Source organism: Ambystoma mexicanum, chromosome 10, assembly GCF_040938575.1.
Source record: "Ambystoma mexicanum isolate Mex_15411 chromosome 10, UKY_AmexF1_1, whole genome shotgun sequence".
In the NCBI taxonomy this organism is placed as follows: domain Eukaryota; kingdom Metazoa; phylum Chordata; class Amphibia; order Caudata; family Ambystomatidae; genus Ambystoma; species Ambystoma mexicanum.
Genome location: NC_090932.1, coordinates 942,667,905 through 942,739,993, shown reverse-complemented (window position 1 = coordinate 942,739,993; position 72,089 = coordinate 942,667,905).

The following is a 72,089-nucleotide window of genomic DNA, read 5'->3' as shown; positions in this document are numbered from 1 at the left end:
TGTTTACTCAAAACCCACAGCAGTAAAAATTAAATAAAGAGAGAATGGATCCACGGTAACCAGTGATTACATTGCAGTAAAAAATAAAGAGGCAATAAATGAAGGGGTAAGAATAATGCAATATATTATAATGCAATACAAAAATAAAGAGAGCAATGCAAAAATAAAGAGAGTACAAAACAGTGACAGAATAGGCAATTATATATTAATGCAGGTTTGAGTTCAAGTGGTGAAAAAATCTTCAGTTAAAAATACTATGAAGGGGAGGATGAAAAGGAGGAATGACTGGTATAAGTGGTCGAGGGTTTACAGTGGTCTCCCCTCATAAACGGTATTAGCAAGGCAAAAGTGGGTATAAAGTACTTTGGGAAAGGTTACTGAAAAGACATTTAAATGCCACAAAACCATGATTCTAAATTATTAAAAGGGCCACTAGATGGCAGTTCCAGACTATGGAAACAATCTGCATGTACATATTATGTGCAATGTAAAAGGCATATCAATATTTATTTAAAAGTTATTAATGTTGCTTTATAAATGTGTTCAGATATTTTGGGAGTGATATTTTCACATATAACCTGGACCCACCTGTCAGAAATTCACAAAGACAACTGCGTCACCCCCTCCATAGAGGAAGAGAGGGGACCAACTTGATGGAAAGTATACTCCAGTTATCGCTAACATTTCTTTCTGCTACAAGAGGCCCGTAGAAGGACAATGGGCGTACAGACAGTGGGGGAAAAGAGAGAAAATATTTCAAAAATGTGCCATGCATAAGATTGTTTTGCACTTTTCTGCTGTTTCTCTTTTTTTCTGGTTTCTTTTTCTGCTGTTTCTCTTTTTTTCTGGTTTCTATTCCATAAAGAGTTGGGTGGCATGCCTAAAGAAAATGAAAAAAATGTTGCAACTGTAAGAAGGGTAATCAGCATAGGGAAATGTCAAGAAAGAATGACGGGGCAGAACAGAGCATCTGGGAACATGTGGTATGAGGAAATGAAGGGGCCGAGAGAAGGCTACTGGCACTTTCTATGTGTGCTCACTAATCCCACACTTTACAGGGACACCAAAAGAATTCTTGCAAGAAGGGGGGAGCAATTGGTCAAAAAACCATAACAGAATACGATGTAAAAATGTGATGGGGCACAATATCCCATGGTGCGACAACAGACGCTTAATGAGAATACTGGGTTCAGTGTTTCACAATGGAAAATAGGAAGGGGGGATGGACCAGTGTCATGTGGAGGGGATAGTGGGATTTGAGGAAGATGTGGTGAGAAAGATCCATGAGAGTTGCCGGGCAGTATGAACATATACATGCTTTGAATTGGATAGATGATAGACATCAATCAGTTCACATAAAGCCAATTACATGATTTCATTTGTGTTTCAGTGCCAAAGGGACAACAGTAGTGGGGGTGAGTACTGGCTGCCAGAAGATGATGGTTGTGCTCCCTTGTCACACTCCAAAGCCCTGCATTGGTCATGCTTCGAGCAGATTTACTACCCTTCAACAACCACTCTGAATTATGGCAAAGGAAGATGGAGGGAAAGCAAAGGGAACCATGAGGACAGGAGAATGCCATGAATAGGAGGAAAAGGAGCAGTAACTTATTGTCAAAATAGTCCCCACAAAGCTTGGATTCCATCGCACACCACTTCAGGCTGTTTGCTAAAGCATCTGTCTTCTTTGCCTCAGTGTTGCTCCCTGGGGCGCAGATTATAAGGTATGATGTGCTACAACTTGCAAATGCGACTGAGAAATGATTGAATGCAGCGAAGGTAGAACTCCATGCCCTACTGCTGCTAGCATTTTAGAACAGTTTTGTTTTGGACATTCTAACAGCCATGGAAGGTGTTGTCTGTTACAAGATCAGCAGCAGTTGCTGCACAGCAATACCCATCAGTGATGCCATCAATAGTACATGAGTGTGGCCGTTGAGGAAATGTGCACCCTTCACAAAAGAATGACCAAAGAAACAGATGACGTCTCTCCTGGCAGTTGGTTAGACTCTCTATTACCATGGGTTGCTGAGTGGCTGTCTGTGATGTTTATGGTAATTGTTCCCCTGCTCATCTTGATGCTCGTCACCTTCGCTGCAGGACAGTTAATTATTTTTAAAAAACTGTAATTGTAACCAGAAAAGATCTCCTTATATAATGCCTGCCACTGATGGTGGGAAAGAGGGTAGATCAAATAATAACAAGCCAAAGGTCCAACATCTTGGAGTGAATGATGACGAGGGTTCTTGCAGTTCCACTACCTGATTATGGTTAATTTTGGATAGCATGTTCCTAAGATGGGCGGGACTGCATGGTAATAGGTTCCACCTTGGATGGGTATGAATAAAAGGCAGGGGACGTGGACAGAGTGGCAAGGCTATTTATGGCCAAAACAGTAAGCAAAGAAATGGTGGAAAAAAGAGTGTTAATCAAAAGATTGATTGAAGGGGAGAATGCAGTGAAGGTGCTGATTCAGCGCTGTCAAGGGGGGCATACCTACCAGCTGCGGGAATGAGGGGAGCAGAACGGGACACCCCTAGATAGGACAGGATATCATTGCCAGCTGTAATAAAGGTGCCTTAGGCACACATGAGCCTCGAGAAGTCTGGGAACAAGCTTGGGTGTTGATGCTCAAGGCGGGATGAGAGGGGGCTGCGGGGGTGTGGGGTGGGAGCATGAGATACATATGGTCACATAATACAAGGGGACCCACCTAGCCACCGTTATACGGTGAGAACCACAGATAAGCAAAATCACTTGGAAATAACACTGACAGGCCGTGAATGGTCGGCAAGCAAAACAATTGCACAAAGGGTCTGAGGATTGTGGAAGAATGATCAAAGCTGACTGTTGCCAGGAGGCAGTAATCTTTTGGAACAGGGACCAGCAGATACATACAAGGCTGGCGAGCCAGGCTCTTGGGCACTCGCTGGGACCTTGGAGAATTAAATTCATATGGAAATGTTTGGGAAGGCACAGCCACTGTATGATCAGCAAAATGGGTGAAATATTTTTTTAAAAGGTTGGATGGCCAGGGTCTTTGCTGTTAATCAAAAATCAGATGAATTCATGGTGACATGCAGAGTCTCACAGGTGTCTTGTTTGTCACCTGTTCTCTTCAATATGTTCAACACTCCACTGTTTGAACTATTCAATGTTAAAGGGGTGATGTACATTAACTATTCTGTTGATACTCAGTGCCTCATGCCACTGTCAGGAGACTACATCAGGGACACTGAGGCTGTCAGCACAGTTTTCTCCCTTATTCAAAACTGGATGATGGAAAATGGATTGGCTTAAATGATGCTAAAATGGAGATAATGATTGTGGGCACAGCCGCAAGACTAAGGAGAATGGATCAGAACTACAAGGAGTTTGGTATAGCTGGCTGTGTTATCACTACTCTCTTGAAATTCAAGATGCTAGGCATGGTGATTGACCAGGAACTTTGCATTAAAGCCCATCTAAGTTATTTGGTGCCTTCTACCTCATACTATTTAAAGCCTCTGGCTCAACTGAAGCCCTTCCCGTCCTGTGAAAACTGTGCCACCGTTGCCCGGACAATTATTGGAGCTGAACTAGATTATGGCTCAAGTCTACTACAAAGGGCAAGCACAGTGGCAATTATGTGCCTTCAAATCATCCAGAACATAACCCTTGTGGAGTTGTGGAAGTCCCAAGTAGGAAAGACCACATCTCAGAGGGTGGGAAGGCGTTGCACCGGCTGCCTATAGCCAGTAGAATCTCTTTTCACACCCTTTGTATCACACACAAATATCTGTATGTAATCAGTCATTGCAACTTCTCCAATTACCTAGCTGCGCTACCTGTATGAAGGGCTCTGAGGTCCAACAATGTAGATTTCCGAGACGCTCCTAGGCCCAAGCTTGACGCTGTGGCTCAGGGTTCTTTCATATATGCGTCCCCAAAATGTTGGACTGCACTGCCACCTGACCTGAGGCTGCACCAGTCTCTACCTAAAATCAAACACGGTTTGAAAGGTTTCCTGTTCTACTGACCATTGGCTTAATTCCAGGTTGGATGCTGTACTTATGACTTTGCCTGTTCTATGTTATGCATGTTATGTCTGCGCTACTATGCTTACGTCCCTGTTCTATGTGCAATATACTTTACTTATATAAATAAATATAAGTAAATAAATCATCAGTTTCAATTTGCCCCTTGTCAGATGTGCCTGGAAAAAAGGAGGAGGGATGAGGCAATGATCCAGGAAGGAGCCAATCAGAAGGTGAGTTTTGGTGTCGCTGAAAGGCAACAAGTTTATTGCGCTCTGCAGATGTCCGGGAAGTCCCTCATTGCTTCGATGCCATATGAATGGCTCCCTTCCCACAGGCTCAGAATGTCTCATGGTTTTATATGTGTGATGACCAATGGCACAATAATAACGTTCCGGAGGTCAGCACAATTATGGGTTACAAATGAAAAAGTAAGTCTTTGTGCAGAGTGGGAAGGAATGTGGAGCCACAGTGGAGGTGATGAACAGAGGGGTCAAGATTGTTTGCTTCAATCATCTTTGATTAACATATTTCTAACTATAGGGTACTGACATAGTCCCTCGAATCAGCTTCATGTCTAGCGCTAAGGGACTGACGTAGTCCTGCCAATCAGCTTAGTAGGATATCTAATTTTTTTGCAACATTAATTGCAACTGTTTCTGACTATGCAAATAACATGTTAACCTTGTAAAAGATCTGACCACAGTGGGCTGTGTTGTCAGCTTCTATCAATCAGTTATGTTCCACTGTGCTGTTTGATTTGTGCTTGTCCAGCTGTAATAAACCGTGTTACTTCTTGCCAGATGTATGCTCCTTTTTGGATTACGTCTGGTATCTTATTGACTACGTACCCGTGGAGGACCATTGATACACTTGTTTTGTTGTTTGGGTATCTATGACACTTCTACACATTTGATATATTGCCATGCTTCATGTATTGTTGTTGGTTCTATTTGGTTACATTCTGAATATCTACAAAACTGTGTCTTACTTTGTTTAAGCACTTTTTCGAAACCTGTTGTCAATAATTCTGTAAAACCCTTTGAGACCTATATCAGGTTTGATTGAAATAGATATTATATTGAGGTCACCTAATATATTTACTGTTATTATGAGATTTAAACTACTAATTCATTTATGGTTAATCAAATTCATCAGGAAAACCCCTTCTTTCTTAATATCTCCTTAAATGATGTCAAGGCATCACCTCCTCCCACACAATTGCTATGGTGATAACGCTACATTCAAAACAAGAGGTTAATGTGACTTACTCTTATAAAATTAATTCTTATAGAGATGATTCAACTCAAAATGCACATATCAGAAATAACTGACTTACTCACGTAAAGAGAAAAGATAAACAGGAGTACGTTAGAGTTACTACTCTCCATGAGTAACTTTTGTGATTCTGCGGCGATATGCTTAGTGCTGGGAGAAGGGGCGGGTGACATCATTAGACTGCGCACCATAACAAATTTACAGAAATGTACAAAAATGTGTCTGATGCAAGAATGTATTGCCACTCGTAATTCCTACTTCCCACATTAATTATTTATAATATTTCAATTTTGCAGCAATTTCCCATCCAAACCATCACCCATTGTTATGTTATGGTATGTTAATAGCATTTGCATATACGCCTTTCACCATTGGTATGGTCTCCATACTCTTTAGGTTGAACGCCCTTGGGCACCGGAGTCCTGGTCAGTGCAGATATTCAGAGCAGTAAATAGTGCCTGTGTGCACTCTGTATGTATAGAGCTACTGAATTGGTTGTGGTGGTTAGCTGCATTATAATGCTGGAAGTAGTGTGCAGGCTATGTGAGACAGGTAGTATGTGTCTAGCTTGGGCCAAATTTATTGTGGGGGGTAGTTGCATTCTAAAGGTTGTTGCGGTGTGCAAGGTGGCATATAATTATATGTCCAGCTAGACCAAACTGATTGTGATGTATAGCTGTATTCAAGTACTGTAGGTGGTGAACAGAGAGTCAGGGTAGTGGGAGGTATTTGCGAGCATCCGTGGATTGGAAGAGGCCTCCCTCTCACTGATTGTCTTCCTGTGCCTACCAGATTAACTATGCTCCACTTCATATGTGTCTGGAAGTTGAAATCCATTATCTACGCTTAATTTGAAAAATGAAATGAAGGGTGAAATTTAGCATTTTTGCTTTGTCTGCAGAAATGTTACCCATGCCCATTAATTAGGTATTGCTTGACATCAGATGCTGGCATTGTGGTGGTTTTGGTGGTAGCAGCAGCAGTTCCACCTTTGGCAGGGACTCCACTATTTGTTTCCCGAGATGGTTAATCTTGTTCTGTTTGAATGCAATGAATTAAAAGCAACATATTTGCATAGTTGTTTTCTGGCATTATATCAATCAACGGGGATGGTAATTGCATATTGAATGATTTCTTACATTTGAAATGCTGGTGCAGCTTGAAATGTGTTCATTTAATGATAATATTAAACTGGATCGCGAAAGGCTGTTCCAAATAAAAACAACACTATCTGTCACCTAACCCTCCTTTCAAACATTGGTGATTTCATGTTGGTGTGCTAATAAATAGGCTTATAAATAGTGCCCTTGCAATGTTCTTCGTTCACATTTTAACTAGATAAACAGAAGAACCACTCTTCTATTTCTCTATATGAATCTGTTCAGTATCTCAGCAAATTCTGTAAGGTAATGCAGCCTGCCCTTGGCACTTCAGATTTGTGACTGTGTGTGGTGTGAAATGTAGTTGTGGAATAAATTGAAATTAAACGCAAAGTGAAATTGAGAGTGCAATGTTATGAATCATTTTTATGCTTTAAGATGCAAACGGTGTGCATTGTGTTGGTCCAATTAACTTTTCTTTTGCTTTAATATATATGCTTGAGGTATGCCATATATATTCGGAATGGTGCACCCAGATTTTCAGCACATGCTGTGGGGTGGAAATGATTCAACCCACACCCACACACTGTCAAAACGAACTACAGAAGATGAAATATGTTTTATCAGCTGCTGAATTAATCTCTGGTGGAAAATGGAACACTTCTGAATGCATTATGTTGAAATACCCGTTAAGCATGCTGTGCCTTAAATGGAAAACTATTCTCATCATAGTTTTTTTTTTAAATATAAAAAACAATGTATCCCTGGCATAACATATGAACAGAACGTATGTTTGTCTAATTGCAATTCTTTCACTTGCCATTTAAATAGATAGTTTCTCTCATTCATTTCGTACTGGATGATTGTTATGGTACACTGGAGGTATTCAATATGTAAAATACATTCTAACTGGGGCAGATTAGCAAGCAGAACTTTTTTGTCCAGTTGAAAGTTGACTTAAACCTTGAAAGAGTCGAAACTTGCATGTATGCATTGCAAACTATTCACAAAGAAAGTTGCAACCTATTCACATAATATATTAAGTTTGTGGGAGAAACGTATGCTTTAAATCAATATACACAAACACCAACATGCTATATTATGCTGCAATATTGTATATATGCTATTTTGTATTGGTTTATTGAATGGAATTCTTTGTGTATTCCGAAGAAACATGAACTGGTAATGATGATATCTTACACATCCATAATATGCGATTAAAATAAATAGCATCGGAAGCATCCCTCAGAGAGATGGAAGGGCAATACAATGCAAATGATGGTGAAAACCAACAAACTGTAACTCACATGAGTATGCATTCAAATTCCTTTTTTACAGGAATCTTCACAAGGAACTCATCTAAAAAAAGTGATGTTTGTGCTGCAATAAATGTGTGGAAAAGTGCACCTATTCATGTCTAATTGACATAATGATCATATAGAATGACAACAGTCGAAAGGAAACCTATTTGTAGATAACAGAAACAAAATAAAAAAAAGAAATTCAAAACTTTAAACTTTTCTATCCCTTTGTTCCAGTTAGACTATGCAGAAGTTATGCACTTCGGAGCCAATTCCCCAAAAAGCTATGTTCAGTTAATCCTGATTTAAAACTGGATTCGACTTTTCATTTCATATATAAACTACTATGAGATCCTCTGGTTTACATACTTCTTATGTTCTAGTTTTAAATCAGGGCTACGTCAGAAGTACCTGAGGGCTCGTCATGGGTCTGGTTAAATGAACAGCCCTCTCCAAGTTATGTCAACTTCAATAGCTAATGGGATTTTTTGTTTGAGCCTCGTTTTGGGTATAATGAACAACGGGACCATGTGGAATGGCCACCTGGTGAGGGTGCAAAGCCCTGACTTTTTTATTATTAATACATAAATGATGCAGTAATTCCTCCTCCAAAGTGGCAATCTGCTAACCAGACCCCCATTTGTCACCCGTGACAAATGCAAAGTGCCCTTGTGCCCTGCTGTATCAGTAACCTAATTCGAAGCACCCACTCTGATTGTGGTGCAGGTTCAAAGGTCACAATATGCCCACTTGCTTGCAGCAGCCACCGCCAAGTCACTGCCACACCAGGGCAACATTTTAAGATATGCCCCTGGTACCCAAGTGACGATGAACATGAGTATGCCATGCTGGTGCCAGGCTAAACTCTAAAAATAAGCTATACCTCGGTTTAGGCATAGTGCACGTCAATACTTATGATCATGGGTGCCACATGCAAATTGATATTGCACACATGTCAACTCTTGTAACACAGCCCTACTGAAGGAGGTATTGTGTATTCAGTTGCACGGGCCGATACTGCCACACAGCAGGAAAGAAACCCTGAGGACCCAACCTCTCTGTGACTCTCTTGTGACAGTGGATAACCCTCTCCCCTGGACAATGATGCACTGCAGGCACCTGTACCGGGCCCAGGTCTCAAAGGGGCACCCCAGGAGGAGCAGTCTCACACCAGGGTCCTGCACATCAAGGGTCTTTTTTGTTCAGTCAGAGGGAAGGGAGCAGGAGTAGGGTAGGCAGGAGTGTTCTGGGCAGTGAAAGAAGCTGTCACCCATCTTGTCTCTCAATGTCTCTCTTTCCTTTTCCTGTCTCTTGATCTTGCTCTCTGGGTGCAACATCAAGAGGGTAATGTCAACTTCAGCCAGGTGCATAGATTGATCCGCTAAAGCAGACTAGCCTTGTACCAATCACCTGGAGAATTGGGCCCTTAAAGAAGGAGTCTCTCATCCTTTCAACACAACACATTAGGTTCCTTGAGGATCCTTTATCGCTGAAGAGACATTCTGAAGACTCTCACCTGAAAATCTTTCGTGACAGTTGCACTAGCCAAAGTCCTCTACCAGATGTGAAGAAAGAACTGTCCAAGACAGAAGAAAGCTCTGTCCCAGAACCACTGCCAGGGTACATAGGGAGTGGCCAGTGTTGTGGATAAGGACCAACAATCTGCAACGTATCTTCTATGCCAGAAGGGCAGGCCCTAAACTGGAGAATCCTGTTCTTGACTACTTCGCGATGGGCTCACACGCGACCTGGAGGGCCAGCTCAGCCACAGCTCCCTTCTCACCCAAAGTAAACTGATCGCTCCAGGTTCACGGCATCCTGTGCAAGAGGGAATGTGCTGGTATCTGCATTCCTCCAACCAGTACAACTATTGCACTGTATTAACGTCGGCTTGACACAGCATCCTGTCCTGGCCAAGCAAATCACTTGCCAGGCCCGGGACTGCTGCGACCTGCATCACTTGAACCAATGTCGATGGATCATACTGAGCACCCGCGTTTACCCCGGCAAGACACCAGCTTGTTGACAATGACTTCACCATCCTACATGCCTGACTGAGCCTGATCAACTTGCATCATTGTCTGAACCCGTGTCTGATGCCTCATCCCACCAAGAATTGAATTCAGGTACTGTGACACTGAACTGCCCCCATGGTCCACTTGGGCCCTAGAATGGTTAGGTCAGGATTGTCACTGTCTTCACCACGATATTCTTTTTTGTATTACCTTACCGACCACCTTTGGAACTATAGCCACAGTGCTACTTTCTCCAGTCTGTTGCGTCTCTTCATTTAGGGTAGGTTTTTGTGTAGTAATCTCTTTTGTTCTTCTTGCAGATGATGTGTTTTATTAAAGTGTTTATATTTTAATAGAACCTTGATTGCACATTCCCTTTATTTTTAGACTGTGATACTGTGTTGCATGGGTCACTATTGGTTCACCTCCACACCTCTCTTAGGAAAATAGCCTGCCCTTGGCCACAGCAAGCGAAGGAGGTACATCTCTTAACTGTCCCTGTTTTACCTTTATGATTGCTTCATGTTTTGGTTTGTAGAAGTGTGAGGGTGAAGCAAGCTATTCTGTCTCTTATTACCCTTGCACTCTTGCAAGGCAGAATCCAATTTGTTTCAGGGGCACTCTTTTTGCCGCCTCCCCAGCTATGACTGCCAAGCTAACATTTAATCATTGTTCCTTGCATCAGCCTCTGAAGTCCCACTTCTTCCCCCATTGAGTGGCTATTGTTTCCAAGGCAGGTATCCTGCTTCAGTGCAAAGACAGCTAATGGTATACATGTGCCTTTGAGAAATATACACTATGATGGAACAGCCATTAGTCACTCGTATGTTAGACATGGTTCTTTGTAAATACCACTTGTTATTTACTGTGGCATGCCTTAATTCATCTCTTCTTGTAGAGGCAGCATGGATACCTTAATCCCTTAATGGTCAACTCCTACCTTGACATAGACAGAAAACAGCTCGATTCCAAGAGGGTTTGGGTTAGTCCTGTTGATTTCGTGGCTACATGAGTAGCGAAATTATTACTATGTAGCATGTCTCTCAAATGCAGGAAATCCGACATGTTGATAGATTTTCACTAGACTTCACTCCCTAGGGACCATATTATCAGAAATTAATAAGTGGGCAAAGTCGCCACACATGTCAAAAGTATGCATCTCAGAGATGTGCCTGTTTCCAAAAGAAATGCAAATGAGCACAACATATGCTCCAACTCAGTGGTAAGCCTGCAAATGTGCCAAATTAAGCCATGCAGGAAGGGCTTTTCCATCAAAAATGCTCACAAACGTCCCAAATCCCTGATGCTCAAAAGCAGAGCACTCCATTGGCTCCAAGAAATTCCCATCTAAAATGGAGCAAGTGGCACATAAACCAGAGCAGCTAATTCGTCCACGCAAAGCACAGACTAAGGGCAACCCAATTAACAGCGACCTCACATTATAAAACACCAAAACATTTAGGAACATGCACATCTCCAAAATGGCGGATCCACTGAGCATCATGCCTTCCCAACGTCTAATGAGGAGAAGAAGGCAGAGGGAGGAAGGAAAGAACATACTGGAGAATGATAACTATTTCTCAAATGACAGATGGGGAGGTCACCTTCATGTTTTGTTTCCAACCCCATATAATCCTTGAGATGACACGACAGTGGGAGGGGGGTCTCACCTCACCAACAATTCCAGGAGCCTGTGACAAAGCTTGAAATCGGCCTCCATGCCTGTGTTTGTCAAAACACACTAGAACTCTAGAGTGTTTTTCATGTAAGTACAGATATATTTCTAGCGGGGTCTTAAATCCAAAAATGCCTCTAAAGCCTCTTGGGACATCTGGTTCCTAAGGATGTTCCCCAGTAGTATTCAGCTGCTTTTTGTGCCTTGAATGCATCTTCCAGAATGCAAACCTGCCGACAACATCCATTCCCAACTGGAATATGTCTACACAAATGTAGGTGGTAAAATAAGGGGATTCAATCTGTTTCCCTTTACCACCACTCTGATTAGCTTTCTCAATGAAATATATGACTGCCATGCTGCTATATATTACCTGTATTTTCTAACATTGCCTGCACAGTTCTTCTATTTTGTCTGAATAATCTGCAGGTGCAGTCTATGCCAGATCGAACCTCTTGCCACCTGTATTACAATATGGCTAATGCTGTGCAGAAGTAAAATGAACAGAAGTGACTAAAGTACATACTCAGCCCCAAGCTACTACTGTCGGGGGGAAATTCTGCCGGGGTCGGCCGAGCCGTCCGCAGACCTCCGGGCAGGGAGGCCCCAACTCCTCCCGTATATCCCAGATGAGATAGAGTATGAGACACACACAAGGAGCAAGGTGACTCTGCTGTTTATTTAGACAAAACGGCAGGGATGGGTCAAGGAGCGTACGCGTTCGTCCTGACACACACAATCGTGGGACTCGCAGGCCCTTTTTACTGCATTATGACGCGCTACTTGCGTCACTTCAGAAAGTTAACAAAAAACCTATCGCCACTCTTAATTGGTTGCTCGAGTGGTAGGGTTAGTATAGTACACATATAGAGAATGATATTAGTGGACAAGGTGTAGTCAGGTGGTATATCTGGGTTGTCCCTACAATTAGATACATAAGAATTGTTACATGAAGACTCCTGAGGATTGGCTAGTATTACTGACGTCTGAGATAAGAGCCCCATGTTCTGATTGGTGCATCCGTGAGCTTCCCAGCCTGGGACCACCGTTGTTCCCAGCTCTCGGTGTACCTGTGATTGCAACAATGTTTCAATATGGGTACGTGCAGACAATGTGAGGATTTATTCATAGGTGGAAGGCTGACCGCTCCCACTGTAGCAGATGTCCATTGAGCCTTTCAAGTGTATCGGCCTGTGTCTCGTACTGAGGGACCCAGACGCCTTTTCTCTCCTGGGTTTTGGCATCTCGTCAGGTTCGGCTTGGTCACGTGGGGAGGGACCGTGAAAGAGGCAGAATTCTGCACAATTAATATTGTTTTTTCTACTGCGCGTCTGGTTTAATTTGCCGGCGTGCCTTTATCGTTGAGGCGCGGAGTGCGAGGTTGCAACATCGTGCCTTTGATGATTTGTTCTTGGATGTGGGTTTGCAACATTGCGACCTTGGCTGGTTGCTCCACCGGGTTCTTTCTGCAGGATCAGCAACCTGACTCTTGCTTTGTTAATGTCCACGGGAGCTCTTGTTTGAGGCCTACTCGGGCCTGGTGCTTAAGTAGTCTGTTTGGTGCATAGGTGCTTTTAGGTTATAATGGCATATATTTCCATGACCAGTATCGTGTTTCCATTATACCTCTCATGGTGGTAACGGGTTTCAAGAGAAGCGTGAGCAAGCGTTATAGATGAGTTCATGATGCGTCTTGCGTTTCTGCATTCTGAAAGCCTATGTAAAAATAATAAAGATGCACGTCCGTGAATATGCCTGTCGCCTACGTCAGAGCACTGAGTATGTTCTTCGTGTAGATTGGTGTGGAAATGTTCAGTGTGTATATTTGTACAGATGTGCTTCCCGTTGTCTAGGTCGTCATGGCATCTCTAACGACGTGTGGATTTTAGTCTAGCTGATCCGAGCCGCAGGTGTCGGCATGGCCAGTGCGGGCTGCTGGGCAGGCAGATGGACACATCCGTATGTTCCTGTACCAGGGTACCTGGTCGTCTGGTAAATGGACAAACTCTTCTCGCGGCGGGTGTCTGGGCCGTGACCCTCTAGGCCAAGCGCGAGAGGTGAAGGACGGGAGCCTGGTCTTCCATTCTCCCACTTCAGTCCCCCCTCTGGTCGACTTGTCGACCACAAACATATCCTTCTCGTTATCTCCTCTTACCCTCCATATCTTAGTTATCCCTCCGAGATGTCCATAATGGTTTACATGATCTTCAAATGACCAATACATATATTCACATGTTCCTCCAGGAGTACAGTATACCCATCTTCCTATGTAGCTCCTGGGGTTCCTTGGGTTCTCGATCTTCACTGATGGTGGGTCTAGATGATTGGTGATGATTTGGGTGCGCAACTTCTCCCTTTCTTGTATTATCACACCTGTATGCTGGCCGTCATCTGCTGGCATTAAGGGGTGCATTCCCACCATTTCCAGCAACTCGTCAGTCGTGCGTGCCTTCCGGGCCTTCCAAAATCTAATTATGATCAGAGTAGCTCCAGCCAAAATAGTACACCCCACTATTATTTTCAGTCCATCTGACAGCCAAGATGGCATCCATGACCATAATAGTGAAAACCAGCTCTTATCCTTGTCTACACCGTTACTTTCATCCATCATTTTGGAGTGCATCTGGGCCAATTGTGAAACTGCTTCTGTCAGTGTACCATTGTCAGCATCGTTGGCAGGTATGAACGTGCAGCAAGATTGTCCTATCTTTGCACAAACTCCTCCTTCCATTGCTGTGAGAAGGTCCAATACATATCTGTTCTGGAGTGCTACCATCCTTACAGCTCGCAGCTCCTCTTTAATTGCGTTGAACCCATTTACTGTTGAATTGATGGTCATCATTAGTTCCCATCTGGTTATTTGGAGCCATTTTGCGTTTGCGTATGCCTGCAGTCCCGGATGTATTATTGAGGAGAAGAACATTGCTGCTCTGCTGAATAGTCTGTGTTCTGGCGGTATTGATGTTAGTTCCGTTTCCGACCTTCCCCACAGGTAATTTCCTGTCAGTGGCTCTCCTTGTCTTTTTCTCCTATTTAGGACAGTATCATTGCTGTTGGTCCTGTTCTCTTGCTCCTTCTGAAGTGGTGCAGATCTCTTTCTTCTCCTATCCCCTTCATCCATTTTAGGAAATTTCGCCACATCGACATTCTTCTTAGGTACCACTAGTGATGGTACATTGACGTGTACCATTGTGCACACACCATTCCACAGGGGAGGCAGTGTATGATATGCCTTTTCTCCGCAGGCCCAATAATGGTCCATTATTACTGCTGTTCCCGCTCCCCCCTCAGGTAACTCCATCACGCTTGCACAATTGGTGTTATATCCTACGTCCACCTCTCCTTTATGCTGGTAGCATACTTTGGGCGCAGTCAATGGTAGTATAGTTATTGGGTCTTCATCTTCTTCTACCCACGTGAGCATTGGTACATACTTGATCCACGTCGTCCAACATCGATGATTGTGTGTCTCGATGGTTGAGATAGTTTCTTTTGTTACCATGTTGCTGCCAATCACTCCTATCTCCCAGCTGTTGCCCAGATACACCTTTCCTGTTATCGTCAGTAGCGGCCTCTCCCAGCATCCTTGTTTACCCGGAACTTCAGTGGCGTACCAATCACATGGTAGATACTGCAGTGTTACCTTCTTTGTTTCTCCTTTTGCAGGGCCACTTGTTATGTATCTGAATGCTTCAGCATGTAAACTGGTCTTGTGATAACTCAGATAGGTCTTGAGGAAGTTGTTTTCATATGGGTATGAGTCTCGTGTTTTCCATGTCATGTGCACTACTGTTCCTTGAAATCTTCCTTTCGTTTGGAACAGGGCCAAATATATTATGCACTGTGCTGTTTTTTCATCTATTTCTGTGGCAACAAATGTTCGTGAAGCGCTCATGGCGTATGGTATTAATGAGCAAACGTAACAGCTATCCTCAGTTGTCTGCTTACCAATGCGGGTCATGTGCTGGTACCATATGTTGTTTGCGACGTGTGCTGAATCTTGTACATAATTATCAATACCTTTATTTTCTGAGTATGTGCTGCGTTTAACTCTATTTTGCTTGGGTGCAAAGTTACTATTACCACCTGACGTAACACCTGTTGCAGCAGGGAACGGGGGTACATTAGGTTTGGGTGCAGCAATAAAATCGATAGCATAGCTGTACTGCCAGACAGAGGCAGCCAAGAACCCGGTGATCATAAAAATCCCTATTATTTTTATTACATATGCTAATCTCACCGGCATTTTGCTCTTACCTTGCTGCAGTCCTGGCAGCGTATTCTTGCGACGTTAAAGTTGCCCGCCTAAAAATTCTCAAAAGTGCTCGTTATTAAATGTTAGTTTTGTTTCCTTTAAGCTCTCCCTATCAAGTAGTCATTCAGTGCCCAGGCGAAGAGCTGCTCCCACGCTACTCTAAGTGATCAGTCTCTTAGGACCGGCAAGTATGGGCGGAGGTGGGGCATGTAATATTCTATGGCCAGGAGGAAAGCTGTGTAGTAGACACGTACCCTTCTCCTTTTTAGGTATGTTGGCCTTTTTATTTCGTATACAAATTGGTGTGACAATTCTTCTGGGTAGTTATCGTCTGGCAGCACCATCTACGCCTGTACACTGAACTTGTTAATTAGCTTTTTCTTAACAATACAATATTACGCAGTTCCTGTATGTGCGAGAGAAAAAGGAGAACATTCACGTGTTTACATGTGTATTGGTGCAAGCAATGTCCTCTAGTTTTAGTTACAACTGTACTTAGCAGTCAATGGGGGGGGGGATTTGCGCTCAGATGGCGGAAGTATTTTTACTCTTTGAGCGTGTGACCATGGGGTGGGCAGTATGGGGATCACCCCTTTCTTCGTCAGTTATCGTCTCCGGGGGAACAATTGGGTCGTTGTCTGTGGTGGAGCTTTCTTCCGCTGTTGGGGATGTTGTTGCTGTTCTTCCAATGGACCTGTCGTTGGCGCTGGGGCGGGTCTGCAGTTTGTAGATCTTTACGTCATGTGGGTGGTTCCAGGCACGCTTATCCTTTAGTTTTACTGCTCTTGTTGATACGTCCTCTACCAGATGGGGGCCAGTGAACCTCTTTTCGTTCCACTTTCTATTGAAATTGCGAAGTAGCACGTGGTCACCTTTGGCAAGTTTGCACAAGTTCTCCTTTCCCAATTCTGTACTTGCGCCTTTTTCTTGGTTGCTGGTAGACCCGCCCCGTGTGCGCTCGAGCTGTTGAGACACAAACACGACACTAGTAATCAAAGAAGACACATATTGATACATTTCATCACCTAACACACTCGCTGAACTTTCGTGGTCGGTGAATGCCCTTGATGTTGGGGTTAGGGGAAGGCGCATTTGACGTCCAGTAACCACTTCGTGAGGGGTGAGGTGGTGGTCGGACCCTGGCCTATTTCTAAGTTCAAATAAAGCGAACGGAAGGCAATACAACCAACTTTTCTTTGTTGTTTGTTGTATTTTAGCAATTGCCTCCTTCAATAAGCCATTCAGGCGTTCACATACGCCATTAGCCTGTGGGTGGTATGCACATGCAAATTTGTGTTTAATGTTCAGCAGGGATGTGATATGCTGGAACATTTCGTTTGCGAAATGTGGGCCGTTGTCTGATCTTAACACCTCGCACACTCCCCACCTGGGGAAGACCTCCCTTACTATGAATTTGGCTGCTCTAAACGCATCAGGGTGTGAACAGGGCCCTGCTTCAATCCACCTAGAAAATGGGCATACTACTACAATCATATACCTATTACCTTGACATATGTTGATCATATCAACATAGTCAATGTGAAGGTGCCGAAAAGGTCCTTCTGGCCGGGGTATGGTACCTCTTATCACTTTTAGAGTATGACCGGCCGTAAACTGTTGACATGTGAGGCAATTGCTGATAAAATTTGACACATGAGAGTTTAACTCAGGACAAAACCAATCTTCTCTAATTCGTGCTGCGATTATTTCCTTGCCTGTATGGGCAGGGTGATGTAATTGGCTCAGGGCGGTATTTAACAGTGCCAACGGTATTACAACTTTCCCAGTGCCACCCTGGCGCCATAGTGCGTCGGTTGGGGACATTGTACATCCTCTTTTTACCCATACTTCTTTTTCGGCCATTGGTGCAGCCGCTTGTAGTTCCATAATCTGTGTGGCTAGGAGATGGGTGTACCCTTCTCTTATTAACATCTCCCTAGCTATTCCCCTCCCTCTCCCTCTCTGTGAGTCTGTGGGGTTCCATATCTCACCAAAGTATGCAGCATATTTAGCATGTGCGTCTGCTGCTGCATTTCCTTTTGAGACGTAGTCTTCTCCATTGGTGTGTGCGGTGCATTTGACTAGGGCTAGTTCTTGGGGGTCGTTTATTACTTCAATTAGTTCAGCCAACAATAGGGCATGTTGTACTGGAGTGCCATCAGCTCTCCTAAACCCTCTTCTTCTCCATTTTGATAACCCTGAGTGGACAGTGGATGTAACATATGCACTGTTGGAATATATGGTTACTCTTTTATTAAAACTTTCCTTTAATGCCAATATTAGTGCAACCAGTTCCGCGGCTTGAGCAGAGTAATGCTGTGGTAATTGTACACACTTCATAGCCACACACACCGGCGCCTCCATCATTTTTACTACTGCTGCCCCAGTCCTTCGTATCCCATCTCCTTGATCAATAGTTGATGACCCATCAATAAACAAAAGCTCACCTCCCTCTAGTGCGTTTTCTTCAACTTTTCTAGTACATGAGTACATTTTAGTTATTTGGGTGCAGTCGTGGGCGTAATCTCCCTCTTCAATTACTTCTGCTAGGAACCTTGCAGGGTTAACCGTGCTACATCTAACAATTGCTAGTTCAGCTTTAGACAAAATAATCTCATAACCTGATGCCCTCTGTGTCGTTAGTGTGGACTTAGGTTTATTCAATATCGCAAATAGTGCATGTTCCACAAACAGTGTAGTTGGACACCCCATAGTTATTGCTGATGCTTTTTCTACTGCAAAGGCAGCTGCAGCAAGACCTTGTTCACAAGGGAAGTGGCCTAACATCACAGGGTCTAAGTGTCCGCTGTAAAATGCTACTGGTTTATATCCCATGCTCGTTTTTTGTGCCAATACTGCCTTCATCACTGCTGAGTCGCAATGTGAAAATATAAAAAAGCGTCGCTCATAGTCTGGGGATGCCAGTACTGGAGCAGTTGATATCGCGTCTTTCAATTCGTCAAATGCCTCCCTCATTTCCATAGTCCATCCCAACTTTTTCTCCCCTTTATTTGCTTCCTTCAAACCCTCAAGCAGGGGTCCTATGTATGAGCTGTAATCAAATACCCATGCTCTACAGTAGTTGCACAGCCCCAGAAATTGCTGCAGTTCTCTCACAGTCTGTGGCACGGGAGTGCTTGAGATGGCCTGTGCTCTTTGTGGTGCAATCCTTCTTCCATGTTGGGATATCAGTTGGCCAATGTAAAGTACCTGTTCCTGACAGTATTGTATCTTTTCCATGTCTACCTTGTACCCCTTTTCAGCCAATATTGTCAACATCTTTAAGGAGTCCTCTCTACATTTACTTTCGTTTGTACTGCAAATTATTATGTCATCCACATACTGTAACACTGTGCTTTCCACCTCAACGTTACCCAAATCCATCTGTATTACTCTATTGAAAATTGAGGGTGATTCACAATACCCCTGTGGTAATCTGGTATGTTTCCACTTTGTATTTCGGTAAGTGAAGCTCGTCAAATCTTGTGAGTCTGGGTGTAATGGTATTGAGAAAAAAGCATTTTTAAGGTCAATCACTGTAAATCGTGATGCTTCTGCTGGAATGCCACACAATATTGTGGCCGGGTTTGCTGTTACTGGATACTCTGCTTCTACTATGTTGTTCAAGGGTCTGAGGTCCTGTATGAAGCGCCAAGACCCCCCTTTAGCCTTGCGCACCGGGTACACAGCTGTGTTACATGGTGATTCTGAGGGGACCAATATGCCATTGTTTATAAGGGCCGTTATGGTTTCATATATGCCTTCATCTGCCTCTTTTGACAATGGGTACTGTTTCACTCTTGGTAGTATGGCACCTTTTTTCAATTTTATCCTTACACCCCCTATGCTTTTTATGCATCCCACGTCATAAGGGCTAATAGTCCATAATGATTTGGGCACCTTTGACATATCCTCCTTAAAAAATGGGACTGGGGTGCCTGCGGGTGCCTCAAGTGCCATTGCAATTTTCTGTGCTACTTGTTTGTGAGCCACTCTTAGCCATATTTCTACACTCATCATGAACACCATTTCATCTTCTTCCTTTTCTTCTGAGAACAGCTCTTCATCTGACACCTGGGTCAGCCTACATCCTTCTGCTAGTGCTATCACCGCCCTCCATGCTCTCCCTTCTTTATCTTGGGCGTGCACAGCAACATAATCAGCTGTTGCAATAATGCTCTCAATGTCCATTACAAACACCTTCCCTTCCAGTTCATTTAACTGGTGTTTCTGGTCGGAACAGATAGGCTGCTGGCCTCCTCCATATTTTCCCTTCTATCCCTGGCATCCATGCAAATGCCATGTCTGTGCCATACTGGAATAGCTCGCCATCTACTGGCTCCGCCCTAATCGCTGTCTGTCCACAGTATGCTTGCAAAATCTGTCGTGCTGCGAGCATGTTAATCCCTGGAGTAGAGCAAATTATGCCATCCTCTGTAAAGGAGATCGTCATATTCAACCTGTTCATTATGTCTCTCCCCAGTATATTTACTGGTGAGGCACTATAATACAAAAGTGGAACTGACAGATCATAATCTCCAATAGATAAGGGAACGTTATCAGTAAATGGAACCAACCCTTTAGCCCCAGAAAATCCTTGGGTGTTCATGGCTTCGCCTGACATCTTAAATTTACCTTCCCTTATGCAAGACGGGGTTGCCCCGGTGTCAACAAGGAATGATAATTTTTTGTCACCTATCGTTACCTCTATGCGTGGTTCCTCCGCACTATTAGGTGTTACTGACAGGATGGGACACACCAAGGCCGTCTGTGGGCTGACCTATTGGGGGTACAATGATTGGCCATTCCCTGTGTAAGGGTTGTGTCCCAACACCGTCACCCTACCCAATTGCGTTTGTTGAGTTTGGGGTGGTGGTTGTATTAACGCTACTTGTTGTTGTGGCGGTGGCAGTTGCTGTGTTATTTGTTGTTGTGGCAGTGAATAGGTTTGTGGCTGTTGTGTTGTTTGTTGTTGTGGGTCACTCCCTTTTTGTGACATCTGCTGTTGTTGTATGCCCTGCTGTTCTTGTGAGGTCCTAGGTTGTGCTTGTTCATTCCATGCTGGTGTTCCTGGCCTGACCCTACATGTACGTGACATGTGTCCTAATAGTCCGCAGCTCCAACACACGGGTGGTTCCCTGCTTTGCCATGGGAAGCTCCCTGTGTTGTCCTGGTATACGGGTTGCCCTGTGGGGTAGTAATTTCTAAGTCCCCCAGCCTGTTGTTGGGTATTATATCCGTATCCTCTCCCTCTCATAAACCCTCCTCTCCCTCTGTTATAACTATAATACCCAGTTCCTTGCATTGGGTACCCTCCTCCCATGTTTGGTGCGTGTAATTGCAGAGGCGGCACTTGCTGTATTACACCTTGTGGAGGCGCTATTTGGGCGGGATCTTGTGCAGCCACTACTTGCGTTGGGCTTTGGGCCACTGGTGTGGGCGTAGTTATTAGTGCCCCTTCCATTGTGTATTTAGTAAGTTTTTTCTGTACTAGTTTGGCCTCTTCTGTTTTCCTGTCCTCTTCCTTTTGTTTCATTTTTCCTTGCCATGTCCTGCAGTGATGTACTATAGTCAGTTGTATTTCTGGCCATGGTTTTGCTTCCATCCCCACTACTTTCTTTAGTTGTTTCTGAACCCCTTCTGGGAGCCCTTGTACTAGTATATGATAAAATATGGCTGGTGTTTTGTCCCATTGTTCTCTAGTTTCCATGCGCCACTTCTCTTGAATATCCTGGATATAATCAACATGGTCCTCATTTTCACCCATCTTACGGGAAGTAATGGCTCCTATGTCTGATGTGTCTGGGTACTGCACTCTCAGTGCCTGCCATAGCGCATGTCTACAGTTTGCAAATGGTGCCCCATCATGCGATGTGTTCGTTATTGTTACCCCATGGAATCCCGCTCTTTTCCAAATGTCATCCGCTCTATCCCCTAATATTGATATTAACAGGCCCTTCACATCTCCTACTGCTAGTTTCTGTCCTGCGGTGTGTTTTTCCATTTCATATATCCACTTACCCGCACCTCCACTTAGTGATGGGAGCCTACATTTTATATTTTCTTTATCCGTATGTTTCCAAGGTACATACTGTGGTCTAACCCCTCCTCTCTCCAACAGTGGCATTAAATTCTGTCTTGTGTCACCCTTTACGCTCCATAATATTGAGTCTTCACACCCCTCCTCTTCCCCCGTTTCCTTTACTACTTCAAATTCTTCCTTACTACCTCTGCTCCTACCTCCCTCTTCTTCCTTTCCCCTTTTTTCGTCATTTCCTGTGTTCAATATGGGTATGTTTATTTGTCTGTCTTGCCTGCGACTAGGGAGGTCCCTAAGCCGACATGCATAAGGTGTAAGTTCGTTCATGAAGGGCGCGAGCTTTATTCTGTGCAGTGAGCGTGCGGTGGTTGAACATGTAGGGTGTGACGTGGGAGGGCGTGATGGAGATGTGGGTGGCGTGGTTTCATGGGTTTGTGTTTCTCCTATTCTTTTCACTCCCTCCTTACTTCTCTCCAGCTCCTCCCATCTTCTACTCATCCTGGGCGAATCTATGTTTGTTCTAGTGAGGTATAGCTTATCTAAGCTTTCCCTTTCACTCTTTCTTCCATCCTTCTCCACTCCTTCTTCCTCCTCACTGCAAAAGTCATTCATAAATGGCACCCCCCACTCTGCCTTTTTTCCTTTTATTGTTACTGTTTTTAAGTCTATTAGGTCTCTTTCTCCCCTTTCGTTGTTACCAACTGTTCCCCCTAGTGCTGATGTTGTTGCTACCTCTCTACTTTTATATACATCTCCCCATCCTTCACTCTCCCTACTCCTCCCTTCTCTTCCCCCTTCACTTCTCTCCTCCATTTCCCTACTATTTTCCTCCCTTTTCCTTTTCAATTCCTCCATTACTTCGTTGCTCATCTGTTCCAATATTCTTTCATCCTCTTTCTTCCTTTCCCATTTCACCCTTTCTCTTTCTACTATACTCTCTATTACCTTCCCCTCTTCATATTTCTTAGCTGTCTCTGATAGTACCCTCCTCCTCCATATTTCCATTTCCTTTTCCTTTTCTTCTTCTTCCTTCTTCTTCTCCCTCAGCACTACTCTTGATACCCTATCTGCTGCTGCTTTTACCCTTTCAGCTTCTCTCTTTTGCTCCTCATTTCGTTCCCTTAATTTTTCCAATTCGTTCTTACCTTCTTTCCTTTTCCTCACTCTCTCTCTTTCCTCCCTCTCAAGTTGTTTGATCAATTCATTCTGCTCATCCCTTAGTTTTGCTAATCTTTCCTCCAAAATCTCTTCCTTCTGCCATAGTAGCTCCTCTCCCCTCATTTCACTCTCTCTGGCACTATCCTCGTTTGTTCTCCTTACCGCCTCCCTTTCTTCTCCAGTTAGTGAGCCTCGTAATTTCAATAATATCTGTGCAGCTACCCACTCATCGTTTCCTATCTCTACAGTCTGCTCTTCTCCAATCCTTTCTTCCCCCATTGGTATCTTCCTATGAGCCACATATGGTGGAGGGCTGTATGCCGGGTTCGAGTATCCTTCAGCCGCCCTGAACTGTCCTTCTATTTCTCCTAATTCTCTTAAAGGGTACAACCCTCCTCCCTCTGTTTTCACTCCCGGTGTTATGGGTGTCTCATTGTTCGGTTCCTTTTTTATGTCGTTTGATTTATCAATCTTTTCTCCTCCCTGTCCTCCGTTCCCCGTATTCTTTGTGCTTTCGCACCCCTTTTCGCCATCCGTTCCTTCTTTCTTAATCTCCTTTTCTTCCGGTGTTTCCCCCATAGTGAACATTCCATTTGGTCCTGGTCGGGACCCCTGGAACATCCTCCATAAGTTAAACACCTCCACATGGTTTGCCAACTTCTTCCCCTTGTATGTATTGTGCAGATGGTTTAGTAGTGAATGTTGGGCGTATGGATCGAAACTACCATTAGGCGGCCATGGTGTTAACATTTTGTTGTCCGTCCCCTGGGTCCACTCTATGCTGTACTTAATTAATTTCTCCCTATGTGGTGGCAGTGTGGTGCATATGTGTTGTAATGGGGTAGTAAGGGTGTTCCCCCACCCTCCCGACCCTCTCCCGTATGACATAGTGGCACTCCCCTTGTTACCCTTCCCTTTACTACCAGTTTTCAATATACAACCTTGTATTGCTTACCTTGCCCCGCAAGTGTGGGGACTTACGACAATCCTTTGACAAATTATGCAATAATAATAAATATGATGTTATATTATATTCCTTCCCCTACGGCCCCCTGCGGCCGAAGCGCACGCAGCCCCCTGCGGCTGCGTACCCCTTACGACGATCTTATACAGTCGTCCTGTTTCTCCGTTCTCTTCCCCCTTTTACACTTGCCGTGGCCGGCGTTCTCCGTGCGCAGCCACGCCCCTTTCCCCTTCTCCTCATTCGGTCCACTCGTTTATCGTTTATCTCCGTATCCGCTCCTTTATCATGTTTCTCTTCCCCACCACTCTCAAACCCAAAGTTCCTTGTGCTAGCGATATCCTATTAAATCCCTACTGGTGACGTCACCGATTTCTTCGAGCTACTGGTATATTCTTGTTATGTTCTTTAAGTTCAAAATACACTTGCAATCTACCCCGCTAACCCTACAGCTGTCTTCCTGTCTCTCCTGGAACAAGGTAATCTCATCAATAATATAACCGGTCTGCGCACGCTGCGTCGCCTCGCGTGTGATACGCCCCTCAACAGGAGGGCTTAACCAGCCAATTATCTTCCGTTTTGGGCAACTATGTAACTAGCTACCGCCCACAGGGAAACGTCATCTACCTATCGAGTTTCTTGCTCGAACAATAGGAAACCTCATCTACTCATTGATCAATAAATGTCAAATCGTAGGAAACCACACACACCCACCCTCACACGTAGTCGCAATTTAGGCCATCAGTGTCTTACGAGCGGCTGCACGTGATGTTTTCGTGCCCCGCCCCCCTCTTTCGCGTAACGTTAGCCGACTGTTCTCGCACTCGTTTCGCTACCATTCATTCCATTGGCAACACTCAGTTAAACCTTCGCCGCACATCTGTACAATACCTCCCTCCTCCCTTATTTACTTCCTCCCCCTCCCTCACAATTTCGCATTGCTTGTTGTGCGTGTCATGCTCACCAAGTTCTCTCGATGCAGGGCCGCTCGACTGCGTGCACCCATCCAAGCGGCTCGCCACCTCCCCTCGTCTGGACCACGTCTGGACACTCGCCGACCGCGGGCGGGATACTTCTCAACCGGCTCCCGAGGGCCAATATCCGGATTGCGCTGTCCGGTCTTCTCGCAGCTCCGCGATGGTCCTGTAGTCCTCAGAAGGGGGCAACGGCAGAGGGGGCCGCGCCGCCGGGCCTCCTCGCAACGGGAGTGCCTGGAAAAATTAAAAATAAAAGTCGATCTTAAACAGATCTCAGCAGTGCCTCCAACTTGTCGGGGGGAAATTCTGCCGGGGTCGGCCGGGCCGTCCGCAGACCTCCGGGCAGGGAGGCCCCAACTCCTCCCGTATATCCCAGATGAGATAGAGTATGAGACACACACAAGGAGCAAGGTGACTCTGCTGTTTATTTAGACAAAACGGCAGGGATGGGTCAAGGAGCGTACGCGTTCGTCCTGACACACACAATCGTGGGGCTCGCAGGCCCTTTTTACTGCATTATGACGCGCTACTTGCGTCACTTCAGAAAGTTAACAAAAAACCTATCGCCACTCTTAATTGGTTGCTCGAGTGGTAGGGTTAGTATAGTACACATATAGAGAATGATATTAGTGGACAAGGTGTAGTCAGGTGGTATATCTGGGTTGTCCCTACAATTAGATACATAAGAATTGTTACATGAAGACTCCTGAGGATTGGCTAGTATTACTGACGTCTGAGATAAGAGCCCCATGTTCTGATTGGTGCATCCGTGAGCTTCCCAGCCTGGGACCACCGTTGTTCCCAGCTCTCGGTGTACCTGTGATTGCAACAATGTTTCAATATGGTACGTGCAGACAATGTGAGGATTTATTCATAGGTGGAAGGCTGACCGCTCCCACTGTAGCAGATGTCCATTGAGCCTTTCAAGTGTATCGGCCTGTGTCTCGTACTGAGGGACCCAGATGCCTTTTCTCTCCTGGGTTTTGGCATCTCGTCAGGTTCGGCTTGGTCACGTGGGGAGGGACCGTGAAAGAGGCAGAATTCTGCACAATTAATATTGTTTTTTCTACTGCGCGTCTGGTTTAATTTGCCGGCGTGCCTTTATCGTTGAGGCGCGGAGTGCGAGGTTGCAACATCGTGCCTTTGATGATTTGTTCTTGGATGTGGGTTTGCAACATTGCGACCTTGGCTGGTTGCTCCACCGGGTTCTTTCTGCAGGATCAGCAACCTGACTCTTGCTTTGTTAATGTCCACGGGAGCTCTTGTTTGAGGCCTACTCGGGCCTGGTGCTTAAGTAGTCTGTTTGGTGCATAGGTGCTTTTAGGTTATAATGGCATATATTTCCATGACCAGTATCGTGTTTCCATTATACCTCTCATGGTGGTAACGGGTTTCAAGAGAAGCGTGAGCAAGCGTTATAGATGAGTTCATGATGCGTCTTGCGTTTCTGCATTCTGAAAGCCTATGTAAAAATAATAAAGATGCACGTCCGTGAATATGCCTGTCGCCTACGTCAGAGCACTGAGTATGTTCTTCGTGTAGATTGGTGTGGAAATGTTCAGTGTGTATATTTGTACAGATGTGCTTCCCGTTGTCTAGGTCGTCATGGCATCTCTAACGACGTGTGGATTTTAGTCTAGCTGATCCGAGCCGCAGGTGTCGGCATGGCCAGTGCGGGCTGCTGGGCAGGCAGATGGACACATCCGTATGTTCCTGTACCAGGGTACCTGGTCGTCTGGTAAATGGACAAACTCTTCTCGCGGCGGGTGTCTGGGCCGTGACCCTCTAGGCCAAGCGCGAGAGGTGAAGGACGGGAGCCTGGTCTTCCATTCTCCCACTTCACTACTAAACCATCAGGGACCCCAATCATAAAGGTGAAACAGATACAACCACAAATGCAGTCCTCCTTCGCCTTTATAGTAACGCTGCCAAGAAGCAGACTACACTATTTGGAAAGGATGTGAGGTAGCATAGAAGCGTCCAAAATAGCAATAATACTAGGGGGTCACAATTAAAGAAATATCAAATATATGTTCCATAAAAATGTAAAACATTAATTAAACTAAAAACACATAAAACTCATACAAGAAAAGTAATGATGAGCCAACACTATAAGAGAAAACAAAGAGAATGCAGAGTGATTTCAGCAGAACAGGTTGAAGTGCAAAGACAATTTCTTTTAAAAGGGAAGTAGTGGGATTTTAAATCTCACAACGACCATTGCAGGCAGGGCAGGGGGATAAGACCAGTTGAAATAACTTTTGCCCTTCTTCTTGTGGCTAGACATCATCAAGCCAAGTGCTTTCTGAGATGGTTCTTTGGAGTCACGTTGGTGAGGTGGGCAACTGGTTCTGACATGAAGTGCAGGTCAACAATGCAGCAACGGCATGTGGCACGAAGATACTTGGGACAGGCAGTCTATATCAGGCTTTGTGTAGCTCACAAGTGGTTTAAGGTGAGAACCAGGGTCCAGTGCTGCTCCTTGACTTCTGGGTTGATGGGAGGCACTGCCTATCATCTCCAGAGGAAAAGTTAAGTATGTCCTTCTGTACTTCAAAACTAGGAACATTTATGTACAACCCTTGCAGGGTTCTGTTACATTGTGTGAGCAGGTTCCTGGGTATCCATTGTCTCAGATGCAGTAGGCATTGTCAAGTCAACATGCCATCCCATATATTCCCTTAGCAAAAAATGATTACTCTTTTCTTGGGATGCTGCCCCATTTCCGTCTATAGAAGATGACTTTGGAGATAACTTTCCCTCCAGCAGATTTCCCAGTGTACCCTTCTTCTTCCCGTGTTTGAAGAGGAATCAAGCAAGATGTATATCAGCTAAAAGGCCACTGGGGATCGGTTGTCTACTAACCTTCTCCAAAAGTTTGCCATGTTCAGAATCTTCTACCTTGGGATGTCATATCAAGAATGATTTTCCTTCAGGAAAAGAGCATGGGGCCAGGATTGCATAATTCATAGCAAAATCCAAAATGTTATGAACCCTCTTTGAAGTGTAGCTCTTTCCTGCACTACTCAAACTCCACCCCTGTCTCTGTCTGTCCACATCAAAGGGACTCCAGTCATTCCCACCCAGATGTTAACCCCTTTTGTGCTTGCCAGGCTTCTCCTTTTGAAGCACTGGTCCTAACGTATTCCTTGCCCTCTGTGGAAGGTGCCACATCTTTCCCTGGAAGAACAATAGAGACCTCGAGGCCAAACACAAATGGTGTCTTCTGGGTAAACCACAACTTTCAGACAGCTGGAAAGCCAACACTGGAGGCTTCTGCCAGTAGAGTGAATGGCCATAAACCAAGATAACAATACCATGGTAACAAATGGTTGAATCAAGTACAATTGTATAATCAGTACAATTGTATAATCTCAGCAGCCATAATGTGAAACCAGACATCAATATGTATATGTATCAAAGCTTAGGTATGTTTCCGTACTCAGCCAATGCAATTTATCAGTGTTAGGTTGCCCTCTGCTGTCCGAATGGCAAAGTGACCTCTGTATGACCTTCCAATTTAAAAACAGCTATCACTTTAACCAACAGAATGAGTATGGTTCTAGGCAGTCACCTTCACCTTCCACTATCGCAAACATTTGGAATAATTTCAAGTTACTTCTGTCCTTCCCCACTTCTCTTCACACAGGGCACGTCGTTTCGAGTGTCAATGAACAGTTAATTACCAGCTCAACATTTCAGTCTCTAAAGAGTGAAACAGTGAAGGATGAATACTTTTTCACAAGCTAAAACAGAAAGTAGGTGCTGTAATTATACTACTACGCAATCTTATGCCATCACGCAGACTTGTTGACAATTACGTGTCTAAAAAGACAGATCATAGAGGCCTGTGTAATCGACGGAACTTAGATACTGTTCTTATAGCACACATCCTCATATTCCATCTGATACAAATATGACTTTCAAATTCAAAAGAAGACAGTTACCTATACTTTTAGCCTTTTCAATGACCATTTATAAGTCACAGGGACCTATGCCCCCTTCCTGGAAGTGAACAGTGGTGATCATTAATTAGTCACAGGTACCAACACCCCCTTCCTTGATTTAATAAGTCACAGGGAAGTATGCCCTCTTCCTGGAAGTGATCAGTGCTGAACATTAATAAGTCACAACGACCTACACCCCTTTCTGCAAGCGAACAGTGGTAATTCCAATATTAAATAATGGGGACAGAAGTGACCCTATGAACTACTGAGTGATGTTAATCATTAAGATATGCTAGAACGGCATTTGCTACACTGGGAATGGCTAGTGGCTTTACATTTGTTTATTATGATCTGACACCAAACTCTGGGGTCACAAATGTACACAATTTATTTTAAAACTGCGTGTTCACTTTCAAAGATATTCTTGTTTTTATTGCAATAAAGTCAATGTGAAAATTAGCATAACTTGAGTTCTATACATGCAAGCTACAAATCCATTGCAAGGCATTCTACCATGTGTGTTGTAGATGTGGCACACAAATCTGTTTTTTTTTCAACCAATTCCTCCCCTCAATGTTCATGATGTATACAATCAAGGTTAGACACTGATCCACTATTTTGAGGCGATGACCGCAGAGGGGGGGGAGGCGTTGTCTCCTGGGAGTCAAGTTTGGGTCGGAATACACACTCCATTATGTGCGGGCACGGACCACGTCGAACTTAGGCCAATTTCACTTTGTGATCATACTGTGCTTTGTAGTGATAAGCATAACTTCCAAGAACAAATTGTTTTCAATATCACCAAAAGACACAATTAAATCTGCATTTCTTCTCCCACCTTGGTCTGTTCGCCCATCAGGTGGATTTACTTTATCACACAAGTGACTCGCTTCCCTAGTCACACATACAGGCCTGCTAGTATTGGGTTTAAAATAGTCAGTAATATACCCAATCACCACTGGAGTATCTTGGGGGGACATGCCATAATTTGCGGCCTCTGGAGTTTATATTCCCTCACAAGGGCTTGGGGCTTGAATCTCATGGTACCAGATCTTTTATATCCGGTAGATTTCCTGTAAGGCTTCCCCTTATGGACATTATAGTTCTTAGATCTACTGGAAAGTTTATCTGGCATTGTCACGTAGAAGAGAGAACATTTGACATGCAGGAAATACAAATAAAGTGCAAGTTCAGGTTTTCAGTACCTGCTAATGCTGCAAAATAGGTTAAAATACCCTCTCCTTAACAACACACACTGGTGTTCCGCTTAGCACAGTCTCATAGAAACAGGAATTGATATCTCTGCCCTTAGAGGGCCATTTGCCCGGATCGCACTTCCCAATGCCCCGGGAGCCAATGCCCTGGGAGCCTAAGAAACATGAGGAGCATGACGAAAACACTCCTCGCCAAACTCTGTGACGCTCCACACCTGGCTATGACTTTTGGGTTTTCAGCTCTCGACACCAGCGTGGAAAGAAAAGACAGACTCTCTGACTCTTTGGCAGCCTCTATTGCACAATAAACACCCCTCGCTATATTCCGTAACACTCTGTTTTCGAGCTGTGGCTTTTGGGTTCTCAGCTCTTGACACCAGCATAGAGAGAAAAGACAGACTCTCCAACTCTCTGGCATCATTTAGTGCATGATGAGCACTACTCGCCACACTCTGTGATGATCGGCATCCAAATATGGCTTTTGGGTTCTCAGCTCTCAACACCAGTGTAGAGAGAAAATACAGACTCACAGACTCTCCTGCAGCCTCTAGTGCATGATGAACACTACTCGCCACACTCTGTGATGATCAGCATCCAGCTGTGGCTTTTGGGTTCTCAGTTCTCGACACCAACATAGAGAGAAAAGACAGAGTCTATGACTCCCAACAGCCTCTAGTGCTCGATGAACACTCCTTGCCACACTCCGCAACGCGCTGCATCCGGCTATGGCTTTTGGGTTCTCAGCTTTCAACACCAGAGTAGAGAGAAATGACAGACTCACTGGCAGTGGCTCCTGCACAATGACCACTTCTCGCCACACTCTGTGATGCTGTGCATCCGGCGATGGCTTTTTGGTGCTCAGCTCTTGACACCAGCATAGAGGGACATATTATTTTAAAAATCATTATGTACGATCAGCGGCCATGAGCCCACCTCTGAGGTAGTCACTATGGGCCTGATCCCGAGTTAGGCAGTATCCTGGCTGGGATAAAGCCCAACTATATTAGCATTAGCACCCGCCAGTCCGGTGGTATTACTGCCAGATCACGGGTTGGACACAATGGGAAATTTCCAGCGCAATTACTGTGCGGTAATACTGTCACCAATAATTGCACCAAAAATTGCAATTTTGGGGGTGAATTTACTCCAGCTCAGAGCTGGGGGTAAATTAGCCAGACTTGTGATAGGGCCAGCACTTAAATGTGGTGGTAATACCGCTACCACCGCATTTAAGGGCTACTGTCCAACTCGTGATGAGGCCCATTGCCATCCATAAAATAATAAAAAAGTCATCTATGCTGAATAATACATAATTAATTCCCAACCTCATCACACAAAAGGTACCTTTCAAACCTAATTTGCACGTGCAGAGCTCCAATTGCAATGGGAGGCATGCACCAATACAGGATTCTATTTCACTTCAATAGCTGTTTTGATATCCAATAATATCAGAACTGACGCACAATCACACATGTACCTGGATGGATTGAGTGGAAGGCCTCCTGGTTCTTTTGATTGGACTTCCCAAAAATGCATAGGAACTTGCTGAACAGTGGAAATCAGTTGTTTGCAGTAGTTTAGGAGTACATCAACATTGAGATGAATATTAGACCAATAACCAACAGCCAGTTTCTCCTAAAAATACTGGACAAGGCCGCCACATTTCAATTACAGACTTTCATAGAAAACAATAACAATGTACATAACAGACAGTCTGGTTTCCGCCCAGCCAATAACACCGATGACCTCACTCTTGGACCTTCAGACTCACATGTTAGGCATCATTGACAGTGGGAAAGCACGGATGCTGATCCTTCTGGATTTATCAGCAGCATTCGATCTCGTCGATCACGAGAGACTATTGGAGTGTCTGCAACAGCAAGAGCGTTGCTCAGAGAAGACTGTTAACTGGTTCATGTCATTACTGTCTAATCGGGTATCCAATTTACAATGGGGCACATCCACCACCCCGGTTTCCTGAATAAACTATGGCATCCCCCAAGGAGCATCAATATCGCCCCTCCTTTTCCATCTTTACATATGCGCCCTTTGTACGCTGCTAGAGAAATTAGGGATCCTTTTTACAAACTATGCCGATGACACGCAATTGGTTATTGAGCTAAGTGGTGATTACCATCAAGATTCACTAACATTAAAAAGCCTCTATGATGCCATTGAAAAGTGGATGTCCTTGAACTGGCTCTGCCTAAATGGCAACAAGACTAAGCTAATTATGTTTGGATCCCCACAGACGAGGGCCAAACTAGACCCTGCATATTCCCACTTCTTGTTGCAAGGTAATAAGATCAAAACTCAATTCAAAGTGAAAACCCTAGGGGTCATATTGGAGGCCTCACTGAACTCAGAATCTCATGTACAGAACCTCTGCAAAACATGCAGCTACCACCGGAGACTTCTTCGTATCATACAACCTTTCATTAACAAAAAGAACTCTGTGACTATTGCCCAGGCCATGATTCTATCAAGATTAGACTACTGTAACATCCTATTGTGTGGGGCATTAAAATCTAACCTACAGATATGTCAAGTTATTCAAAATTATGCAATTTGTATAGCTATGACCATGGCCAAATAGAGCTCATATCAATAATACCAGGACAGAACTATACTGGTTATCAGTGCAGCAACGCATTATTATTTTTGCTGCAGGAAATCAGAATCAAAAGAGCCAGAGGCCTAGTCAGATCTTTCCGGGCCCTGGCCCCAGCTTTCTTGAACTCCCTACCACTGCCCATCAGAGGGATTTCTAATCGGAACCTTTTCAGAAAAACATTGAAGACGTTCCTCTTCAGTTAAACATATTAGCTCCCCCGACCTTAGACCGATGTGTTTAGGGCACTAGTTGCTCGTTTCTCATTATTATGTTTGTTCATGCTGTGATCATGTATGCGCCCTGATGCCTGCGGGTTTTCAACGCTATAGAAGTAAGTAAATAAATAAATCAGTGTGTGCATGTTTAGCAAGCAGAGAGGAGGGTAAACTCATCGACCATCCACGAAGGTGTTGCAGGAGGTTTAACCCTGACTTTCTGTGTGTGGCACTCCCAAGGCTCAGCAATACTGCTGATCAGAGCAAAACTGGTACAATACAGTGCTTCCGGCCACTTTAGGCTGGTTTTAGCACACAACTCGGCTAATTTATTCTTGAGGACATTTTGCCACTGCACTGTCCCTGCAGGCGAGGGTGGTGTGGGCAGTGAACATTATGTTGTATGCTTAGGGCCGGGTAAAGTTGCTTGATAAACTTGTTGGCATATTGGACCCCTATCACTGATCACAATATCAAAGCTGTGTATAGAGACTTTTACCAATTCCATGGCAAGTGAAATGGGTCTGCTCTCCTGCATGGGTATGCTTCCACCCAGCTGGAGAAGAACTGAAGGACAACCAATGCCTATTGTAAGGAAATTATAGGAAATATTATAATAACAATTGGTATCTATGATGGTAAATGTTCTCCTTGTGTATTGCACATTGTTTTCCCAATTTTTGCCTGGCGATAACACACTGTCTAGTATAGTCCTATGCCATGGGCATAATGTCTCGCAGGTACAATCCTTGTTCATAAAGGAGATCATGTCCCCTTATCCCACCTTTGCAAGTAAGTTGTATATTCTAGTCAAGTAAGATAAGAGAATATTGTAGGACACCAAGGTGGCCATGGTCATCCTGCCAGAAGGAGTCATCATGTAGCTGACAATCCCTTCTTACCCAAAAGTATATTTCTGCGGGAGTAGCTTCCTCCTGGCTATGTGCAAATGCATCAAGTGCCTAAAGGCAGGTTTCTTTGCTGCACCTTTTACTCTTCACACATACTAAGCCTGTAAACAGACACGAGTATAGCTGTTGAGTCTCCCAAATGATTTCTGCATGCAAAATCACTATCCAAGGGCTGATGTATTGTGCATACTATTTCATTGGACAATATTATAGCTTCCAACAAGGCTTCTTCAAGAGTATGATTCTGTATATGTGAGCCAGACTGAGAAACAATGCCCCTTGCTTCCAAAGATGAGCAAAACTGTGTTTAACCCTAAATGCATACCTTGAGACTGTGTATATGTTCAGTTTGATGTTCTGCCAATTAATAGGAACACGATAGTGTGGCCAGTTCTGCCACTTTTTCTGAAGTCACATTGGATAATTCCCCACTTTTGACTGCATTAAGTAGTAAAGATACTGCATAGTTTGCCACCAACTGTCTTCATCCCTGGAGAAAGAAATGTACATGAAGTGCACTAGTCAGTGTTGTGTATTAGTGGATTAGACATATCCTTTTGTAGGTGTTATGAGGTAATCAGTAAAAGCTACACAGTCGTGAGTCTCACTGTCAACCATTGGAATTGGCAAAAAGGATGCTTAGTTCAGCACAGGGCATCAGGTTAGGGTAATGTTTGAGGAATACATTTAGGGCCAACTACTCCCATGTGTTTGACCGGGACACAGACATGTGATGCGTTTTAGTCTTCAACAACAATGAAACAGTTGTAATGGTGAACTGCGCCTTCTAAAGGGGAACGTAGAATTATGTTTTCACAATGTTGCACTGTTTTGGCTGCAGCAGCTACTGAATGGAGACATGGAGACATTCCTGCTGCCTCTGGGTCCAACCTGTTTGCTATAGTATTCGAAGTCTCTTAATGGCCATGTGTTTGTTTTAGTACTGCTGATGCAAACCCAGTTCCCTCAAGATAATACAGGTGAATGCATTCTTGAAAATCAAAGCAGGCACACTCGTTAACGTGTTCTTGATACTATCAAATGTTTCTACTGCCTCTCATGTCCATTGAAGTGGTTTTAATGTATCAATCCTCCTGTAATGTTGCCATAGATTAACTATTTCAGCATAACTGAACACCCTCTACATGCAGCATACCACCATGCCTAAAAATCCATACTTTTCTTGACAATCAGAGGTCTGTGAATCTTAAACACTGTGGGCCTCATCATGAGGTGGGCGGTATACCGGCGGTATTAATGCTGGGATATTGCCTGGGCTAATAGCGTTACCACCACCTGGTCCGCCAGTATTAGCGCTGGTTCAACGGTTGGGCAGTAATGGGTAGTCCCCATTGGGTCCATTGGACCCAATGAGGTATTTTTGGAGCAATTAACGCTCACTAAAAGCGCTGTGCTAATTGCGCCAGAAAATGGTAATTACATTGGTGTATTTACTCCCAGCTTAGAGCTGGGAGTAAATGCTGCCAGACTTGTGATTTGGGAGACCCCTAAATGCGGCGGTAATAGCTTTACTGCCACATTTAAGGGCTACCGGCCAACTAGTGATGAGGCCCTGTTTCTTGCCTAGATGTAAATATAAACATGTGACCAAACTTAATACCATGCCCTAGATAGTATCGCTGTTCCTTGTATAATTTGCGAAGAGGTTAAACGGTGTGCAACTGCCAAGAAGTAAGGTATATTTGGTGGTTATTGGCCCTACAGTAACCAATACTAATTCATAGACGGGCTGTGGAACAAGTGTCTTTGAGATGCCTGCTGCATTCAGGGTATTTTTACTGGAGCTATCAAGATAATTATATCCTGAGTACAGTAAATGGTGCAGTTTAGTGTACACAATAGGTCTCCCCCTAACAGGTTAACAGGTCTGCATGGGCTAAGAAGGAAAGTATGTTTGGCAGTTATTGGCACTAGTGTAACAGATACTAGTTCAGATATGGTGCTTTTGAAATTCCTGCTGCCTTCATGGTTACTGAGGTTAAAGGGATATCAGGGAAGCAGTTGGATTGAATATCTGACCAATTTTCTCCTGCATCAATTAAATAAGAGATTGCTTGCCCATCAACTGTGCACTGCCTATACAGTCCATCCTGGTCAAAAGGTATCAAAGAGTTAATATTGAGTTATGTCTCAGAATTGTTCTTCGTACAGGATCTGAATCTTATTTAGTATGAATTTTGGTGCATTAGGGTTGTGCAATTTTCCCTGTCCAGGAGATGGGAAAGAATTGTTGTGCTGTGGCCTATATGGGCATTCCATTCTTCCAGTGCCCACCTGTTTGCAGGAATTACATTGCATAGAATCGGGATATTCCCAAGGCTGACCCAGTTGGTTCCCTGCTGGTGGTCCTCTTCTCCTTCTTTGTCCTCTGCCCCAAAGCTGCCCCTGAATCCACCCCTACCCCATGCCATGAGTTTGTTTTCAATATTCTTTTTATTCTGTTCTTTGCATGCTATATAGTGATTAGCATCCCCAAATTTGAGAAAGGCTTGTTTTGCCACAAATGCAAATCATTGTTATTGGGCTTGGAGCTTGGGCTGGAGACCAGAGACAAAATAATTGACTATTGCCTCTTTGGATGTCTTGTGTGGTTTCATGATGTCTGAATGCTGAGTGAACACTACCTTTAGTTGGTCTAAATACTTGTCTGGGTACTCTCCCTTATTCAGTCTGCCATTGTGAAACCTCCCTCAATCTGTTGTTCTTGGGAATACCTCAGGGACAGCAGTTATGATTCTGTTTTGGGCTTCTTATAACAGCCAGCTACCTCAGGATATGCAGCTGGCCATCTGCCTGCAGAGTGAGTCTCTCCATAACCTCTGGCAGCATAAGCTGATTTATGTCAAGTCAGATAGGATGTTTGTTAGCATTGTATGACTATTTGTAACACTTCAAGAAAACACTTATGGGTCTCCCATGTATCAGGGACACCTTTGGCCAGGTTTATTAACCTCTTAAATGCCACCAACGAGCCGGCCCGTCGGTAAAAACCGCTCCAGGTTGCCACCGACGAGCCGGCTCGTCGGTGGCACTTAAGGGGTTAATGACGGGGGAAATCTTGGGCGGGTTTTGCGGTGGGTACCGCGATTTTTTAAAAAAAACCCGTGGGACTGGGGGGGGACAACAATGGCACTTAAAGGGTTAAGTCACGCATTTTAGATGGACCATGGACAGTCACTAATCAATTGTGATCAGAGTCAGATCAAGTTGCCACGGACCAGCCTGAGAGGCGCCTGGATGGTCATACTGCCTTGTCCATCATTTTGACCACATTTTGTCAGGGATGCAGCAAAGAAGCAATTGAAGCAATACATATATGCAAAAAAACCCGGTTCAGTAGCCCTTCCAGATACTCGGGGCCGAGGTTGATGAGCACTTGTTAGGTGTTGGCAAACCACATGTAATGGAGTCTGTTGTTGAATGGGCATTGTTTGCTGGATAGTGACTGAGCGACCATTTGAGGCTCACCCTGTGCCCCTGATGAGCTGGCATACATATATTGGTGAACAAGTCTATTCGATCTTCTGTGGTTTCTCATCTTGCTTACCATATATCATTTGTGGACCTATTAGTGGCACAGACTAACCATTGTCTTTTGCCCTCTGGTTTCTTAAATGCTTAATTTGGCCGTGTAATATTTCATCTAATCCTACAATCCCCTTATTTTGCATGTATTTCATGCCTCTGGGGCTTCCTCAAACCAAGTATTGCAAGCTCCCCACTGTATTAGTATTATTTGTCCCTTCTTTGATCCTAATGCACACTTCGACACCCATTCCAAGTGGAAGAGGGAGTTACGTGTTGACAATGATATACTCATAGAGTCATTGCTGTATTAGTGAACATCAATCGAGTATGTGTACCTTTAGGTAATATAATAACGGTATCCTGTCATTTTAACGAACGCAAAAGTTTCGAATGGCAAACTTTCGGATTTTTTGTGTCGAAATGCCATTCTTTCGAATGACAATTTTGTTGAAAAACATTTGAAAGTGCTGTCGGCATAGGATAGGGTTGGGGCTTGGGTTAGGGTTGGGGGCAGGAGGGTGGTGTGGGGGTTAGGGGCGCTGCGGGGGAACCCCCCCAATATACATTAAAACCTTGAAACGTTACATGGAGCTTTCCAGTGCTGAAATTACAGCACTGGAACGCTCCATGTAATGTTTCAAAGTTACAAAAAAAAGCATTGAAATGCTACTTTTAACATGTAAACGTGCATTTCGATTGAAACCAGTCCGTGACAATTGTCGACGGATTGGTTGCGAAAGAAATGCACTTTGCATGTTAAATATAGCTTTTCACAGCTTTTTTTTTTCAAAACTTTGTTTTCGAAATTTTTTTTTCGAAATTATCACTATAAACCATAATAACTGCTTTGATTGACCGGTGCTGTGTGTGTGTGTCCCTCGTTTTAATTCCACTCACTCAATACGTCACTTGTGCCTTTTTTAACCATTTTGCATCTCCACTTTCTTTGCAATCCTGAGAGGGAAGGGGATCAACATTTCAGAAATATCACCAAGTGGTCCAAAAAGGTATTGGGCGTTCAGTCTGTACTCACCCCATCTGACTGTACTTAAATGGACTAACCCTGTTTTCTATTCCAGTTACATAAATATTGTACTGACTGTAAACTAAAACAGTTTACCAGATCAGAATAAATGTACCAAAACAATGAACATTTCAATTATCCAGACAAGAACAATTACCAGATAAAATAACTAAACCAGAATTGCAAATTAGTGTGTTGTGCTTTCTCACTGTGAAAACTATCAGATCTCCTACACACCTTTGCAAGCAAACCACATACGATCAGCCTCCTCCCGCCCGCCCATCTGGAGTTTTGAAATAGTTCCTCCCTATCTCTATTATGGGTGCTGGTGGCGTTTGGGTGGCAATGCCCTGCAAGTCGTTTGTGCTCCTGTGGTCAATGACAGATATGAGTCACAGCACTGACATTGTTGGAGAAAACATGCTCAAGCATCAATTCTGGGTGATGACAAATAGAGATATCTTTATTGTCTTGCAAGACAAGAATACAATATCCTACATTTATCAGGAACTGACCACTCTACCCTAAACCCTTACTTTATAGGTCACTGATCAGCTGACAGATTCAAAACCAAGAACATTCAGTCATCTCTTTCTAGGCCTTCTGCCTGAAATATCTAGCTTGCACAACAAAGTCCTTCTTCGATATCAACTTCCGGTTACTGTATCACATGGTGAGTTCTCCTTGGAAGTATCCTGCTAAGGGGGATTCATGCTCTTCCCATCATACCATCATCTGTGCTCTCTGAGCATTCCTTTTTCTGCAAGAGACCAAACCATTTTATGCAGTCACACCGGTCTAAAAGACATTGGCTTTCATTTCTGCAAGACAGCACTTTTCAGACTGATCTTACTTGCCTTCTCGAGAGCTTCTCAGGTAACACCCATTACCTTAAGCCAATCTATTAAACTACATTATAATGCAACAGAGTATGCTGGAAAAGAATGAAAATGGAGACAGAAGGGCATATATCAATGTGCAAGTTTAGTTTAGTTTCTTCTAATGAAGGCTAACACCTCTTGTTCCCCATCAGACCCTTTTGCTACTCAGATAGTCAAGCATTTTACCTTTTAGTGGCCTCTCAACTCACTGCTCACTGAACTCTTCAAACTGTCCTTCAACTCTTATTTTGTTCCCTTTTTTTTCCAAACGACCACGGTAATGCTGCTCCTAAAGAAGCAACGGGCTGACCCAAACCTACCAGCTAACTTTTGACCTCTGAGTTTCCTTACGCACTATTCTAAAGTGCTCAAAAGGTTGATGTTCAACCATTATAGACATTTCTTAGGCATCCTTCGAGACCCCTACAAGCAGGTTTCCGCTCCTGTCCCTCTAAGGAAACTGTTCTCATGAATGACTTAAATGTCATCACCAGTGGTAAGCACTCCAACCTATTCCCTATCCTAATTTTCGTTGGCCTCACTAATGCATGGACTCTGTTTGAACTCCTTTCACTTTATGATATATGATATGATATTTTATTTGTATCGCGCTCGTACACAAGTGTTGCAGAGCGCAATAAGGCAAGGGAGGGGAACAGGGGAGAACAAAACAGCGATCTTACTAGGCCCAGTGACATTGAGATTGTGCAAGTGCATTGGAAAGGGAAAGGGGAAAAGTGCATGGAAGGGGGAGAGTGGAAAGTGCAGAGCAGAGGATAAACAGAAAAATACAAATAAAATATATAATGGAGCAATAAACAGGGGTAGTGCAGCCAGCAAGTGGCAAGTGCTGTGTTTACGGCAGCGGAACTGGGTAAGTCTGATAAGTGCATAAAAAGAAGAAAATGGGGGGTGAGCAGGTAACTGAGCTAAGGGGGCAGAGGGTGGCCAGATGCACAGTGCCAAGAGAGAGCAGATCAGCAAGGGAGAGGGGGAGCAAAGGCAGATGCAAAGAGGAAAGTCTTGAGGTGCTTCCGGAACCAGAGATGGTTCTGCTCAAGTTTAAGAGTTGCATGGGGGCTGTTCCAGAGGGAGGCCCTGGCCGAAGACAGAGATCTACCCCCAGCTTGTTTCTTTGAGAAACGACTGACCCTGAGCGAGTTAGAGGTAGAGGAGTGAAGAGCTTGAGGAGGGAGGTACTTGCAGAGGGATAGCTGAAGGTATTTTGGACCAAGGCCCCAGAAAGCCTTGTGGGCAATGCATAGGGTTTTAAATCTAATTCTTTGATCCCCTGGGAGCCAATGGAGAGATTTCAGAGCTGGAGAGATATGATCCCAGGACATGAGGCCAAGGACAAGTCTCGCAGTTCTGTTCTGCATTAGTTGCAGAGGGCGAAGAGTAGAGGCAGGTAGATTTAGAAAGAGGCTGTTACAATAGTCCAAACTAGAGAGAGCCAGAGCTTGGGAGACAGTGAGCTTCTGGGGGAAGGAGGGGAAAGGAAGAGTGCCTCTGAGGAGGTGCAATAGGAAGTTTGACTTTTTAGAGACCTCAGAGATGTGGGTGGAGAAAGAAAGTGTGGAGTCAAAGTTGACCCGAGGTTCTTAGCTTCACAAGTGGGGATAGGAGGAGGGCCTAGTGAGGCCGGCCAGAGAGAGAAGGGAAAGGATGGAGAAGGGTTGCTGATGAGGAGGATCTCTGTCTTGCTGGCATTCAGACAAAGATCATTGGCAGCACACCAATCTTGAAAGGTAGTTAGGCAATCAGCGATGAGGATGGGAGAGGAGGTGGCAGAGGGCAACCTGAAAATGAGTTTAGTGTCATCAGCGTACCACTGGGAATTTGAGCATAGAGTGGCAATGCAGTGGGCCAGAGTTGCTTTACACTTACTTCCTAGTACCATCACCAGGCTGGATGGCTGATGATCCAAAACAGGGTTAGATGTTATTGTCTTCTCCTGGTTCACAAATCTATCCATGGGATGGCACCATCACATCTATCCTCCTATACCCAACTCTACATGCATCCTGGTAATCTCCACTTTGTGTCCTCGACTACCCTTGCGGCACCACACCCTCCGTGTGCTTCCTCTTGCTTCCACTCATTCTCTCTTCTTGCTCCCATTGCATGGAATTCTCTTCCCGCGGACATACGAGAAACTGTCACCCTGATTTGTTAAAAAACAAACTGAAAGCCTACCTCCTCGCCTCTGAATTACTCTCTTAGCCTACCCCTCGTCTGCCTTCTAGCTAACATTTGTCCTTCGCCTATAGCCTCTCTCTGTACCTCACTTTCTATGCCTTCACTCTAGCACTTCACCCATCATCATCGCATCCCTATCACAGCTGGCCTTACAGCCTATCAACTATCCATTTACTTCCCTCCACAACCTCGTCAATATGTCACTCGAACTCATCCCCTTGTAAGAGGTTCACTGCTTCCCATCAGATCTGATTTCATATCTATTGTATGTTCTTTTGTGATCAAAAGAGCATTGTTCTTCCCTGTATGTAAATAAATAAACACATATTTAGATCCTGCACTAGTACAAACTCCAGTAATATTGTCATAGCCTAATACATTTCTCATTATATATGCACAGCCCGCGCCGGATAGCTTTCATTAAAACATTTTTGAAAGCGTCTAGTCACACATCCTGTTGCAGGTAGTGTTATTACGAGTGGGAAAACAAGCACACCGAGAACAAAATGGCCTCAATCTCGAAGGGAATTCCACATTACAATTACTGTATAACTTCTGCATTGGGTATGATTGCTGGGTTGTCAGCGGACTCACCGTGAAGTGCTTCTTATCTCATGCTGTCGTCTAGAAGCAACCATTTCGCTCCCTTAGCATCAGCAGATTGTTTAACCTTGAGGTGAGCCGCGGTATGAATTGCTCTGTCTAATGTCTAAATGCGGTGCATTGTAATGCAGCGATCGTGTCTGATATCCCTTCCCATATAGAATACACTAGCCTTCAAGGGAAATTACGCTTTGCTTTCCGCGTCCCCAGAGGCAAATACAAAGGGTTTCGAATTCCTTAAAGCCTGGCCTTTGCTTCGATTTTACTTCTCTACACAAATTAGGAATATTAAGGATGCTCAAAACTGACAAGCTAATAAATAATGAATCACCTCTCTAAAATTATATCTTTTATTGAGGCCATAGATGTTACACTAATATTTAGAGCACAGAACATGTTGGAAAGTCACCTGTGTGCAAAATTGCAAAGAAAAAAGAATAGATGCAACATAAATGCTTACACTAATACAACTCAAAATTCTCAATACCCTATATGTTATTTCGCCTAATACCTAGAGAACGATCAATCCCAAAATAAAAGAGCAAAATAAGGTGAACGTCTGCTTTCGTTTGGTTTGAGACATGTTAATGTGCAATGAAACAACAGGGTTTACATGCTTTTGATATCCGGCAATCATGTGTTGAACTAGTTACTGGAGGGACTGACATGAACCCGTCCCATCTTTAAATCAAGTGTCATGATTTCTGCCGCAAAACAGTGACACAAAGCATATATCACACAGGATACCCCATATCAATCCACACCAAACAATATTAGCTGAGTCCCTGGAAAAGTATTCAAAAATTGCCCAGTCTAGTTCACTCTCTGTGTCATTATTTCTATCCTTTAAATGAGTTCATACTTCTGACAGGTGGTTTGACAGGGTGGAAGTACTGCGATTTAGCAAGAGATGCTGCAAGAACTAAGGACTCTTTGGGCCTCATTACGAGTATGGCTGCCTCCATACCGGGTTCCAGTACCGGGTTCCTCCAATGAGGACTTACCGGGTTATTCCAACCATGGTTTTACCAGGCATCATTACCGGGTCCCGCAAGGGAACCTCGTAATAGGGCGTCCCATAATGAAGGGTGCCAGTCCCATACCGGCACCCTTCATTACGGGAGTGCCATGGCCGTAATGAGGCCCTTTGTTTTTTTTGTGGTGAACCTCTCCAAAGGAAATCGGCAGTACTTATGTTTGCATTTAATTCTGTGTTCGGTTTACTCCAGTCTGAGTATTAGGATGATGCAAAATGCCAATCAATTCAGGCAAACTGATTGGAGGGCAATTCGGGAAAAGATTAATATTCATAAAAGATCCCCTCACCACCTGCAACTCAACACTAAATCAAATCAAGTCCAACTTTATTATCAGGCACTTTGAGACAATACACCACACAATTGTATTCCATTATTCAAATGTTTTGTAAACAAAAAGTAATTAAAAAAATGTGAATTAAGATTAAAATATAAGGAACCAATATGACTACTTCACCCTTATTTTATCATCCTGCCCCTAAAATCCTTAATATGCCTAGAATATATTCAAATTCTATCCCTCGGTATTCTGTGCTCTCTTTGCTGCCACAATTCATTTAAATATTGTGTTTTGACAAAAACTGCCACCTATCTAGAGTCTGGGAGCAGAAGGAACAGTGGTTCCTGGATCCGTCTCAGCACAGCATCCCTTAAAAGTGGCAGTAGCCTGTGTTCCCGGAGACACGATTAACTGAGGCAGAAGAACATGACATGGATAGGAGTCTTGGTTTTAACGGACACACAACTCCAGAAAAAATATGAAGCCTGTAGACCAGCACCATGTTCTTGTCTTAGTTTGAAGCGTGGATTGCCCCTCACGAGCACCAGAAAACAATGACCTGCAGTTCGTTTTGTGGATCCAGGATAGTTGTGGTTCCATCCATTCAGAGAAACACTGGAATCTGGGTAGTTCATAAAAGGTTGAAGTTTCCCAGACTCACAAAACCAGCCCTTCTTTCTATCTACCCTGTATTTCTACTTCAGAATGTGGATGTTCCCCTTCTTGATGATCTCTGGGTTCATCCACCATTCCTCCAGGCCTATCCTCCTAAGACCACTCCTCATGTGGTCCAATAATCTTTGTTGAACAGTTTCCCTCTAACATTCTTGCCCTTGTCCCTACGTAAGATGCTTTAGGGTTGGTGCATACCCTGAGCCACAAAAGAAGGGTATCTGTTTCACCCACAACACTATACATACAAAAAAAGGAGGGCATATTTGTCAGGTCTCCTAATCTCCACTCTTATCCTGCAGGTCTAGTCCCATGATATAAAATAAAAACAAACATTAAATTATTGTTTTGTTGAACAGAAGTTCAGTACATAATGCACAACAACAATTTGCGTAGCTGTTTAAACAATGTATACAACAAGGTGATATGTCAGTATTTTGTTTTGCTGCAAATACAGGAGTGAAGCCAAGAGGAGATTTTTTGAGATCATGTCAGTTTATATTGTAAGGAAGGGCTCCTTTAATATACAATCCAAACAAAGTACACATAAGTAACTCAAATACGAGTATACACAGTGCAAGAACAACACTGCTTTATTCCAAGCACAACTGGGAGAAGAAATTCAGACAGTCCTGTGGAACTGAACTTGGTGAAGGAATTCTCAACCCTGCCCACTGCTGATACACTATGTATACAGGAAAGCATTGATTACAATTTGGGGCAGGTTGAACAAGCTGATTGTTGAAACATTATCAGGCACCTATAGTGCCCCATGCATTGGTGTTATTCTATTGGATAACACATTTCCTGGAACAAAACCCTCTAACAGCCCTTTCATGATGCCTCAATGCCCTCCTCCTTCAACAGCTCCCAATTACATCACTTAGCTGACCAGGAGAAACATTCTTAGCTATAATTGACTTGCACAGTTCAACATACACATAAATAATGCCAGCACGCTAATTGGACCCTGTGGTTGGAAGATAGCACAAGCCACAATAGCCCCAGAGTCTGCCTCCTTTGCCCTGTGCACTTGCAAACCCTACCCTTCTTTCCCCATGCACTGTGTCAGATTTAGTTAAACAAACAACTTTTTAGGACACTGTTGCTGAATTTGTATTTAATTCTATTTTACTATTATGTTGCTGTCAAGGTCCTCGTTACCTAGCGCAGTGCTCTTGAAACTTGTTGTGTGGGACTGCAGCTGGTGTCTGGCTGGAGCTCTCTTACCATGGGAAACCTTTCCTTTGGCTACAAACATTTTGCTAAAGTGGGCTTTTGTGTTCCTCCACCTTGATGAGCTGATCCACTGTTTCACTGTGTCAGCAAAAATTCAATGTTACTGTGTGCTGTGACCTTTTCCACACTAAAATATAATGGCTTCTATCAAGTCTGCCCTGGATCTGCTAAGTCATGGCCGCACTGTTGTTTATTGACACACATAATACTAAACCGCATTATACTCCTACTTTACTCGTAAAACTAACTCTAGTTAAAAGCCATGCGGATGCTCCACCTATACTTATAAAAATAAACAATAAACAAAACCATATCTGTATATGTTCCAAAATACCCTGCACACATATACTCAAAAAAATAAAAAAATAAACCTAAACACATATACTATTATTATTGCTTATCACCATGCTCTCAGACCCCTATATATCTATACCTCGGGACAACATCTACATTGTGTGTTTTCACGCATGCATTCTCCTGCCCTACTCCTGACACGGCACACTTGCTGTATTATGCATGCATCGTGATGACACCCTCCAAGTTACCTTCTAGCATTACTATATTACTTCTTTAGCTTTTTATGTGCAGCCTCCCCGGGTACCATTGAATCTACCCCTTCACAGCATTCTGGTACTTGTAGTATCCCATATATGGTGGGGGAATAAAGCTACTTGTACAGCCATACATATGACCGCAGGGAAATGATTTTCCTACCTATTTTTGAGACTCAAGACTGTTAATGAATGTGTAATGTTAGGTGGAAAATGTCGACAGTGGGTGCGAGCAAAAAAACGACTTTAAAGGACTGCTAAATACTTTCAACAGGAACTTTGAATAATGATTACTATTGTATGCAATAAAAAAATACATGTCTGCCGATAAACTGAGTCCATCCCATGTGTTCTGATGTGCTCTATATTTGGTCTCTATGTGCAACTTGCATGTACATGCTTGACTTACAGCCACAATGTGTGTTGTCATCTTTGAAGTCCTGGGTGTTAGTCCTAGCAGTGCACGGTGGTGGCGTGAGATATGGGGCCTGCTTCATGGAAGTGTTTTATAACGGCGCAATCCCATAGGAAAAGGTTCCATGAATCAGGCCCATGGTTGCTTAGGCTACCATAAAAGGTGAATTTCTGGTGATTTTCAATTATACATGTAACCACAATATCCATTTAACACCATTTTCCACTGAATTTCATAGGTTTTTATTAGTGCAACTTAATCATAAAGTCCCTTTAACAGTTTTTTCACTGAATTGTATAGGTTTCTATTAGTTCAACTTAACCGTAACGTCCCTTTTAACACCATTTATTCACTGAATTTCAAAGGTTTTTGCCAGCGCACCCTTACTTTGCATACAAGTTCCTTATATTATACTCACCCCCATTGTAGCAGCTCTAGAGTCCGTGGACAGTACGAAGGTCCGTGGATAGCAGGCAGCATTCACAAAGCCTAGAAGCACAGAGGACAACAGAACATGTTATACCTTCAATCAACAAACACATACACATAAAACATCATTACTTGTATTCACTAAACTGAAATATAACCTGTTGTAAAAATCATCATTTCAAAATGTACACATTATTTTTTCATTTAGCATACAATATATTGGAATACACCATGCACAAACCATAACTGTTCGCCTCATTTTACCACTTCAATGCAACTCTTCAGACAGACTCACATACACCAGGCGCTGTATATAGCATTTACACTGTATTTATTTCTCTATTATTACCATGTATTATGCAAACATGTCCTATAAATGAAGAAATGAGTGATGATGACATCTCTAATGTTAAACAATACATCTTTCAATATAAACAAATAATGTCATTTATAAAGTGCTCATTCAAATAATAATATTGTATTTTCCTAAAGAACATACTTTACATTAAGACATCACTTCCAATGTAATTATGGAAAATCCCAAGAATCAGAAAGACAATCTCTATCCGCAACTGCACATAATCAAATCATAATCTTGTCTGCAAATTTGAATGAACTTAGTAATGACCTTAAGGAGCTTTGAAATCATGTCAAAAATCATGTTATTAGAAATGTTTATTATCACTTTCCTTCTTGTACCCATCCCCCTTCACCCAGCAATCACCCCCATCAAATTCCCAAAGTGTAAATGTAAAACACTTTGATGAAACTTCACTCACTCCCTCCCGTGGTGATAATTGTATAAAAAGTCCAACTTCTCCTACTTATGTTTCCCATTCGATACCCCATCCCTTTCATAAATAAATGTATGTTGTATGCTATAAATATGTTGTACATTGTTCTGTCATTTATTTTTTAAACACCAATTACTGTCTGGGGTGTCCGTTCTCAATATGTTGTGTCCGTGGACATTACACTGTGTCCGGGCATGTCTGTTTTTGCATGATGCACTTTTAATTAGTCAGCAGTCTGTGCACTCCTCGTTTGCGGACATCCTGTGTCTCACACTCAACTGGGTCAACAGACACCTGTCAGCACCCCAGATATCCCCAGACGTCATTGTGTGATCATACCTGTGTGGCGTGATGGCCTGCCCGCTCTGCAGACAGTTTAAAACTGCATTTTTGCCAATCTAAGGTGTTTGAAGTTGAAAGTCTACCCTTCCAGACCTCCTAGACCCAATCTTAGTTGATCAGTTGACTTTTTACAACTTTCAAAGGCCAATTTTTGGCTCTGAAGGTCAGTGGATGGTTCCAATGAAGGGACACACCTATTGCTTCCAGTCATTCTCAATCTGGCTATCCAGTAGAGAGCAGCACACAACACCTCACATTTCAATCCAATGCGCTTGGTCATGGCCATTGCTCCTCCGCAGCCTCTACCACCATCACCACCACTACAACAACCATATGGAGGGCCTGGAGAAGAGGGCAGGCATGGAGATGAAGAGGAAGGGCAAGATGAGGTAGAGGAAGTGCTCACATCAAATTTGCGGAGTGAGTCATGGGTGTGGTGGTTTTTCACCACCGTTGGGGGTGTACCGAAAGCTTGGGCAGCCAAGGTAAAATGCAGTGAGTGCAGGGACATACTCAGTCATGGATAACCTGCGCTGTACTCCTACGGGACCACCTCCATGCGCCACCACACCAGATGCAACCACTCGGGTGCTCTGATAAAGGAAAATACTTCTCTGGGGCAGTGGATCCCGACGCTGCCTCGCAGGCCATTCAGAATGCTTTTGACCCCTAACCTTTGAGGGTCATAGTACTATGTTTGTAGTGCAAAGCATCGATCTGCATGGGGGGGGCAAAGTTGAGGCCCCAATCATGGAGCATGAGAAACACTGCCAACTAAATTTAAGACCCATCCAACATCTTCCCCTGTCCACCTGCCCCTCCATATATGTGGTTGGTGCCCATTCCCTCCCTTCCCTCTCACACCATACCTTGCATCGCCTATAAAAAACTGAAAAAGCCCCAAAAAAATACAAAATCAAAAAATACAAAACAAAATGTTTCCTTTAGGAGCCGCATTTCACAATAAAAAATAGAACTTAAAAAGATATCAGAGGCCCCTTTGCAGCCTGCATAGTCTGCAGACAGTGCGGTAGTACACGGACACCTTGAAAGTTACAGGCGTGGGTTGGGGGAACAAAAATCATTTAAAAAATGTTTCATTAAAAAATGGTGGCTTCTAAACTTCCTTTATTTTTCTCTTTTTGGCTTTTAATTTTTTTATGATTTGCTTTTATGTACTAAACTAACAAATATTCTACAGAACTTAATTATTTGTTCTTTCACTAAAGAATACCTGAATCCATATTTTATGTGTTTACAGAAACTGTTTCAATGCCTTTTGAACGTTTTCAAGGAAAATCTCATCCCCCACATCATTCAGAGGCACTCCATCTGTACGAAAAATGTTGACAAAATGTTAGCAATATCAAATGTAGTATTTTCATTATGAAAATATGTCATGTTAACATCCCGCAAAAAAGCACCTACAACTTTGTTCACATTGCACCTTGCTTTCTCAATTTGTGGACAAAAAATAAATTCAAATGCATCCACATTTGTCTTTGAGCTATCTGAGAGAAAAATAATTTTATAATGTGTAAACAGTTCCATCAACTTTCCAAATGTATCCTTCATTGCAAACTGTAATGACATTCTGGTAACATAGGCCAAACTGTTGCCTGCACAGTGAATAACAATAATGTCTGGATGCTTCAACTGAATGATATTCTCAAAAAACGGGAGAAAACCCACCCACTTCATTACTCAAAACTCCATACCATGATACTTGAAATACATCTAATACAAGATTGCCAGACAATCCACAGTGCTCAGAATACACCTTCAGCCAATGGATCCAAGAGTCTCCCAGAATCCATACACCCTGCCTCCTCAAAGGCATAGCCATGGCAATCTTCATTGGACTCAACAAACAAAACTCCTGCTACCCTCTCTTTCTGTATACCACATGCAAGATAACTGACTGGCTGATCACCTGATGTCCGCGGACATCCACAACTGTCTGCAGTCTCTGCAGTCCCCTTTCTATGCCAGGCACCTCTTTAATCAACGCTGATGGCACGTGTAGTGTCTGCAGAATACTGCAGTGTCTGCGGACACCTTAGCACAGGGCAGCCCTTTTTACTTTTATGTTTGTAATACTTCCTCATTGGCTGCTTTCAAACAGTTACAAATCCATCCACCAATCACATCCAAAAACTCTACATGTGTTACGCTCACCTGATATCCACGGGGACGCCACTCAGCCCGGGTTGGTTGCAGGTATCTTCTCCCCAGTTTTCCCAGGTGTTGTCTATGGAGGATGTTCAGCCTGAAAATACAGGAGGGCTGGGTTCAAGACTAGCCAACTGAGGTAAATATCCCCCACCACACCGTGTGACATCAGCCCCTCTGGGCCCTCTCCTTATCTTGTTGTGGGATTAGGCGTGCTCTCCATCCTGCCTTCTTGGCTGGTGCGTGTTTATCTTCTGTGGGCGTGTGCGGCCAAGTTACTTCACTGGCGCGTGTCCGTTTCAATGTCTCTCAGGTAGGTCTTATTGCAGCAGTTCTGTATAGCGTTGTTATTCGTGCATGCCTTCTTGTTTAATTATGTCTTTTTCTCCCCTAGGTGTGTGGAGCTTCAGCGTGGCAAACTGGTTGAGTTGGGCCTTGCCGGTAAATGATGACGCGTGATGTGCGTTACAATGTCGTAAGTAAGCGCTATGCGCAGCGCTGCCTTGTCTTGCCTTTGATAACCTGTTTTCTTCCTTCTGTACAGGTCGCGGTCCTTCTCCAGCGTGTGCGGAACTTCGGAGCGGTGCTGGCCGGGAGGCGACCAGCCAGGTAAGCTTCTTGTGCTGTTTGTGGTTTAGCACTGCCAGAATATGCCTTCTCTAATATTGTCCTCTCCTTCCCTCTTTCAGGTCTTTTGGTCCGGAAGGTATGCAGAGTCGTCCGGAAAAAGCTGTTCACTGGAGCTGAGAGTGGGTAACAGGATAGAGATTGCAGGTAAGATGCTGCTAACGATGTCCCTTTTGTATCCTCTTCAATTTCTTCATCTCCGAGGCTCATGGGTATCACAGGACACGGTGAGCGTCACGTTGCAGTCTGAACGCAAAGCATGCTTTCTTGTTTGGGTGTGGTTTAAATAGCCTCAACAAAGTAGTCCAGGTAAAGTAGTCCCTAGGCCACCACACCCAAAACACTATACCCCATAGCTTAGTTCCTAGGAACCAAGCTATGTGGGTGCCTCCATGTTGGCTGCAGGCCCAAATAAAAAAAGTAGTTCCCCTTACACATGTTCTTCAAAGTGTATGAGCCTGGTAACGTAGATGCCCGGACTGGCACCAAGAGAGTCTTGGGAGAGGATGCCAGGCCTTCAATGCCTTGATGGAGCCCCAAGTCCTGATCCTACCTGGCAAGTGGACTTGCCCATGGAGGTCTGGGCTAAGGGTTGTGACAGCACTCCCCCCTAAGGCCCCTCCCATGGTGGTCATTCTGCTCAGCCCAGGTTTAGTTGGAAAGCTCTGATGAAACTTCTTGATTAGACGTGATGCATGGATGTTCTCGCTGGGCTCCCAGGATCTATCTTGACATCCATACCCCTTCCAATCAACGAGATAGTATGACTTGGACATAGAGTACTCAGAGTCCAGTATTTCCTTGACTTTGAATTCTGGTTCTCGGCCAACAAGTATGAGTTTTGGTGGTGTCATAACCTGTGTACCTGGTTGCACTGGTTTCAAGAGTGAAATACCGGGTGGATTTGCAGATTAGGTGGTAATTCCAGTTTGACGGCTGCTGGGTTGATAATTTCCTTGATGATATAGAGTCCCAAATATTGAGGACGAAAGGTCCGGATTCCCTTTATGGGTACAAATCTAGCAGCTAACCACAACTTGTCTCCTACTTGATAGTCAGGAGCTCTTCTTCGGTGTTGATCAGCAAATTTCTTTTGCCTGTCCTTGGCGTGAGTGAGATGTTCATTCACCATTTTTAAAAGACTGAGAGATGGTGGTGTGAAGAGTCTTCACTGCTGGCATTTCCTAGCCGTCTGGAAGGTCTAGTTTGGAAGTACGTGGGTGTCTGCCATAAAGGGTGTAGAAAGGCGTTTGTCCGGTGCTAGAGTGCAAGGAATTGTTATAAGCATATTCTGCTATCCATAGTAAGTCCTTCCAATTCCTTTCCTCGTGGTGCAGCATGCACTGTAAGTATTGCTCGAGAGTTTGATTGGTCCTCTCTGTTTGGCCGTCCGTTTGGGGATGGTGACTGGTGGATAGTCGGACGTCGATTTGCGCCATTGCACAATACTTTCTCCAGTAGTTGGACACAAAATGGCTGCCCCGATCAGAGACCAGAACTGATGGAAAGCCATGTAGTTTAACAATGCCTTCCAGGAACACTTTTGCTAACATGGATGCATCTGGGTGACCATTGAGAGGAATGATGTGTGCCATCTTCGAGAACAAGTCAACAACTACTAGGATGGGGTTGAACCCTTGACTGGGAGGCAGGTCGGTGATGAAGTCAAGGGAAAGGTTGTGCCATGGAGCAGGAGGAATGTCCAATGGTTGTAGGAGACCAGCTGGTTTCTGTTTTTGCTTTTTTTTTTTTGTTTGCGCATATACCGCAGGACTGAATATACTGGATGATGTCCTTATGCAGGTAGGCCACCAAAAGTTCTATTTCACCTTGGCTAAAGTTTTGTCGATTCCAGGGTGACCTTCAATCAGTGAATCATGATAAACTGAAATCATTTTTGTTGTAGTTCCTTTTTGGGTACGTATAGACGGTCCCTAAAGAAGGGCAATTGGTCTTTGATGGAGTATTGTTCTCCCTGAGTATGCCATGCAAGTAAGCTGTTGGGATTCATTGCTCATTGAATTTCGTTTCGGAGTTCTGTTTGTGTCAAGGCTGCTGTGAGACCCAAGAGTTTGTCTTCAGGAATAATGGGTACAGGATCTGGATTTGTGTACACCATTTTATCAATGCCCATACGGGATAAGGCATCAGCCTTCCCATTCTCGAATCCTGGTTGAAACATGATTACATAGCCGTATTCGGCAAAGAAAAGGGCCCACCGTAGTTGGAGCGAGGACTGGGCCTTTGCTGTTTTTTAGATATTTCAGATTACTGTAATACTGTGTCTGGACCCCAGCAGGTAGTGTCACCAGGCCTTAAAAGTGGATTTAATGGCCAGGAGTTCTTTGTCGTTGATGGCATAATTGATCCCCGGAGGTGAGAACTTTTTCAACCAGAAAGCCACAGGGTGTAGCTGGCCAGATTTAGGGTCCCTTTGTGAAAGGACAACACCCATTGTCAAACTGGAAGCATCAGTTTCTACGACATAAGGGAGGTCTGGACAAGGGTGTCGCAGGATTGGAGCAGAAGTGAACCTTTGTTTGAGTTCTTGAAAAGCTTTTTCCGCTTCTTCTGTCCAAACAAACTTTTTGTTGTTTTTTCGTAATAGTACTGTGATCGGGTGTACAATCTGAGAGAAGTCTGGAATGAACCAGCGGTAGAAGTTCGCAAAGCCCAGCATGCTTTGAACCCCTTTTAGAAATGTTGGTGATGGCCATTTCAGAATGGCGTCTACCTTGTGCACGCCCATTCTGATCCCTCCTGGAGTGAGGATAAAACCAAAGAATTCTGCTTTGGTAACATGAGCAAAGCATTTCTCAATATCGTATAAGCGATATTGACGGAGCTTGGCGAGAACAGAACAAACGTGCTTGACGTGGTCTTGCTTCGAGGACGAGTGCACTAAGATGTCATCTATGTAAACCAAGGCGCAAACATCAATTAATTCTCCTGAGACATCATTCATGAAATATTGCAATGCCGCGGGAGCGTTGCATAGCCAAAGGCCATGACTTGGTATTCGTACAAGCCGTATTTGGTACGGAAAGCAGTTTTCCACTCATCTCTGCTTCTAACTCGGACAAGGTGGTACGCTCCTCGAAGGTCCAATTTGGTATAAATCTGGACATCTTTGACTTGGTCTAGCATTTCAGGGATGAGTGGCAAGGGGTAGCAGTTCTTCACGGTGATCTGGTTTAACGTTCGGTAGTCGATGCAGGTCCTCAAGTCCCCTTCTTTCTTTGGTACGAAGAACCAAGGACTGGCTGCCGGGGACTTAGACGGGTGGATAAGTCCGTTTGCCAGGTACTGGCCTAGATAGGATTTCAGGTGGAGGTTTTTTCTGATTCTGTGAGTGCATCGATTCTGCTGCAAGGGATTTGTTCACCTGGAACGAGGTTGATCTGGCAGTCATAGGGTCTGTGCGGCGGTAATGTGTTTGCTTGGTCCTTTTGGAACACATCTTGGAAATCGTGGTATTCACTTGGTAGGGTATTAGTTACTCCCAGCGTTGATGCTGCCGCTCTGGGCGTTATGGGGGTACTGAAGTCGGGTTTCTGCTCTTGGTAACAGCAGGCAGGGGAGCAGTCATCAGGGAAGGTTAATTTCCATGCACGCCAATCTTTCAAAGGATTGTGAGCAGCTAACCATGGCATCCCTAATATTAGCCGGAACTGAGGTGCCTTGATGAGATCAAACGAAATGGACTCCTGGTGTCCATCCGGACACAGCAAGGTTACCCTGGCTGTGCACTGGGTTACTGGTCCGGAAGCGATTTCTGTCCCATCCACGCTGGTCACCTTGTCTGTGGTCGGCTTGGAACATAAAGGAAGCCCCATCTCTGCTGCCAGATCTTGATCAATATAATTCTCAACTGCTCCACTGTGTATGTATGCCTCGATGGCATCCATCCTAGACGACCGTTGGTGGTTAATTAAAATCACTGGTATTGCAAAGTGTGAGGTCAGTGGCTCTTTCTTCTCACTCAACAAACTGACCTCTACGTTTGCTGAGCTTGGTAGTTTTCCAACTCCTTGACCTCATCCTTCTCTGTGGCCCCGACTGTTCTCCTTGGGGTTTTCACTGGGCAGTCCTTAAGGAAATGTCCTTGTTTTCCACAATACAAACAAAGTCGTTGTTGTCATCTTTTATCCTGGTCTTGTTTTGTTAATGAGGTTGTATCCCTCCATTTTGTCTGGTTTCTACAGTGTTTTCTGGCACACGTGATACATTGTCCCTTGGTCAAACATACGCGGCCCGAGTGTCCACCCTAGACTGATCTGCTTTTCGATCCGGCAAAGAGTGGTCTTGCTGCACGACCAAATTAATGAATTTGGTACAGTCTCTGGGTGGGTCAACCACATGGGCTAGAACGTCCTTTAATTCGCCTCGTAGGCCCCGGTGAAATAATGTGGTTCTTTTGTTTTCAGGCCACCTAGCTTCAGCAACCAGTCTATTGATGGTGGCAATGTACGTTAACAAGTATTGATTCCCCTGTCGGAGTGATAAGAGTTTGTTGTCTACTGCTTGTTCTTCGGTATAGCGAGCAAAAACATTTTCCATTTCTCTCTGGAACCCCCCAAAGTCATGTAACAAAGGATCATCATGGATTACCAGTGGCACCAACCTGTCTGCTGCGCTACCACTCAGGTAAGGCAAAACAAAAGCTACCCAAGCTTGGTCGTTTGGAAATGCTCTAGGCCTACAAAGAAAGTGAAGGCGACACTGATTGATGAATGTTGCATTCTTCCTTGGGTCGCCTGAGAACCGTTCTGGTGGTGCCAGGGGAACAGTTCTGGGCAGCGTAATTTGTACTGGAATCGGGGAAATGGATGATAAAGAGGGTTCTTGTGCCGATGGATTGTTTCTAGGCAGAGGAGTCTGTCCTGCCTGTGATTGCAAGATCTGCCTGACGATCTCTTCAGTGCGATCCCTGGTTACTACTAAGTCCCTCCAGAGGGGAATTAGTCTCTTGCCTGGCAGAACGGACCTCGGCACGTAATTGTCCTAACAATTGAGCCAATTGGTCGATTTCCAATGTCTCTATGGCGCACAGGTGGATTAGTTATGGTAGGCTTCGCATTCTGTTACACTCACCTGATATCCACGGGGACACCGCTCACCACAGGTTGGTTGCAGGTATCTTCTCCCCAGTTTTCCCAGGTGTTGTCTATGGAGGATGTACAGCCTGAAAATACAGGAGGACTGGCCGAGGTAAATATCCTCCGACCACCCCATGTGACTTCAGCCCCTCAGGGTCCTCTCCTCACCTTGTTGTGGGATTAGGTGTGCTCTCCATCCTGCCTTCTTGGCAGGGATGCGTTGTCTTCTGTGGGCGTGTGCGGACAAGTTACTTCACTGGCGCGTGCCCGTTTCAATGTCTCTCAGGTAGGTCTTATTGCAGCAGTTCTGTATAATGTTGCTATTAGTGCATGCCTTTCTTGTTTAATAATGTCTTTTTCTCCCCTAGGTGTGCAGAGCTTCAGCGTGGCGAACTGGTTGAGTTGGGCCTCACCGGTAAATGATGGTGCGTGATGTGCGCTATAATGCGGTAAGTAAGCGCTATGTGCAGCGCTGCCTTGTCTTGCCTTTGCTAACCTTCTATCTTCCTTCCGTACAGGTCACAGTGCTTCTCCAGCATGTGCGGAACTCAAGAGTGGTGCCGGCCAGGAGGCGACCAGCCAGGTAAGCTTCTTGTGCTGTTTGTGGTTTAGCACTGTCAGAATATGCCTTCTCTAATATTGTCCTCTCCTTCCTTCTTTCAGGTGTTTCGGTCCGGAAGGTATGCAGAGTCGTCCAGAAGAAGCTGTTCACTGGAGCTCAGAGCGGATAACAGGATAGAGATTGCAGGTAAAATGCTGCTAACAATGTCCCTTTTGTCTCCTCTGCAGGTTCTTCGTCTCCGAGGCTCGTGGGTATCACAGGACACGGTGAGCGTCACGTTGCAGTCTGCAAAGTAACGCAAATTGTGCTTTCTTGTTCGGGTGTGGTTTAAATAGCCTCAATAGAGTAGTTCAGGTAAAGTAGTCCCTAGGCCACCACACCCAAAACACTATACCGCATAGCTTAGTTCCCAGGAACCAAGCTATGTGGGTGCCTCCATGTTGGCTGCAGGCCCAAATGAAAAAAGTAGTCCCCCTTACACATGTTCTTCAAAGTGTATGAGCCTGGCGTCATAGGCACCAGGACAGGCCCCAAGAGAGTCTTGGGAGTGGATGCCAGGTCTTCAAGGCCTTGATGGAGCCCCAAGCCCTGATCCTACCTGGCAAGTGGAATTGCCAGTGGGGGTCTGGGGTAAGGGTTGTGGAAACATGTAACCCTGTCATCTCAGTTCAACACTTCAGATGTACTCCTGAACTCTCAAAGTACCTGTCTCCTTTTACTCACAGCCACCTAAATTAAAAACTACTTTAAAACTCTCCAAGATTTCTATTTGGAGTTTCAACAGCATCTGAATCTAACAAGACATAGAAAAGGTATCCCTATATTTTTAAAGTATTTGTGTCAACTCTTTTGCAAATGCATATATACAAGGTTCATGCCACTTACCGTGTAAGCATATTCTCTTTTGTAACGATTCAAATGCCATGTATTGCAGCATTCAGCACCTGCTCACATCAAGTGGCAGTTTCTTACAATGCTATTTCATGAAATTTAAAAAATGCATTTGTGTATTTATAGCAGCACTGTGTGTAACTTTTTTCTAAAATAATTGAAAAGCGTATTCAAAATATCTGTACAACATTTTTAAATGGCACTTGGTGTGTGGAAGTTTTATATGCTGACAATACATGCATACTTGCCAACTTGACCCATTCCAATGTATTGGTACCTTTCAAATCTTGTTTTTTCTTTGCGTTCTCTGACTTGTTATTCCACTTCTCCGATTACATAACTCTAACCACAAGTCCCACAAGGCAACAAAAAAAACAGCACTGGACTGGATGATTTGAAAGTGTGACATTTACACTCAATACAAAATAGAAAACAATGTAAGTTTAAATTATTTATTTTTAGGAGCATTTTCATTAAAGTTAAGAAATCCATATATGCATTTATAGCAGCACTGCGTGTAACTTATTTGTAAAAGAAACAAAAAGCAGATGCAAAACATTTGTACAACATTTCTAAGTGCCACTTAGTGTGTGGAAGTTTAATATCTTCCCAGTACATGCATACCTGCTAATACCTGTTTCAATTTATAGATGCTTATCCACTCCCAGTTGTTGTTCTGCATTCTGGCACTTGTAGGACAAGTTTCTTACTGGAAAAAGTACAACTACAAAATGCAAAGAAAAAAACAACACTTGTTAAGCACCTGAATATTACAATGGATCATGTTGGCAAGTAGGCAAATACTGCCAACATATTAAACTTCCACACAGCAAGAGCCACTTAAAAATAGTTGACACATCTTTTCCATCTTCTTTCCTTTTCTTTTACAAAAAATATACACACAAAGCTGCTATAAAAGAACACATGCATTTTTGACCTTTTATGGAAATACTTCTAAAAACAAACATTTTTAAACACTAAGCATTTTCTTTCAATGTAAATGTCACAATCTCAAACCTCAGTCGTTACATCTCCTGTACTGACACCATTTTCCGTCTGGTCACACATATTTGTATACCAGCAAAGTATCTGCACACACTTCTCTTTACATATAAAGTACTCTTCTTTCCCAAGCTGTACCATAAGACACCAAAGACTGCTGCAACAACAATCGACCATTGCATTACCACTAGCCCACAGTGTCTCTATTCTTAACAAACACTGCAACACATTACAAATACATTGCACCACAAACACAGCAGTCCTTTCATTAAAAGCAGCAGGACAAAAATAACCTAGACATGCACCTTTTTCTCACAGCGATTTTTGTCTTGTAGCTAATGTTCCAAACATTCAAAAATGTGCCATAAGCACCCATCTATGAAAAAGAACACAGCAAAAATGGCCTGTTCTTTGGGAAGGTACCCATTCTAGAGTTTGCAGCCACACTTTAGCTCACTGTACCTTGCACAGATGGAAAATGACCATTTGCATATCAGTCTTTGTCCCGCCCACATGGGTAGTCCAGCACGGAAATGCTATGGCAATTCCTCTCTAAACAAGAGTACCAACAGCAACCCCATACACGTGTTTCAGCCTTTTTGGGCCTCATCAGCGAGGTGGAGTTGTGCCTCCCTGGGCACAGTGAGCAAGTGTTTCACGTCTGGATGACCCTGGGACACGTATGCTGACTAGACCTACGGCTCTTCAAAAAATCCCAAATTAGTCATGAGCGCTCCTCTATGAGAATGAACATGGCAAAAATGGCCTGTTCTTTGGGAAGGGACCCACTCTAGATGTCGCAAACAGCACTACTCATACTCCAATTGTTCCAACAATATAGTTAACATACTTTAGTACACCACCCATACCACAACTATATTATTTCTCCCAACAACTCCTCCTACCTTTATAAATGACAACCTCTCTTACTAAATGTACCGCACCATTAATACATGTACCCACTAGTTTCCTTTTACATTTACAGGAAAGAAGAAGATTCCAGAAGACAGCAACCAAAAAAATAACACTCTTTGCATCCTAAGTATATTAATATAGCATTATTATGTCTCTATTTGTAACAATGTACGTTCGCTATATATTAGCCATGAGTATTATTTTCGAATCAGCAAAGTTAATTTCGCTCTTCCTCATTATATTGCAACATTCACAATGTTTCGCTTCCCATCTTAACACCATTTGTCAGGAAGGGCCTGAAGGTAGAGGCATGCCCACTAAGCCAAAGGGAGAAAGGCACACAAGAAGCGGGGTTACAAGGAGTCCAGCAGACAAAAAAGGATAGGCAACAGAGGCTGTGAACAAAAAGGCAGGGAATACAAAGAGAACAAACATGTTTGGTTCCCTCTTGGGATGTATGCAGAATGGGGGAAGAGTGTCCCACAGAACCAGGGAAACTCCTGCCTTCTGAGCAGATTGCTATTACAGGGGCCCACTCTGAATGCTCATGGAAAGGAGCAACAGCAGTGAGTGTTTGTGTCTGAACCCTAAGGCACGGACAAGGTAACAGTAGTAACAAGACTGACGTCTGTACAAGTCCAGCAGGAACCAAACAATGACTGCTTCCTGAAACAGGAACCAGTACACTGTTAACAATGACACGAAGTACAACAATGAAACACGACAAGGGAAGGGCAGAAATTGCCTGCTGGAAATCCAGCAGCCAACCTATGAACATATGAATTACATAAAGCACAAGTGAATACAAGTACAAAAATATCCAGGGGAAAAAAAGGAAGTCAAAGAGAGCAAGGTTCAGGACAGAGAACCGGAAGAAATGAGAGGCAGACAACTAGTATCTAAATGCATGCAACGGCGACCAGAAACTGTACACGTGAATCAAGAACAGTAACTCAGGGCTGGAAAAACAAGAGTCAGCTAGCAGAGAGAAAACAAGGAAACTGTACTACTGAAGTTGATGAAAAGAGGGGAGGACTGATGACTCAGGGAAGCTAAGGACATGAATCATGGGCAGTGGGCGCAGCCCGCGGCAGAGAACAAGATACTTGATGGTAGAAAGCAATGTGGGTGTAGCCATGGAAGAGGGGGCTGCAAGCAAGGAATAGAGCAAGGGGGGCTGTAGCCAGGGAACAGAGGGCTGCAAACAAGGAAGCAGGGATGTAGTATGGGAAACGCAGAGGTGCAGGCAAAAGGCAGGGGAGAGAAAGCTGAGAAACAGGGCTGCTAGGCAGGAAGCACCGGGCTCTGGAACAAGAGCAGGAACTGGAACCCACAGGACACAGCACATTTCCAAGGAACAAGGCAACAAAGGGCTGGTAGAAAGCTCAATGCAAGAGACCTGTGCTCATGCAGGCAGCTGCTTAAATACTGACCTGCCCTGTGCTGAAGTAGGCTAATTAACAACACCAGGAGCAGCACACGCTGAATGTAATTGGCCTTCTCTCTCTAGTCCTGGGAAAGCACAAGCTACACTGTTCTCTAACGTTTCTGGGGATTGTAGTGCTGGAACTGCTGCATAGGAATAGCCAGGGAATGGGAACTGCCACAAGGTGTATTATGGGACATGTAGTTTGGAAAAGTAAATAAGAAAGTTCCAAAGCCTTGCAAACGGAATGTAAAGACAATACTATGAATAGGTGGTGTCCAGGGAGTATTACGGAAATTAATGAGTCTCAAATAGTCCATGATGGGTGCCAATTGGTGCACCAGTGGCACAGTCATGACACCATTATACAACCCATTGCTTTCCTCAAAACATCATAATGTCCCTACTTATTCAATCACAGCACCACTCCCTTACTCAGTAACCCAAACCTATCACACATGTACAGATTCTTACTCTTACAACCTTTCCAACCACATCTACTATCCCACTACACATTCACACATCACTCTATTCATCTCTACAGTCACACCCACACACCCATGCACAATACACGCAAATACATTTCACAACTTTCAAACCCAAACTATCTTTTTCCCAACAAAACAACTAGTCACCTCACTCATTAAAATGAAACCAGCCAACACTATAAAAGTAAGGTACCTTTTGCAAAAACTAAAAGTAAAAAATGATGCACAAACAAAAGCACACCTACTAATGAACCTATCACTATATCTACCAATATTAACGTAGCTAGAATAAAGCATTACAAAAAATCAATTTTCCACCTTAGAATTCTTCACAATCTTATAAAAACAACTGAAAAGTTACTTTGCAACCTTAAAAACGATTGCAGAAGACTAATCATGAACATGAAAGCTCTAATAGACAGCGCATAACTACTAAAGAGACAGATGTTTCTAACTAAATTAATCAATAAATTACAAAAAGTACTTCTAAACATGCACAATGTCAAAATAGATACCTTTTCAAACTACTGTGAAGGTGAATGGATTCACACAAGTAGCACAGAAACATATTTCAATGAACACGCTTATAAACAAGAACAAAACAAAACAATTGCCTTGGACAGTAATGGCCGAGGGTATGAAATGGAAGGAGATACTTTGAAAATATATCTTACATAATAATATCTTACATAATACTGCCTGATACTAAATATTGTTCTAAGCACATTTGCATCGCATTGTAATATCGCATTGAATGAACCTGAAATAGGCTTACTACGTAGCAATTCGAGCTATCCGCCATTTTGATCGACTCCGGCTTTCTGTCCATTGTTCAGAATGTGTGTTTTTGGCTTCAGCAGAACAAAATGAACTTTCTGCTGTTTCATGATGTCAACATAGATAAGAATGTTGAAGCTGCGAAGGTGGATTGTTTATCCTACACTGAGGAACCTTGGAGCTAAACAAAAGCTTTATTAATCAGTAATTTAAATACCATCTGTCCCAACAGTGCCTTCTCCGTTCAAACAGCAAAGTAAAATATCAAATAGCTGAACATGCTCTTTTGCAGAAATCCTTGTTTTCTCTTCTTGAAACTAACTGACTTTAATCTTAAGAATAAATGGGAGATAAATATAAACGAGTAAAATGAGGAATGTTACCTTTGTGTCTTGTATTTGGAAAACGTGAAATGTTTGATGTAAAACAGCAAACTATGCAAAGATGCTTAAGCATGAATTAGTTATGTAGTTAGGTCACGAACCCTAGGTTATGTATTACATGAAGAGGGGCTGGATGATGTGTCCAAGGCGGTGAAGAATTTGTATATGTGCATTTGTGGAATGTTCAGGACTCTCTCATCTCTACGTGTGTACTTGCACACACTCCGGGGTGTTGAGAACCAAACAGCTGTTTGTTAAATAAAGTACAATTGTAACTTTGACCTTGTGACTGGCATATTTCTATTATGTGGTAGTAAGCCTTGATATTCTTTAATCTTTCATTACTATTATGGCAAAAGAAACCCTTATTGAAAAAACATCCCCAACAAACTTTCAACCAAATGCTCCTTTTGCCCAAACAAACAGCCTTGTGTACAAATAGACATGCAGCTTAACGTGTAATGTACGCCATGACAATTCCTCCATCACTCTGTCAAACTAAAAGACAAAAGTAAAATGAAAACTTTGCAAACCATGGACTCTTTTGCAGTGTGCAGCCACACTGGACTTCAAGGACATTCATTAGTCTGCATTTCAGGAACTGCTTGCAAAAGCACCTTCCACCACATCAAAAAGTTAGCAACACACCATTCCGCTATACGGAATCTTGTGAATATACTATATAATTACTGCTCTAGAACTGCAAAATGTTAACAACTTTCTCCTACATAGAACAGCCAAAGAACCCCTTTGAAAAATAGAGTACATCCAAAGTAAATACTTTGGAATTGAAGTTAAATTAGAAAATTCAGTAACTTTAAACAAAATTAGCGAAAACCACACACACACCAACCTTCTAACAAACAGCTAAGTTTCAAAACACATCTGCTGAAATACCAGACCAAGTATGTGTCTGTTGCCACAAATAGTGACTTACATACACAAATCTTACTCTTCAAAAAACTTAACTGTTGCAAATAAAAAAAACAAAGGTAAGTACTATACTCAATGTCACTGTCAACATAGATATAAAAACAAAGGTAAGTACTATACCAAATGTCGCTGTGTCAATGAGTAAAAGGCAATAATTGCCCTCTTGTGGAATGAAAATATAGACATACTATACATTGCAGATAATTGCACTGCAGTTGCAAAATATCTCACAGCCTATACCACCAAAGCTGAGAAAACAGAGCTAAAATACTTCTGGGATGACATATCATCTGACAAAACACTTTCACATAAATTGTACAGCTTCAGTATACAAATGCTTTCCCATAAAGAATGCGGGTTCTACGAAGCAGCAGACTGTTTAACAGGTACAGACTTATATGGCAAATCTGAACACATTGGGCCTCATTACGACCCTGGCGGTCCAGTAATGAAGGGTGCCGGTACGAGACCGGCACCCTTCATTACTGGAGCGCCTATTACGAGGTTCCCTTTGTGGGTCCCGGAACAGATGTCTGGTAAAACCAGACATCCTTTCCAGGTCCCGCAAGGGGAACAGGGAGCTAATAATGGGCCGGTATTCACATGCCCATTATTAGCTCCCTCCCCATTCCCATTGAGCCCTATGGGGGTTAAAATGGGAATGGCGAATGGTTCCTTCAAGGAGGAATTACCAGGTCTTCCAATGTTGGAATGACCTGGTTATTCCCCATTGAAGGAACCCGGTAATGGAGGCCGGTATGGAGGCAGCCATGGCACTAATAGCACCATGGCTACCTTCATACTTGTAATGAGGCCCATTGTCTTGCTGAAAGTTGGTCCAGCTTCATCCCTAAAAAGAGTACTAAAATCCTACCAAGAGATAGAAATGATAGCCACAAATGATTCCAACAGACAGGGCATTTATAAAACAATTTAACTGACACATACTACCCAAACAGAAGTACTGCTTGAAAAACGTGTACGTGTACAACACAGCACAAAATTATTCCTTCAAAGACAATATCACACCAGATGACAAAATAGGCAAATATTCAGTCTCAACTTGTGTATAAATCCTAGTCTAGTGAAAATTACCAACCCCAGCCTAATTAATCATATAAAGTTTTAATTTATATCTGCCCAACGTAGAGAACATTATTATATGGCCCTACTGCAACTTTTTAAACCTTGGAGAAAAGAAGTAGAAGTATTAGGTGACCATGACTCATTTGAAGCTGCATTCAATGCCCCTGCTACCCTTTTTCCACTTTCACTCTGGCCGACCACCCTTGGTCCTGCGCCTTCACACACTAGTGAGGCAAAAAATCTGGGTGTCATCTTCAACACTACTCTCTCTTTCTCTTCTCACATCTCGGCTCACTTTCTCCAGAGCCCTGGTTCTCACCATGCTTGACTACTGTAACAACCTCTTTCTCAGTCTTCCTATCTCTACTCTCCGACCTCTCCAACATATCAATAACAGAAACACAAGACTTATTCTTGGCCTCAAGCCCATGGACTGCATCTCTCCAGTGCTGAAAAACCTCCACTGGCTCCACGTGACTGCAAGGATCAAGTTCAAGTCCCTCTGCATAGTCCACAAGGCTTTCTGGGGCCGGGGCCCCTAGTACCTACAACAATCTCTTCCTAAATACTCTTCCCCAGAGCACTCCGCTCTGCCTCATCCAACTCTCTGCAGGTGAGCCATTGTTCCAAAAAGAGATTTGGATGTAGATCCTTATCCTCTGCAGCTGCCTCCCTCTGAAATAGCCTACCTGCCTCTCTCTGCCTTGAGCCAGACCTCCTTAAGTTCCGGAAACTCCTCAAGACATTCCTATTCACTTCCTCTTCCTCTCTCCCTCTCCCTTGATAACCTCCTTCTCTTCTCTCCTGCTTCACTCCCTCGTTCTCTTTGCCAATCTGCTCAGTCAGCTGACTAGTCGCTGTGTGCCCCTCCAGAGCCTCAAAGGTCCCAGGCTAACCCGCCAGTCCTGCACTTGCCTCCAGGCCTCCATACTCTGCCTTGCATTACTGCACTCAGAATATGTTCCATGAGAGTGGCACACACTTTGCACTTAACCCTGGCCCCTGCTGGACTGGGTGCACTTGTCCCCCTCCCCCTCCCTCGCACTTCTCTCTGCAAACTTGCACGATCTTGAAGGCACTAGGCTTAGCATGTTTGTCTGTCCTGGCCTCCTCTATCTCCCCTTCCTAGCTGTTTATGCCTGCATGCATATGCACATTGTTGACCAACCTTTTTGTCTTGTATGTTCCCTACCGTTTTCCATATTCTTTATCACACACTTAGACAAGTAGAAAAGCAACGGCCTACTGTGCTAGTTTTGCTGATAATTCATTTGGAATCTTCACGGCCTATGAATGATGATGATATCCCCTTCTTCCTTCCCTGCCTTGAAGCGCTTTGAAGCACTTCACTTGTGTATAAGCACTTTACAAATAATCAATTACAATGACAGCAATAAAAGCAGCATGACAAACTTCAATTTCAAACAATACAATGAAATGCTGGACAATGAATGACAACAAGATGGAGGAATTGAAGACACTCCCGTGGGCAGTCAACGGCCCCTTACAGAAAGCCAAGAAACACTTGAAGAATCACCCATTTTAAATGATGCAGAAATAGCCATGCCTGAGGTAGAAAATGCCATGTATCAATCTAAAACATTTGAGGAAGACTTGTCAGTGCTGAAATCACAGCTAAATGATGAACAACTCACCATTTATCTAGAAGTCAATGAAGACATTGAACATTTTTTTTAAACATGAAACTAAAACTTTTAGATCTAAAAATTAGAAGACTTTCCTCCTGGTAAGTGATGGAGATGGTTCTGGTAAAACATTCTTAATTGAAACAATCAGCCAATGTCTACAAGACTTAATAAACAACTACCTTTTATCTGTTGTAACAACCCAGACTGGTTTAGCTGCCTACAACAAAGGAGGTGTAACTTTACACTGACTACTACTCCTCCCAGTAGAAAACCAAAGCAAATTAGAATACTACACACTATCAGCAGAAACTGCTACTGACGTAGGCAGAATTCTGAAACAATTGAAGTGCTTCTGATAGATGAAATAAGCATGGTTTCCAAAGTAATATTGGCTTTGATTCATCTTAGAATGCAAGAAGTCCTAAAAACCAACTACTAAGAACTGTTTTGATGAAAACACGACATTCATTTCAGAGACCTCCTTCAGTTAACACCAGTAAAAGGTCAACCTATTTTCAAAACACTGGGACACAAACAATGCCATAACATATTGAGCAGCATTGGAAAAGTAAATCTCTGGCAATATTTTTGTTACAGAGAATTAACTGAAAACATGCATCAGTTTGCAGATCTCCCCTATGCTAACATTTTAAAATACTAGATTAATCCATGAACTATATGGGCAAAACACATCTAATCCCGATGTCATGGAACAATTATCTCAACAACATATAAAATGCATGTCCTTAATGCCAACCCTTGAAAGTTGCAGTCAATTCAATGATACAATGTTTAAAAAAGAAATGCAACCCATACTGCATATCAGCTCCACAGACAAACTAGAAGTCCATGACATGACAGTCTCTATGTGTCAACAAGCAACAGCACAACTAAATAGCTTAGAAACATGTATCTCCAACACATCTGGATTTAAAAAAAGTTACCTCTGTGTCTAAACTGCAGAGTAATTCTAAAACGTAACCTTGACGTAGAACAAGGTTTAGTCCAAGGTTTAGTCCATGGAGCACACAGTTGATGGCTTCCAAACATATCCACATGACAGCAACATTCAGTTTGTCAACATACACTTTGACAAATTTGCAGAAGTTAAGAAATGTGTGCGCACAATAGCATGTTTCCTTCTTTTCAAAGACATGTTGTCTTGTTCTCTTGTTGTCGTTCAACATTTCTTTGTATTTAACATAAAAAAAGAGTCATAGCCACCTAGTAATTCTTCTTTTTTTCTACAAAGTTTAAAAAGTTGGTTTAGGGCCACGTAATAAATTTCCCTATATTGATGTGATTTAATTGATAACTTTATATGATTAATTAGGCTGGGTCTGGTAAGTTTTGCTAGGCTTCTTTCAAAAGTTGAAACTTAATATTTGCCGGTTGTCTCATCTTGTGTGGCATTGTAGCTTTGTTCTATGTCATAGAGGCACATGTTATCCAAAGCAATACTTCTGTTTGGGTAGTATGTGTCAATTATATTCTTTTTTAAACATTTCTTGGCTGTTGGGATCATTTGTGGCTATTGTTTCTATCTCTTTTTATGATTTTAGTACTATTTGTTGGGATGAAGCTGGACCAAGGTTTAGTCAGACAATGGGCCTCATTGAATGAACTGAATGAACGGTGCTGGTAAGGGACCGGAACCATTCATTCTGGGCGGCCACATTACGAGATCTGCAGAGGGTCCCGCTCTTCAAGGCTGGTCAGACCGGACGTGCACAGCGGGATCCACTAGCAGACCAGGATGCTAACAACAGGCACAACATTAACGGGCCCGTTGTTAGCATCCTCCCCATTCCCATTGAGCCCTATGGGGGCTCAAATGGGAGCGGGGATGTAGCGGGTCCCGGTCCTGAGAATGGGAATTACCGGGCCTGCCAAAGTCGGCATGGCCCGGTAATTCCCTATTTTCGGGACCCAGTACCCAGTTTGGGGGTAGCCGTACTGCTAAAAACGGCATGGCTACCTCCAAACTCGTAATGAGGCCCAATGTGTTCAGATTTGCCCTATACGGCTGTACCTGTTAAATAATCTGTAGCTTTATAGCACCCGCATTCTCTATGGGGAGAGCATTTTTATACCAAAGCTGTACAATTTTTGTGACAGTGTTTTGTCAGATGATATGTCATCTCAGAGGTCTTTTAGCTCTGTTTTCTCAGCTTTGGTGAGAGTGGATATGAAATATCTTGCAACTGCAGTGGATTTGTCTGCAATGTATTGTATGTCTATGTTTGCATTTCACAAGAGGTCAATGATTGCATTGTAATCATTGATGTACTTTGATGTTTCTTCCTTTTTAATGCTGTATGTGTTTATATAGGGGATTTGCCTTTACACTGTGCCTAACAGAAAACATCAAGCATTTGCCCTTTTTTGCAAACTGGTCTATGGATTCCAAAGTGACATTTTATAAAGTATTTAACTTTGTTTTTATATCTATGTCGGCAGTATTTGTCACATGTATGTTTTTGGAAGCATAAGATGTGTGTGGTCACTATGTGTGGTTTCGGAAGAGATGTCGGAGCTAATGCATTTTTCAATAAATTGTAAAACAGTGGCATTAATGCCATGGCCAAATTTGGGAGAATCTTTTATTCTCAAAAGCATGTGAATGTGGGGTGCTCCTCTGGATTGATAATGTTTTCTCCCAAAGAAGTATTGCTCTTCCCTGAGCACTGTGCTTTTTTTGTTTTTGTTTTATTGCAGATGAAGTGTAGCATGGCAATGAAGCAATGGTGAAAGCACCTTGATACATTGACAGGGTCAAGAGAACAGAGTTCTCCTGATGTTTTTATATCTATTCCATCTTAATTTGGTTTCCATCACGAAGAAGTTGTCCAAGTCATCCCATGCATACTCTGCGCAACTTAAAGTAACAAACGGTGTGGGTGGGCTGAGGTTCCTTAGCATAAAACGTACATCAATGTGACATTGGAACCAGATGTTTGCCAAGAGATTTGTGATACTTGACTGCAAAAAGTCATCTTTGTATTTTATCTTTTGAAGCAGTTCGGTAGCGGACATGTTCGATATTGTAGAACCTGTTTTTAATGTGTGTGCAACTCCATAAAATAGAGTTGCTAGTTGACTTTCGAATAGGAAGTGGAAAATGTATTCAACATTTTGTCTGAAACTGGGGTCTTCAGAATGCATTTGTAAAGAGTGATATTCTGATGCACTAATTTGTGTGGACCTTTCATCATATCTTCCTCCTTTTCCAGTGGGAAACAGTAGAGGAAAAGAACATGCTTCTATACTTTTTCCCAAATGCTCATTGGGGATTCTTTGGAATGATGCATTTGATATGTTTCCAATGCATCTTCAATGGTGTCTTTGGAGCTCAGTGGGTGAATTGTATACTGGTCTAACATTTTTGCTGCAGTAACAGTATCTACACATTCAAATTGGCCAGTTGCTGGTGAATCTTGAATTATTTGTGTGGTTTCTCTTGTTTATCTATGTATATATCTTCACAGTATTCATTGTTTTCTTTCAGATATTGTAGGGCTTGTCTAACTTTGTTTAGGCTGACTAGTTGTTGCCACGTTTTTTGTCTTTTGTTAGTACAATGTTAACTAGTGCAATCAAAGTTTGATCTATTGCCCATTGTTCTCCTAGAATTTCTACATTGTATTTAAGATCTAATGGCAAATATACTACATTGCCACGGAAGCGTTTTAGTAACTAAGATGGTGGCAATTTGGATGTTTTCGGTTGAAGGTGTATTATTGCTTGAAATGGGTGTATTGTTTGGATTATAATGCTCTCTTGATGTTAAGTTGTTAGCGAGCCTTTGGAAGTGGGAATATTTCTAAGTTGTTAGTCATAGCACAAGATGGCATTTGGTTATGTTCAAGTTTTGTATTGCAGTACATGTAAAGTATTGCAGGGTCAGTAATTGTGTATTTGATTTCTGATGTTAGATAGAAAGCTAATCGGAACCATTGGGATGCCTCATTGTACTATATTTTGAAGGTCATACCTACTATTTTTGTGCACTTTTTATGAAATTTGTGGTGACTAACAGACACATTCTTGATCTGGTATTTCAGCAGATGTGCTTTGAAACTTAGCTGTTTCATTTTTGTATGTGTTTTTTAGGAGGTTGTTGTTTCTGAGGTTTTCACTAATGTTTTCTGAAGTTACTGAAATTCCTAAGTCAACTTCGGTTCCGAAGTATTTACTTTTGATGTGCTCTATTTCTTAAAGGGGTTCTTTGGCTATTCCATGTAGGCAAAAGTTATTTAAATGCTTTAGTTCTAGAGCACAACTTTTTACATACTATAGTCTATACACAAGATTCGGTGTAGCGGAATGGTGTGTTACTAACATTTTGATGTGTTGGAAGGTGCGTTTGCAATCAGTTCCTGAAATGCAGGCTAATGAATGTCCCTGAAGTCCATTGTGGCTGCACACTGGACAAGAGTCCATCATTTCTAAAGTTTTCATTTTACTTTTGTCTTTTAGTGTCACATTGTGAGGGAGGAATTGTCTTAAAGATTTAAAGGATTGTTGGTGTACATTAAACATTGAACTGCATGTCCATTTATACACTGGATGGTTTGTTTGGACAAAAGGAATATTTGTTTGAAAATTTGTAGTGTTTTTTTTCTGTGTGGGTTTCTTTTGCCATAATGGTGTCTCCTACTATTTCATACCCTCAGCCTTTACTGTTTATGGCAATTATGTGTGTTGATCTTGGTTATAAGCCTCTTCATTGAAATAAAATTCTGTGCTGCTTGTGTGAACCCATCCACCTTCACAAAAGTTTGAAAAGGTATCTATATTGACATTGCACATGTTTGGAAGAACCTTTTGTAAATTATTGATACATTTTAGTTAGTGGTTTCATTCTGTTTAGAAATGAATATAAACAACTTTCTCTTTAGTAGAAGTCCGCTGTCATTTATAGCTTTGAGGATTAGAATTCTGCAGCAGTTTTAAGGGTAGATCGTGACCTTTCAGATGTCTTTATAAGAGTGTGAAGAACTGTACGCTGGAAAACATTTTTGGAAAATACATTTTTTGGTATGCTTCACTGTGGCTACTTTAACATTGATAGATATAGTGTTAGGTTCATTAGTAGGTTTGCCTTTGTACATCTTGTATTACTTTTAGTTTTTGGAAGAGCGGCCTTACTTTCTTTAGTGGTTGCTTCTTTAGTTTTGTTGAGTGAGGGTACTAGCTGTTTTGTGTTCTATTAATTGTTTCAGATGTGGGTGACTCTGGGGCTTGTTTTCATTCTTATCTGCTCTATTCTTCCTTTGTTTTCTATGGTGTTGCCTTTTAGTTGCCAGTCTTTTCTGTCTATTGGGAAAAAGAAATTTTGGGTTTGTAAGTTGTGGAATGTATATGCATTTATTGTGGACGGGTCTGTGGGTGTGATTGTAGATATGAAGAGAGTGCTGTGTGATTGTGTAGTGGGATGATAGGTGTAGTTGGGAAGGTTTTAAGTGTAATAGTCTGTACAGATGTGATAGGCTTGGGTTAGTAAGTAATGGGTAGTGTGATTAATAATTAGGGTTCATTATGATGTTTTTAGGAAAACAGTGGGTGTTATAATGGTGGTGTATAGATGGGAATAGAAAGAGTGTGAATGTTGTAATATAATGACTAAGAGTGAAATAAATGTTGATTTGAAAAGAATGCTCTAGTCTAATATAAAGTGAAAGTATATTATCACATTTAGAAAGGTATACTTTGTAGGATGTGAAGAGTGTTCATTTTTCGGTAGTTGCCTTTGACTATCTTTCCTGTAATTGTAAAAGAAAGTTAGTGCTTTATGTGGTAATGATGAAGTACTTTTAGTAAGCAAGGTTGTTATTTATGAAGATAGGAGGAGTTGTTGGGGAAAAAAGTTAATGAAGTTGTGTTCTGGGTGGTATACTAAGGTGTGTTAACTATGTTGTTAGAATAATTGGAGTATGAACAGTGTTGTTTGACACATTAGAAGGAACAGAGCAAACATGGGCGTGAGAAAACAATGCATATCTAGGTCATTTGGATTGCTCCTGATTTTGTGAAGTGTTGTATATACATACTTTGGTGGTAAACTGGAGAACTTCCAGCCCTTTAAGATGGGTCAGCAATACATTTGAGTGGAATGGGGATGCAGAATGTACTCAAACATCAATAAACGAAACGACTCAGGAAGTTGGCAAAAAGATAACTGTTTTAATATCAATTATCTAAAACAATTACGTATGTTACGTTCAACGGGTCTCTGCAGAGGTGTTGGGGCACAGTTGCATCCCTCCCCGGGGTGAGGTCGCTAGGGTCCGACTTCGCCCTCTGCGCTTATGTGGTGACTGGTGGTAATATGTGATGCTGATTGGGACTGCTCCTGTGTGGAGAATAGGGGGCATGAGTATGCCA